This window comes from Gossypium arboreum, chromosome 7, assembly GCF_025698485.1.
Source record: "Gossypium arboreum isolate Shixiya-1 chromosome 7, ASM2569848v2, whole genome shotgun sequence".
NCBI classification, from domain to species: Eukaryota; Viridiplantae; Streptophyta; class Magnoliopsida; order Malvales; family Malvaceae; genus Gossypium; species Gossypium arboreum.
Window position 1 is genome coordinate 17,034,888 of NC_069076.1, and position 72,089 is coordinate 17,106,976.

Here is a 72,089-nt window from a genome sequence, read left to right on the forward strand (position 1 = left end):
CAACTCCACCCCGAGCATGAACATAGCATCTATTAGCCATGAACTCAAGGTACTTACTCTTTCCGCTGTCCATACTTATCTCGATGAAGTCACGCCTCCATGTAAATGTTCAATCGGAGATATGTGTAGAGTTCGTACACATAGTGCTTAATACTCAATCACGCACACTTAGTGCCATGTGATTCAAGCCCGCACACATAGTGCCATATAGTCCAAACTCGCACACTTAGTGCCATACATTACAATCTCGCACACTCAGTGCCAATCTCGTCCCCGTACACATCTATTTCTCGCACACTTAGTGCCGAAGCAAACTTCCTACACATTTCACTATCTCTTTTACGTTCAACAATATCATCTTTTCATACACATACATTTGTATATATTTCATCTCATTAAACACAATTGCATAGATATTACAATCATTTAAGCAATATCAAATATATGCTTAATGACTTACCTTGTGTTGGGTAAAATAGTCCAAGTCGGCTACTCGATGACCTTCGCTTTCCCTTGCTTGATTCTCCTTCTTTAACTCCTTGAGCTTAATCAATAAATCAACTAGTTTAACCCTCTTGCTAAACATTCATAATTCAATTACACATGCATATGTATGTTTGTATATTCGGCAACCATCCTCACTTATTACCCATTTGGTCAACAATCTAAGCCAAGATAAGGCTTCAATATGGTTTCCTCTAACCGAATACATGCACACCAATCTACTTCCTTTGGCCGAATATGCATGTCTATGTTGAGGCCAATTTTACACTTAATACTACACAAAAAAAACAGCATACATTTTCCTAATTAACGCATTACATATTGTAGCTCTATACACATCTCTCATTTATTTCATAACCAAACAACATCACAAGCAAATATACACCTTAAAATAGTATATATGTCATACCAATTCATCATGTGCAAACATATATTCATGTAGGTGCAATGGCGAATTCTCAAGTGGCTTATATCCAAATATATACACATCTCCAAAGCTTAAATCTTACTTACCATGCAACATGCATGAATCATACTTATGGATATAACATGGCGAATACCACAACACCATACCGTTTCAATTTGGTCATGGTTAAACAAAGAACTTAGTATCTCATTCAAAAATGCTAAAAGAAAATCTAAGAATCCTCAATCCACCATCACATGTATCATTATCAAGCTTGATATTTAGCATGCAATGGCATTAACACCATATTCACTTTGGCGAATTTCATTCCCATGACATAACAAAGATTTGAACCATGGGCTAACAAGAACATCAAGCTAGCAACTAAAATATACATGAATCTCATGGCAAAACATCAAACTTACCTTAATCTAGGTACAAGTATGGCCAAACCTCCTCCTAAACCTCTTCCAAACCAACATGAAACAAGAATTCCTTCCGTCTTCCTTAGAATTTTCAGCCCAAAGGAAATGAAAATGATGAACAAAAATTCTTCTTTCTTTCTCCACACTCACGGCAATGAGCATGCATGAGACCATTTTTTCTCTTTTTTTGTTTCCTTTCATTATTAAATTCCCATGCTCACTATTTTATTTTTTCTTACATACACCATTGTCCCAACATGTTTTATGACATGTTTTTACCCATAATCTCTTGTCATGGCCGGCCACTAGCTATTAGGGGGAAATTTGACATGCAAGTCCTCCCTTGACTACATGCACTATTAGGTCCTTATAGATTAGCCTATCACTTTTCAAAAGTGTCACACAAGTCCTACTAACTGAATTCACATGCTATCGGCTAAATCAAGCCTGAAATTTTCACACATTCATAATTACATATTCTAGACAATAAATATTACGTTCAAACATTTCGGTGACTCGGTTTAGCAGTCCGAAACCACTTCCCGACTAGGGTCAATTTTGGTGTCACAACTCTCCCGACTTAAGAAATTTTCGTCCCGAAAATCTTACCGGTAAATAGGTTTGGGTAACGCTCTTTCATAGAGTTCTCGGGTTCCCAAGTAGCTTCTTCCATCCCGTGTTTGAGCCATAACACTTTTACTAACGGAACCCTTTTGTTTCGAAACTCCTTCACTTCACGAGCTAGGATACGAATCGGTTCTTCTTCATAACTCATATCGGCTTGGATTTTAACCTCTGATGGACTAATTACGTGTGATGGGTCAAATCTATAACGTCGAAGCATCGAAACATGGAAGACGTTGTGAATCTTTTCAAGTTCAGGGGGCAAAATCAAACGATACGCGACTGGACCGACTCGTTCGGATATCTCATATGGCCCGATGAACCTCGGGCTCAATTTGCCTTTACGGCCAAATCTGAGTATCTTTTTCCAAGGCGAAACTTTAAGAAACACTTTATCTCCCACTTGATACTCAATGTCTTTTCGTTTTAGATCCGCGTACGACTTCTGACGATCGGAGGCTATCTTGATTTTCACGGATTACTTTTACTTTCTGTTCAGATCTTTAATCAAATCCACTCCAAAAATTTTGTTCTCACCGAGCTCGGTCCAAAACAATGGTGTACGGCATTTACGCCCGTACAAGGCCTCGTAAGGCGCCATCTTAATACTTGATTGAAAACTATTGTTGTAAGCGAATTCAATCAAAGGTAAGTACCGTTCCCATGAACCACTGAACTCGAGGATGCAACATCTCAACATATCCTCAAGTATCTGAATTATCCGCTCGGATTGACCATCGGTTTGGGGGTGAAAGGCGGTGCTGAAATGCAACTTGGTACCCAAAGCTTCTTGAAATTTCTTCCAAAATCGCGAGGTAAATCTCGGATCTCTATCCGACACAATAGAAATCGGTACCCCGTGTAATCTCACAATCTGAGAAACGTACAATTCGGCTAGTTTATCCAATGAAAATTTTATACGCGACGGGATAAAGTGAGCCGACTTAGTCGGTCTATCAACAACAACCCAAATCGCATCCTTCTTACTAGTCGACAATGGCGGCCGGACACAAAGTCCATTGTGACTCGATCCCATTTCCACTCGGGTATCGTGATCGGTGAAGCAATCTGAAGGCACTTGATGTTCCGCTTTCACTTGTTGACATATTAAACATCTCAAACAAAGTCGGAGATGTCCCGCTTTATACCATGCCACCAAAACCGACGTTTCAAATCGTTGTACATCTTCGTACTCCCGTGGATTGCCATTCGGCTACAATGGGCTTCGTTCGAATCATTGAAATAAGTTCAATTCTTTGGAACACACAGACGACTTCAAACCTCAAACAATCGTCATCACCAATATGAAACTCCGATTCCTTGTTCGAACACACTCACCCGTTTGCAACCAACTCATCATCAACTTTCCGAGCTTCACGAATTTGATGAGTCAACAATGGTTTGGCCTTTAATTCGGCTACTAACACATTGTCGGGTAGAAACGCATAAGTGTACATTCATTGCTCGTAAAGCAAACAAAGTGATTTCCGGCTTAAGGCGTCCGCAACCACATTAGCCTTTCTCGGGTGATAATCAATGACAAGCTCATAATCTTTTAACAACTCGAGCCAACGTCTTTGTCGCAGATTTAAGTCTCTTTGAGTCATCAAATATTTGAGACTTTGTGATCCGAATACACATGGCACTTCTCACCAAATAAGTAATGTCGCCATATCTTTAAGGCGAATACGATGGCGACCAATTCGAGATCATAGGTCGGATAATTTTTCTCATGTGGCTTTAATTGTCTCGACGCGTGAGGCCACAACTCGACCTTCTTGCATTAATACGCAACCTAACCCAAGTAGGAAGGCGTCACTATAAATGACAAACTCTTTGCGATTCGGCCGCACTAAACCGAGCTTCCGTTAAATGAGTTTTCAATTGATCAAAACTTTTCGACACTTTTCCTTCCATTCAAACTTGACATCCTTCAAAGCGGTTTACATGGGTGTGGCTATCATCGAGAATCCTTTTACAAACCGTCGGTAGTAACCGCAAAGTCCCAAAAAGCTCGAACCTCGAGAATATTTCTGAGGCTTCCGCTTAAGTATAGCTGAAATTTTACTCGTCGACTCGAATACCGTGCAGATACCACATGACCCAAGAAGCTAACCTCTCTAACCGTAACTCACACTTGTGAACTTAGCATATAACCGCTTATCCCGTAAAATTTGCAACACTAATCTCGTGTGCTCGCATGTTCGGTCTCATCTTTTGAATAGACCAAGATGTCGTCAATGAACACAACTACGAACCGATCCAAATATGATCTCAAGATCCGATTCATCAAATCCATAAATACCGCGAGGGCATTAGTGAGCCCAAACGGCATCACTAAGAACTCGAGTGACCATATCTCGCTCAAGGCGGTTTTGGGTATGTCCGAATCTCGGATTCATGAATCGATAATAGCCCGATCTCAAATCTATTTTTGAGAACACTGAGGCTCCCTTCAGTTGATCGAACAAATCATCGATACGCGGTAATGGATACTTGTTCTTTATTGTCACTTTATTAAGCTGACGATAGTCGATGCACAACCTCATGGTTCCGTCCTTCTCTTTCACAAACAACACTGGTGCACCCCAAGGTGAAAAACTCGGGCGAGCAAAGCCTCTATCCACCAACTCTTGCAACTGAGCTTTCAACTCCTTTAATTCCGTTGGTGCCATACGATACGGAGCTATCGAAATCGGTGTGGTCCCAGGTACAAGCTCAATGCCAAACTCTATCTCCCGAACAGGTGGCAAACCCGGTAATTCTTCAGGAAAAACATTCGGGTATTCACAAACCACCGGCACAGATTCGGGTTTTATTTCTAACTCCTTATCATCAAGTACATACGCAAGGTATGCTTCGCACCCCTTTCTTGCATATCTTTGGGCCAACATTGATGATATTACAGCTGGCAACCCCTTCAAGTCCGTAGGTTCAACTCGGATCATCTCGTTATTTGCGCACCTCAAATCAATAGTCTTGCTTTTACAATTCACAACCGCATCATGCACGGTCAACCAATCCAACCCAAGAATAACATCAAATTCATCGAACGGCAAAAGCATCAAGTCCGCCGGAAAACAGGAACCTCGAATTACTAGGGGACATTTCTTACACACTTTGTCGACCAAAGACGTAACGACCCAAGGGATTTGACACCGAATTTCGAACTCGAGAGACTCAATAGGTAAAGTCTTACTGGATGCTAAGGTTTCGCATATATAAGAGTGAGTAGAACCAGGGTCAATTAAAGCAATCACATTAGTATCAAAGAGAGTGAAAGTACCAGTGATAACGTCAGGGGAGGATGCCTCCTCTCGTGCGCGGATAGCATATGCTCTAGCAGGAGCACGAGTCTCGGATCGAACAATCAGATCGAAACCCTCTCGATTACCAGCCCTACCTCCCGAAATCCTCGGGGTCTACCTCTAGCCGTCGTCCCACTAGATCTTGCACCTTGCATCTTATTCTTTTCATCTAGCTCCGTGCAATCTCTAATGAAATGGTCCTTCGAACCGCATCCATAACAGCCCTATTAATGACTTACCCCAACATTCACCTATGTGTCGCCTTCCACATTGGGGGCATTCGGGCTTTTCTTGACGATTATTGCCCACACTAGCTACCAAAGTAGCTCGTGAGTCCATCGATGGTCGTGCTCAATGGAAATCCCCGATCGCCCTCGACTTATTTGTGTCCTCTCGAACTTCTTTACAGTAGAAAATGGAGCCTTGCCCGTCGATCTTTTACGATAATCTCTAGCTTCAAATTCAGCCTTCCTCTTCTCCCTTCCGAGCTCTTCCGCCTTGCGTGCTCGTTCAACTAGTGTTACAAATTCTTTTATCTCCAAAATACCCACCAAGAGCTTTAACTCTTCATTCAATCCTCTTCAAATCTTTTGCACATAGCAACCTCATCAGCCACACACTCCAGAGCATACAGACTAAGTCTTACGAACTCATGTTCAGATTCGAGATCACCGCCATACGACCTTGCTTGAGCTCCAAGAATTCCTTACGCTTTTGATCGATGAACTGCTTGACTAATGTATTTCTTTGAAATTCGTTTGGAAGAAATCCCAAGTAACTTGTTCCTTTGGGACTATGGAAATTAAGGTCCTCCACCAATAGTAGGTGAGTCTCGCAACAAGGATATAGCACACTTAAGACATTCATCGGTGTGCATGATTTCATCAAACACTCTAATGGTGTTATCAAGCGAACTCACCCCTTTCGGCATCATCAAGAACTATGGCCTTAAACTCCTCGGCCCCACGCTTCCTAATCAAGTCCACGGTGGTTTACTCAAATTCACAGGATCAGCAACCGATGGCATTACGGGCTCTTGGGGTGGATTATTTAAATTTGGGAATGGTTGGACAGCCGGATTGGTTCGGGCATATTACGCGACCCACTCATTCATCATGGTGAAGAAGGCTTGTTTCGCCCTTCATCTTGATTATTCATGGATGACTGAGGCTCAACAGGCGGTGTCCCTTGCGCAGGAGCAGCCGCTACACTTTCAATGTCATTTGCCAAGGGTCTCTCTACCCCGGGTTCCATTTGCTAATCAAAACAAAAATTTTAACCGTCAGAAGTCATCACATTTTTAAGCACTAACACATTGGCATGTATAGCTAGACTCAAACGCGCTACGGTAGTCCTAGAACCGACTAAACCATAGCTCTGATACCAATAAAATTATAACACCCCGAACCCGAGACCGTCGCCGGAGTCGAACACGAGGTGTTAACAGACTTCAAACCACTTATTGAGAATTTCCCAGATAAGCTGCCAATCTGTGTACTAGTCACTTCAAAAATCATAACTTGAGTTTTACAACTCAAAAATCAGTTTCGTAATTTTTCTCTGAAACTAGACTCATATTTCCATCTACAGATCTTTTTCTAGAATTTTTGGTCAAGCCAATTAGTACAGTTTATTAGTTAAAGTCTCCCATGTTACAGGGGTCGACTACACTGACCTTCGCGCGTTACAACTGGAATAACTCCCTGTGTAGGGATTCAATACTGATGTTGTTTGTTTCTATAGAAACTAGACTCAAAGAGGAATTTATACATATGTGGTATGACTCCTAATTATCTCTGGTTAATTTATAATAAATTTTCAAAGTCGGAATAGGGAATCCAGAAACCGTTCTGGCCCTGTCTCACGAAATCTTGAATATCTCTTAAAATACAGCTCATATGGTCGTTTTGTTTCATCCATATGAAAATAGACCCATCAAGCTTCGAGTACGTAATTTTTTTAGCTATTAATTCCACTTCTACTATTTTTAGTGATTTTTCGATCTCATATCACTGCTGCCATCCGCAACAGTTACTGCAGTAGACTATGCCAATTTCATGAATCCTTCCTTAGCCTTACTAATCATCCATCATACGTGACACAAATTATGGCCACCTTATCAAAATTAAGGTTTCTAAGACTCGTGGCTATAGATTCTAGCATCCCACTCAAACGACCACATAGGCCATTTTCACATGGCTTAAAGTTTACAACCCAAAATTTAACAAAACAAAATAGCCCATACATGCCAAATGTTCTCCTAAGTTGACTAAGAAGACAATACCAAAATTGCTCACGGTGTGATGACTTCGTTGACGGTTACGAACACCCAAAAGGAGACGAGTCCAAGAAACCTAAAATGGGTGACAAGAAAACACCGAGTGAGTTTATAACTCAGTAAGTCATAAGCATTCCACAACCATCCATTAATACAATTATCATAAAATGAAATAATGAAACAAGGCCAAGTGTTCCAGCCATACCGAACTATACCATAGTTCCTTAGATCTTCGGATCAATCTCATACCAAGTCATACATTTACATTTCATATACTGTTCAATAGGATATTTGAAGCAATTTCCATACATCATTTCATTTCCGCAACAATCATGCAATCAAATGAACTTTCATCTATTCCACGATACCTTATTTACGGGAATGCAATTGAAATCATCACATAGATTTAAATCTTACCAACTCCACCCCGAGCATGAACATAGCATCTATTAGCCATGAACTCAAGGTACTTACTCTTTCCGCTGTCCATACTCATCTCGATGAAGTCACGCCCATGTAAATGTTCAATCGGAGATATGTGTAGAGTTCGCACACATAGTGCTTAATACTCAATCACGCACACTTAGTGCCATGTGATTCAAGCCCGCACATAGTGCCATATAGTCCAAACTCGCACACTTAGTGCCATACATTACAATCTCGCACACTCAGTGCCAATCTCGTCCCCGTACACATCTATTTCTCGCACACTTAGTGCCGAAGCAAACTTCCTACACATTTCACTATCTCTTTTACGTTCAACAATATCATCTTTTCATACACATACATTTGTATATATTTCATCTCATTAAACACAATTGCATAGATATTACAATCATTTAAGCAATATCAAATATATGCTTAATGACTTACCTTGTGTTGGGTAAAATAGTCCAAGTCGGCTACTCGATGACCTTCGTCTTTCCCTTGCTTGATTCTCCTTCTTTAACTCCTTGAGCTTAATCAATAAATCAACTAGTTTAACCCTCTTGCTAAACATTCATAATTCAATTACACATGCATATGTATGTTTGTATATTCGCAACCATCCTCACTTATTACCCATTTGGTCAACAATCTAAGCCAAGATAAGGCTTCAATATGGTTGCCTCTAACCGAATACATGCACACCAATCTACTTCCTTTGGCGAATATGCATGTCTATGTTGAGGCCAATTTTACACTTAATACTACAAAAAAAAACAGCATACATTTTCCTAATTAACGATTACATATTGTAGCTCTATACACATCTCTCATTTATTTCATAACCAAACAACATCACAAGCAAATATACACCTTAAAATAGTATATATGTCATACCAATTCATCATGTGCAAACATATATTCATGTAGGTGCAATGGCGAATTCTCAAGTGGCTTATATCCAAATATATACACATCTCCAAAGCTTAAATCTTACTTACCATGCAACATGCATGAATCATACTTATGGATATAACATGGCGAATACCACAACACCATACCGTTTCAATTTGGTCATGGTTAAACAAAGAACTTAGTATCTCATTCAAAATGCTAAAAGAAAATCTAAGAATCCTCAATCCACCATCACATGTATCATTATCAAGCTTGATATTTAGCATGCAATGGCATTAACACCATATTCACTTTGGCGAATTTCATTCCCATGACATAACAAAGATTTGAACCATGGGCTAACAAGAACATCAAGCTAGCAACTAAAATATACATGAATCTCATGGCAAAACATCAAACTTACCTTAATCTAGGTACAAGTATGGCCAAACCTCCTCCTAAACCTCTTCCAAACCAACATGAAACAAGAATTCCTTCCTTCTTCCTTAGAATTTTCAGCCCAAAGGAAATGAAAATGATGAACAAAATTCTTCTTTCTTTCTCCACACTCACGGCAATGGGCATGCATGAGACCATTTTTTCTCTTTTTTTGTTCCTTTCATTATTAAATTCCCATGCTCACTATTTTATTTTTTCTTACATACACCATTGTCCCAACATGTTTTATGACATGTTTTACCCATAATCTCTTGTCATGGCGGCCACTAGCTATTAGGGGGAAATTTGACATGCAAGTCCTCCCTTGACTACATGCACTATTAGGTCCTTATAGATTAGCCTATCACTTTTCAAAAGTGTCACACAAGTCCTACTAACTGAATTCACATGCTATCGGCTAAATCGAAGCCTGAAATTTTCACACATTCATAATTACATATTCTAGACAATAAATATTACGTTCAAACATTTCGGTGACTCGGTTTAGCGGTCCCGAAACCACTTCCCGACTAGGGTCAATTTTGGGCTGTCACAGTGTGTATAAATAGATACAACGGCATTGTGATCATGTGGAACCATTGGATACCATAGGATTGTAAGTACTCACCACTTTTGCTTATAATTAGGCGAAATGGCCCAAAGATAGCGATGGAGAGATAAGGGAATGTAGAGTATAAATCCATTCACTGAAGATAGCATGGAGTATTTGGAGAGTGTTAGCATTCATGCTATACTTGTAAGGAGATAGTGCAAGACTCCTTGAGTCATTTGGAGTGTTTGGAGATCTACTTATCCAATGTATTATTGATTATATATATGTTTCCATGTCACATTATGCCAATATGTTATTGTGTTTGCCTTGTGATATATCTGATGTTATGTCGTAGTTGCATGATTTAGTATATTTTCTTTCAACTATGAATTATATGCTTAATTATGATAATTTCTTGTGCTCTCACTAAGCTTGGAAAAGCTCACACTCCCTTATATTTATTTTGCAGAAAAATAGCTTGTGTGAAGAGGGGAAAGTGTGCAAGTGGTGATCCAAAGCAAGGTAATCTTCAGAGTAGGTGACTTGGTTTGATTTTGCAAATAATAGAGGCACTGTGGGACTCATATATAGAGGGAATTAGAATTTATTTTGTTTGGATTGTAATCAGACATTATGGACTGTTTAATTGGTTTTTGGGACTTTGGATTTGTAATACCCTGAAAATCTTTACAGTAATATATTATCCTTGATATAATAAAATAAGGAAATAAAGTGATAAAAAGGGAAGTTTTGAGTTATGGCAACATTGGGAAGTAAATTATGATATCTTGATTCAGAAAGGACTAAATTGTAAAAGTTAGAAAAGTTTTGTTGCCTAAGAGTAAATACTCAAGACTTAAAGGGTTAAAGTGTAAATATGAAAAGTTGAAGGACCAATAGTGTAAATATTTTAAGGGTAGAATGATCTAGAAACTAAGGAAAATGGATGAATTAGGACCAAATTGAATAAGTGAAGAACTATGAGGGACTAAATTGCAATTTTACCAAATTAAATGATGACTCAAGGATGGAATTCTAAAAGATCATGAAGGGCAAAATGGTCAATTAGTAAGAGAGAGAATTCTAGAATGTAATGATTATGTTAATGATATTTTAAATTAATTAATTAGATAAATATTATTTTATTAATATTTTATGAGATATTTAATATTATTTTATTATTATTTATTTAGTATATAAGGAAAGAAAGATGAAGAATTTTCATCATCTTTCCTTTCCATGCAAACTAACGTGAGAGAAAGAGAGGAAGAAAGAAAGTTTTACTTTCTTTACAATTTGGTCTTTTACCAAAACTTCACCATTTTCACCCAAAATCAAATGAATTTCCATAGCTACCAAGAGAGAAAATGTTAAGGAGAACATGGGGAGTTAGAATATCAAGTTGGATTCAAGAAATAGAAGCTGGAGGAGAGAGAAAATCAAGTTAAAGATTGGTATCAAGAGAATAAGGTAAGTACATCAAGATTTCAATATGTTTTTAAGTTTGTTATTGTTGATAAATCATGGAAATAATGTTATAGTAGAGTTTTATTACATAAGGTCCTATGTTCTTGATATGTTAGTGAAGAGAAAATAAGAGAAAGTGATGAGAAATGGTGTAGAAAAAGAAAATAAGGGTGTTATAACATGGTAATTAATATCTTGCACTAAAACAGTTATGGACAGCAGCAGTAGTCTAACTTTGAAAAATCACCATAAATTTTATAAATTGAATTAGAAGATGAAAAAAATATGGAATTAAATCTTAATGAGTCTAGTTTCTCATAGAAGAAACAGTGTAAGCAATGAATTTGTAAATTTTGATATATAATGAATTTTGTGAGACAAGGTCAGAATGAATTCGGTTCCCTGTTCAGACTTTGAAAAATAAAAAAATGAAGAAAAATAATTAGAGGCTTAAATTTATATTTATAGAATCCTAAATGAGTCTAGTTTTATTACAAACAAACTAGAACATCATTTGAATTCTGTAAAAGGAGATAACTAATTTTTAGTGAAGAAGGGTCAGAACTGTCAGACAGCAGAACAGGGGTGACTTTAATGAATAAACTGTACTAATTGGCTAAACCAAAAATTCTGAAAATTTTATGATAAGAATACATGTGAGTCTAGTTTCAGGAAAAATTAACGGATCTTAATTTCGAGTTCTGTAGCTTAATATATAAATAATTTAGTGACTATGACGCAAATGGACAGTTTTGAATGTACATATAAGTAAATAGTGAAATTATTAATAATGTTACTTGTTGTATGTTATATAAATTAAGGATGTGGAATGGAGAGGAGGAGGAGGAAAATATGTATGAATATTCATCTAGCATGGCTAATTTGCATGTTTTAGGCTAAGGGACTAAATTGAATAAAAGTAAAATTTTATGGGCAATTTTGTAAAATGTCGAAATAACTAAATTGCATGAAATAGATTATTTTATTATTTAAATTACAAAATTTAACGAAATTATCAATTTAGTTCAAGATCGGGGGAAAACATGTTTTAGGGATTAAATTGAAAAGTGTTGAAATTATGGAAAATTTTGATATTTTATAGAATTCATGGACTGTTATCAATATATATGAGAATAATAGTTGGAAATAAGGATTCAATTGCAAGAATTTTACTTTCCTGTCCCTAAGGATGAAATCGTCATTAATTAAAAGTTTAGGGGCAAAATGGTAATTTTGCCTAGAGCATTAATTAAATGTATTAGAATATGAAATGAATGAAAATGATGATCAAATTTATTTATAAAGATCCGGACGACACAAATACGAGACTTGATCATGGAAAAGAAAATATATCAGAATAATGAAATAATAAACACGAGCAATCAATGAGGTAAGTTCGTGTAACTTGAATTATATTCTTAAATTACTTGAGATTGTATGTTTTTGATATGAATATGATTTGAATGTTCATTGTATGAAAATTTATGAAACATTGATATATTGGATAAAATGGGAAGAAATCCCGTTTGAATGAAAGGAAAATTCGATGGATTTCTGCAAAGGAATTGACGGTAAAAAGGATCTAGCCCGGATGGGTGATCCTATCTTGATATAGCCCTCCCGAAGAATATGTGTAAAATGGATTTAGCCCGGACGGGTAATCCGAATTAGGGTCTGAATTTAGCTCGACTGGTAATTGGATCCAAGCTCATTAGAGTAATTGTCGTTCGAGGATTTAGCCTGACCGGTAATCCCGACAATACTCTATGAGTTTATATTGCAGGGGATTTAGCCTGGACTGGTAATCCCGCTGCAAGGATGAGGTTCGCGGGAGTGTGCTCTCTGATATGAAATGTGTAAGACCATGGTTGAAAGATACCATGGCAACCTGAGTGTAAGACCATGGTTGAAAGATACCATGGCAACCTGATATAAAATGTGTAAGACCATGGTTGAAAGATACCATGGCAACGTGATATGAAATGAACAAGACCATGGTTGAAAGATACCATGGCAACATGACGAAAATGAGTAAGACCATAGTTGAAAGACACTATGGCATCATGTCAAAGATAAATAAGACCGTGGATGGGAGACGCCTAGCATCTGTTGAACAATTGATATTCGTGTAATATGTATCGGATGACGAATGGTTATATGAAATAATTATGAAGATAGATAAACGAAATAAGTATAAGTACATGAAATATAATTTATGTTAAGTTTGAAATAAGCTATTATGGAATAAATATACATAAAATATATGAAAATGATGGAGCATGAAATATTGATATAATGAAATGAATGATATATGCTTATGAAGAAACGGTAAGAGCATGATATGTTTCATGACATGTACATATATGATTATCTTTGATATGTTGATACAAGGAAATTATGTAATTGAGACTATTATTAAACTCAAGTGCGATATGTCGAGAAAATAGATATATCAGTGTTGAATTTATATGAGATATGTGCAAGTATACTAACAATGTTGCTGTTTGATGTTTATACAACTGTCAAACTGTTGATTGAATGGTAATATATTTATTTATATGATGCATTGAATCGGTAAGTATTTAAATTTTTTAGTGATCTGTAAATGGTAGTAATGCTCCGAAACCCTGTTTTGGCAGCGGATACGGGTTAGGGGTGTTACATTTAGTGGTATCAGAGCTATGGTTTAGTCGATTCTCGGACCAAACGTAGTACATGTGAAGTCTAAAAACACATGTCATTATAATATGTGATAGTGTGATATCTTTTGACTCGATGAGATTTGTTTTATTTATAGAAAGAGATGTTTTTCAACCAAGCTAATTCGATAATGTTAAAAGCGATACTCAAGTATATGAGTAGAAAGTTGATTATGATGAATCGGTATAAAAAAAATGGTATGAATAAATGTTTTATAATACATGTCGATGATGAATATGATGCTATATGTATTATTAAAAGCAAATTATATTACTACATGAAATATTGTCTTGATGACTAAATTACAAAATATATAAAAGTAATATATGAAGTACATGATAAGGATTATTAGAGAATTATGAATAAATAGTGAATTTTGAAATATATTACATGTATGGAAGATACGAGAAGATATAAGTATATGAATTATTGGTACAAGGATTAAATTGTAAAGCACGTAAAAGTATCATGCGAAAGGTGTAAAAGTGATATGCGTGCATGAAATAATTTGCCCAAGTAGACAAGATTAGAATTACTAGTATATTAAGGGACCTCAAGCATGCTTTACGATTATTAGCACATTCAAGACATTTGTACTTTCAGATAGCACTTGATGTTTTACATTTAATAGTGCATAATAATGCACCTCTATATAAGTCCCATATATCCAAAGTGTTCTATCTAGTCTCTTGGGCCTCTGCTAAGTAAAAAGTAAACAATTTTCAATTCTGAAGTAAAGGATTATCTCTGAGTAAAAATGTTAGTTATGATGAAGTAGAACTCGTAAAAGTACAAATAAATGTTTTATAGTACTTGAGAAAGATAAATGTTATATGAGTAAATATATGACAATTAAATTATGAGACTTTACGATCTATACCCTTTACTAGTACAATTATATGCAATGAAATTCATGAGATTTATATTGATTAAGTTCAGAAGCGGAAAGTGAAAAACTCAATGGTTGAACAATTGATAATGCAGTCGGAACTGAGAATGAGTTAATAAGTAAAGATGGGTTCTGAATAAAGATATCAGATTTTTCTTAAACTAGTTGAGATATACAGTATCACTGTTAAAGAAAGAAGTTATTTATGGGAAAATCGATTTATTTAAATATGGTATTTACAGAATAGTTAACTGAAAATTTCTTCCGAATTAGTTTTTTTGAGTGGAGTAAATGATGTGAAATTATTGATGACTATACTAGTCAATAGATTGGTGAATAGATTGCAAAAATATTTGAATATAGCCGTTATAACTGGGTATATTATAGTAAATTTTTGGGATTTTATATGGGTATCTTATATATATTGATATTTTCAGAGGCATATGGAACTGTTCATGTTTGGATGCTATAATCAATATATGAAAAGGTTGGATAAATATGCTAATAGACAGAAATTATCGCAAGTCTGATTGATTCACAAGTGGTACTACTCTATCTTTCTTTGGTTTTTCAAGCCAATATATGTGATAGAACACTTGATAATAAGATTCATATGATATTATTTTCTATTTCTATTGGTAGAAGCTCGAAAGGTAAATGTGAAATATTGTATTGAAAATAAATTATAAAATGAAAAGATAGAGAATGGATATAAATGATAAACTGGGTAAATATGTACAGAAAGAAACTATAGAACTATAGAAATAATGAAATTCATGATCAAAAGAAAACAAGAAAATTTCGAGGACGAAATTTATTTTAAGGGGAGAGAAATGTAATACCACGAAAATCTTTACAAGAATATATTATCCTTGATATAATAAAATAAGGAAATAAAGTGATAAAAGGGAAGTTTTGAGTTATGGCAACATTGGGAAGTAAATTATGATATCTTGATTCGGAAAGGACTAAATTGTAAAAGTTAGAAAAGTTTTGTTGCCTAAGAGTAAATACTCAAGACTTAAAGGGTTAAAGTGTAAATATGAAAAGTTGAAGGACCAATAGTGTAAATATTTTAAGGGTAGAATGATCTAGAAACTAAGGAAAATGGATGAATTAGGACCAAATTGAATAAGTGAAGAACTATGAGGGACTAAATTGCAATTTTATCAAATTAAATGATGACTCAAGGATGGAATTCTAAAAGATCATGAAGGGCAAAATGGTCAATTAGTAAGAGAGAGAATTCTAGAATGTAATGATTATGTTAATGATATTTTAAATTAATTAATTAGATAAATATTATTTTATTAATATTTTATGAGATATTTAATATTATTTTATTATTATTTATTTAGTATATAAGGAAAGAAAGATGAAGAATTTTCATCATCTTTCCTTTCCATGCAAACTAACGTGAGAGAAAGAGAGGAAGAAAGAAAGTTTTACTTTCTTTACAATTTGGTCCTTTTACCAAAAATTCACCATTTTCACCCAAAAATCAAATGAATTTCCATAGCTACCAAGAGAGAAAAATGTTAAGGAGAACATGGGGAGTTAGAATATCAAGTTGGATTCAAGAAATAGAAGCTGGAGGAGAGAAAATCAAGTTAAAGATTGGTATCAAGAGAATAAGGTAAGTACATCAAGATTTCAATATGTTTTAAGTTTGTTATTGTTGATAAATCATGGAAATAATGTTATAGTAGAGTTTTATTACATAAGGTCCTATGTTCTTGATATGTTAGTGAAGAGAAAATAAGAGAAAGTGATGAGAAATGGTGTAGAAAAAGAAAATAAGGGTGTTATAACATGGTAATTAATATCTTGCACTAAAACAGTTATGGACAGCAGCAGTAGTCTAACTTTGAAAAATCACCATAAATTTTATAAATTGAATTAGAAGATGAAAAAAATATGGAATTAAATCTTAATGAGTCTAGTTTCTCATAGAAGAAACAGTGTAAGCAATGAATTTGTAAATTTTGATATATAATGAATTTTGTGAGACAAGGTCAGAATGAATTCGGGTTCCCCTGTTCAGACTTTGAAAAATAAAAAAAAATGAAGAAAAATAATTAGAGGCTTAAATTTATATTTATAGAATCCTAAATGAGTCTAGTTTTATTACAAACAAACTAGAACATCATTTGAATTCTGTAAAAGGAGATAACTAATTTTTAGTGAAGAAGGGTCAGAACTGTCAGACAGCAGAACAGGGGTGACTTTAATGAATAAACTGTACTAATTGGCTAAACCAAAAATTCTGAAAATTTTATGATAAGAATACATGTGAGTCTAGTTTTAGGAAAAATTAACGGATCTTAATTTCGAGTTCTGTAGCTTAATATATAAATAATTTAGTGACTATGACGCAAATGGACAGTTTTGAATGTACATATAAGTAAATAGTGAAATTATTGATAATGTTACTTGTTGTATGTTATATAAATTAAGGATGTGGAATGGAGAGGAGGAGGAGGAAAATATGTATGAATATTCATCTAGCATGGCTAATTTGCATGTTTTAGGCTCAGGGACTAAATTGAATAAAAGTAAAATTTTATGGGCAATTTTGTAAAAATGTAGAAATAACTAAATTGCATGAAATAGATTATTTTATTATTTAAATTACAAAATTTAACGAAATTATCAATTTAGTTCAAGATCGGGAAAACATGTTTTAGGGATTAAATTGAAAAGTGTTGAAATTATGGAAAATTTTGATATTTTATAGAATTCATGGACTGTTATCAATATATATGAGAATAATAGTTGGAAATAAGGATTCAATTGCAAGAATTTTACTTTCCGTCCCTAAGGATGAAATCGTCATTAATTAAAGTTTAGGGCAAAATGGTAATTTTGCCTAGAGCATTAATTAAATGTATTAGAATATGAAATGAATGAAAATGATGATCAAATTTATTTATAAAGATCCGGACGACACAAATACGAGACTTGATCATGGAAAAGAAAATATATCGAATAATGAAATAATAAACACGAGCAATCAATGAGGTAAGTTCGTGTAACTTGAATTATATTCTTAAATTACTTGAGATTGTATGTTTTGATATGAATATGATTTGAATGTTCATTGTATGAAAATTTATGAAACATTGATATATTGGATAAAATGGGAAGAAATCCGTTTGAATGAAAGGAAAATTCGATGGATTTCGCAAAGGAATTGACGGTAAAAAGGATCTAGCCCGACGGGTGATCCTATCTGATATAGCCCTCCAGAAGAATATGTGTAAAATGGATTTAGCCCGGACGGGTAATCCAATTAGGTCTGAATTTAGCTCGACCGTAATTCAGATCCAAGCTCATTAGAGTAATTGTCGTTGCAGGGGATTTAGCCTGGACTGGTAATCCCGCTGCAAGGATGAGGTTCGCGGGAGTGTGCTCTCTGATATGAAATGTGTAAGACCATGGTTGAAAGATACCATGGCAACCTGAGTGTAAGACCATGGTTGAAAGATACCATGGCAACCTGATATAAAATGTGTAAGACCATGGTTGAAAGATACCATGGCAACGTGATATGAAATGAACAAGACCATGGTTGAAAGATACCATGGCAACATGACAGAAAATGAGTAAGACCATAGTTGAAAGACACTATGGCATCATGTCAAAGATAAATAAGACCGTGGATGGGAGACGCTCTAGCATCTGTTGAACAATTGATATTCGTGTAATATGTATCGGATGACGAATGGTTATATGAAATAATTATGAAGATAGATAAACGAAATAAGTATAAGTACATGAAATATAATTTATGTTAAGTTTGAAATAAGCTATTCTTGGAATAAATATACATAAAATATATGAAAATGATGGAGCATGAAATATTGATATAATGAAATGAATGATATATGCTTATGAAGAAAGCGGTAAGAGCATGATATGTTTCATGACATGTACATATATGATTATCTTTGATATGTTGATACAAGGAAATTATGTAATTGAGACTATTATTAAACTCAAGTGCGATATGTCGAGAAAATAGATATATCGTTGTTGAATTTATATGAGATATGTGCAAGTATACTAACAATGTTGTTGTTTGATGCTTATACAACCATCAAACTGTTGATTGAATGGTAATATATTTATTTATATGATGCATTGAATCGGTAAGTATTTAAATTTTTTAGTGATCGTAAATGGTAGTAATGCTCAAACCCATGCTCGGCAAATGATACGGGTTAGGGTGTTACATTTAGTGGTATCGAGCTATGGTTTAGTCGATTCTCGGACCAAACGTAGTACATGTGAAGTCTAAAAACACATGTCATTATAATATGTGATAGTGTGATATCTTTTGACTCTAATGAGATTTGTTTTATTTATAGAAAGAGATGTTTTTCAACCAAGCTAATTCCGATAATGTTAAAAGCGATACTCAAGTATATGAGTAGAAAGTTGATTATGATGAATCAAGATAAAAAAAATGGTATGAATAAATGTTTTATAATACATGTCGATGATGAATATGATGCTATATGTATTATTAAAAGCAAATTATATTACTACATGAAATATTGTCTTGATGACTAAATTACAAAATATATAAAAGTAATATATGAAGTACATGATAAGGATTATTAGAGAATTATGAATAAATAGTGAATTTTGAAATATATTACATGTATGGAAGATACAGAAGATATAAGTATATGAATTATTGGTACAAGGATTAAATTGTAAAGCACGTAAAAGTATCAGAATGTCACTTGAAATGCTTGAATGAGTATGCATGTTAATGTGTGGTATGTATGGTAAATTGGTATGCAGGATATTTGGATAATATGTTAAATTCAGGTGAAATGACATGCTAGACATTAAGGTAAATTTTAAATGATTTATTGATATGAAATGGAACTTTGATGCACTTAATAATGCATGGGAGGCAAAATTTATATTTTAAGTAAATTGGTTGTGGACTTGTAAATGCATGGTAGTATAGAGAATCAGATGAAGTGTTAAATTGTGTTGTTATATGTTTTAATGATTGTAAGCATGTTCTGTGTGTTATATGTACGCCATATAATATGTTTGATTAAGGAAATTTGGCATGTCTTTTGGTCACAGCAATTTAGTCCTGACTCTTATACTATGCAATCGAATCCCTTAAAAATCATAAAATGTTTTGAAAATTTGCATGACCAATCTCATAATTTTACTGTCAAATTTTATAAAAATATATTTTTCCGGATATTTTACCAAAATTATGATTTAGTCCTTAACCTTCGTTTTTAAAAGTAAATTAGTTTTTACTTATCGGTTCTAGTCTTTTCATCCAATTAATGTTTAAATTGTATGCCATAGCATGTATGCATGTTTAAACTTGTTGTTTTATGAATGTTTCATGTATCGTATGTAAAAACCGTTTTTACCCTTGAATGTTATTTTAATGATTTTGCTACAAGAGAATATTTTAGGGCTTGAGTGTTTATTTTGATTTATTTATTGATAATTAAGCGTGTACCCATATGGTGTGAATGGTGGCTTTTGTGGTATGTTTTGATGGTCAATAAGACGAGTCACGTAAGTGGCTAATGTGACGTTTCGGATTCGGGTCAAACCCTCTTGGTGGATTTAGGGCGCTACATCTAGTGGTATTAGAGTCAAGTTCGTAAAAACTAGGTTTGCCAAGGTTTATTAACTCTCAGATTAAAATTTTTGAAAATTATGTTAATAACTAAGTTTTGAAATAAAATCGGGAATTTTTAAACATGGGACAAAAATAGCCTTGTATGAATTGTTTATTTTGGGGTAAGAATGGGAACGCATTGCCTTCTTTAAAATGTTTTCCCTTGTAGGATTGCCTTAGATCACTTGTTACTTCTCACTAGAGGTGTCCATAAGTCGGGTCGGGCCCAACCAAAATTTTAGGCCCGAGTCTAGCCCGGCACAAAAAATGGGCCTAAGATTTTGCCAAAGATTGACCTGGATAAAAATGCTAAAACCCAAGCTCGGCCGTATTAATTTTTTATATTATTTATTATATATTTTAAAATTATATATATAATACATTAAAAATACTAAAATCATTAAAATAAATATTTCCTAACAAATTGGAAATAAATATATATGTATACCTAAGTAACACTAAGATAGGTAAAATTTAACAAGCAAATGCCTCTAAAATAGTAACAAAATTAACAATAAAACAAGAGTTATATAATATCCAAAAAATAACAACAAAATAGTACCAACATAATAGTGAAATGGTAGCAAAATAGTGAAAAAAATAACAAGAAAATAGCAAAAAATAGTAATAATAAAAAAAGGAAAAGCAATAAATTTTTTTTTTTTTGCATATTCAAGCCGAGCCAAACCTAGGCAGAAAAAGCCTTACCCAAGGCTTAGCCCAATTTTTTGCTCAAGCCCATTTGTTCGGCCTATATTTTACCCAAATCCTCCCACTTTCCCATCCCAGCCCATGGAAAGGTCTACTTCTCACTCTATTGTATTGTTTATTTTATTGTTAAAGCATATACGATATGCTTCCTAGATGAGGGAGGTTAAACATGGATGCACCTAAGGTGCCTCTTATGAGGCAAGCTATTATGAAAGTTAGAGTAGAGCCCCTAATGTAAGCAATGATTAGGGATTTATAGCGAATAGCCGGAGGAAACCCTACACCTACGAATAGGGTTTGCCACTTGAGCGTCTCTAAGGTCTAGGTGGTAAGGAACTTCGAGGAGTGAAAGGAGCTGATCTGACCATAGCTGAGTATTGGTTGGAAAGTGTGGAGAGAATATTGAAGGAGATGGCCTGCTTGGATGAGGGTTGCACTGTGTCATTGCTTAACGGTGAAGTTCATAGATGGTGGAACACAATTAGGAGGAGTATTACAGTTGACCTACTGACTTGGGATTTCTTCTTAGAGGCATTCTAGAAGAAATATATAGGTAAGGAGTACATGAAGGCTTGGAAGAGAAAGTTCCTCAACTTGTTCAAGAGAGTATGACCGTAGTGGAGTATGAGACCGAGTTCTTGAGACTTAGTCAGTATGCCCTTAAGATTATTTCCACTAAGAAGGAACAATGTAAGAGGTTTAGATTCGGGTTGAACAGAGATATCCGTGTGTATCTGGTGGCACACAATATAGAGGCATTTGACGATAGGGTAGAGAAGGCCAAGGCTATGGATGAGACACTAATCAAGCCACCAAGACCAATGGTGAATGAGTTTGGTAAGAGGGGCTCCGATTAGTCTGGTGCTTTAGGGCGATCAAGAAAGAGAGGTTGTGATTTGAAAAAATCTAATAGGAGTGTTCAACAAGAGTTTCAATTGGGCCAGACTAGGCAGTAGAGCACCACTATGATTGCTTCAAGAGGATCATCTAAGTGGTCAGCATGTGAGCATTGCAGACATAGGCATGCGGGTAAATGTTAGAGGTTGATGGGGGCATATCGCCAATGTGTTTCAAAGGATCATCAAATAAGAGATTGTCTAAAGAGGGTTGATATTGAATAGACTTAGAGTTATACACCTACTACAGGTCGTAACCTAGGTCGTGGAGGTAATGGTGGACAAAGTGGGTAGAGGATAATTACTTACACCGTAGTTGTTTAGACAGAGTTCGGAGGACCAACTTGTGTTTATGTAGTTAGGGAGCTGCGAGATCTCGAGTCGACTGACGTGATTGCCGGTACTTTTACATTGAAATCCATTTCCTTATTTTCCTAATTGATTTAGGTTCTACTCATTCATATATCGTGAGTGATTTGGCTAGTGGGTTGGGGATTTCGGTAGAGACTATTAGGTTGGGTATAATAGTTACAAATTCTTTGGGCGAGAGTGTCATAGTTGATAAAGTCTACCAAAGGTGTCCACTGACGATTCAAGGACATGTCTTTCCTATGGATATGATGGAGCTTCCATTTCAAAGGTTTGAGTTATTCTTGGCATGGATTGACTGACTGAGCACAAGGTCAAGGTGGACTTTGAGACTAAGCAAATTACTTGTGAGGTAGAGACGACCTAGAGATGGTGTTATTGGGGAGGGACCTGAATTTCTCTTTAATGTAATTTCAACAACTAAAACCAAGAAGATGATGGGTAAAGGCTGTAAGGAGTACTTAGCATGAATGCTAATTTTTGGGAGTAAGGAACTGAGAGTTCAAGATATCCGCACCATGAAGGATTTTCCTAATGTGTTTCTTGAGGAGTTATCTGGTTTGCCACCAAATAGGGAGGTAGATTTTGGTATTAAGGTTTACTCGAGTACAGCACCAGTGTCTATTACACCTTATGCCATGACACTGGGGAAGCTGAAGATTCAGTTGCAAGAGCTACTTGATCAAGGGTTCATCCAACTGAGTGTATCTCCTTGAGGAACACCAGTATTGTTTGTGAAGAAGAAGGATGGTACCTTAAGGCTATGTATTGTCTACTAATAACTAAACAAGTTAACCATCAAGATCAAGTACGCATTGACCTAAATTGATGACCCGTTTGATCAGTTCAAAGGAGCAACAGTGTTTTCGAAGATTGATTTAAGGTCCGGATATTATTAGCTCAAGGTGAAAGCCTCTAATATTTTAAAGACTACGTTTAGGACCCGATATGGTCACTACGAGTTCTTGGTTATGTCGTTCGGGTTAACTAATGCACCTGCAGCATTCATGGATATGATGAACTGAGTCTTTCACTCGTATCTGAATTAGTTTATAGTTATCTTTATAGATGACATTCTCGTATATTCCCAAACGAAGATGATCATGATGTACATGTACGGATTTTTCTTCAGATTTTTGTGAGAGAAGCAGTCGTTTGCTAAGTTGAACAAGTGTGAGTTTTGGTTGAGAGAGGTGATATTTTTTAGGCATATGGTGTCTTCTATGGGGATTTGAGTTGACTCAAAGAAGATTAAGGCTATTCTAAGGTGGAAACAATCGAAGAGCATGTCATTGAGGTTCAGAGCTTTTTGGGGTTGGCTGGTTGCTATCGTAGATTCATTAAGGAGTTCTCTATCATGGTTGTACCCTTAACGAAGCTACTTCAGAAGAATGTGGTGTTTGAGCAGACAGATGAGAGACAGAGAAGTTTCGAGAGGCTCAAGCCATTTTTTATTGAGGCGTTAGTGTTGATTCAGTCGGAGTCCGAAAAAGAGTATGTAGTCTACAGTGATGCAACATATACGGGTCTTGGTTGTGTACTAATGTAATATGGTAAGGTGGTAGCTTATGCCCCGAGACAATTAAAGCCACATGAGTGTAATTACCCGACCCATGATTTTGAGTTAGTTGAAGTGGTCTTTGCGCTTAAGATTTTGTGACATTATCTGTATGGTGAGAGGTGTGACATTTACACTTATCACAAGAGTATTAAGTATCTCCTCATGCTGGAGGAGTTGAACTTGAGACAGAGGCATTTGATTGAGCTGTTGAAAGATTACGATTGTATGATTAAGTATCATTCCGGCACAGCGAATGTTGTTACTGATGCCTTGAGCCTAAAATCGATGGTTAAGCTACGAGCAATGTTTACACATCTTAGGGTGACAAGTGATGGTGGTTTGTTGGTTAAAATTCAGGTAAAGCCGATTTTGTTGCAGCAGATCAATGAGAGACAATTTGTTGATGATAGTTTGAAGAAAAAGATCTGACAAGTTGAGGAAGGTAGTGGTAGAGACTTCAAGCTGAATTCCGATGGTATTTTTAGTTTTTGATGGAGAATTTGTGTGTCTGTTGATATAGAGTTTAGGTATGAAATTTTTACCGAAGTGTATAGTAACCTATATGCTATGCATCCTAGTAGTGATAAGATGTATCAAGATCTTTGAGAGTTGTATTGGTGGCCCAGATTGAAATGAAATGTGATAGATTTTGTGGCTAGATGTTTAGTTTGTCAGAGGGTGAAGGCAGAACATCAACATCCATTAGGTTTGCTTCAGCCAATTAAGATTCTTGAGTGGAACAGGAAGAGGATTACGATAGACTTTGTTTCGGGTTTACCTCTAACCCTGACAAGGAAGGATTCGATCTAGGTGATTGTCAATTGATTATCAAAGAGTGCATATTTTCTAGTAGTGTGTACTAATTATTCAATGAAGAATATGGTAGAGCTATATATAGCTGAGATTGTCCAACTACATGGTGTACCGATTTCTATTATTTTTTTACAAATATTTGTATTTCACTTCGAGATTTTAGAGGAGTCTTCAAGAAGCTTTAGGTTTGAAGTTTAAACTTAGTATGACTTATCATTTTTAGATAGATGGCCAGTTAGAAAAGGGTGATTCAGATTCTTGAGGACATGTTGCGTAGCTATGTTATCAATTTTAATGGCAGTTAGGCGAGATATCTGTCTTTAGTAGAGTTTGTCTACAACAACAGTTTTCAGACGAGAATTTAGATGGCACCGTTTGTGGCGTTGTATGGTAGGAAGTATAGAACTCTTTTATGTTGGGCAGAGTTGGATGAAAAGCGGACTGTGTTGGGAAATGTGTCCAGATTATAGTAAACATGTAATTGTTTTCTATTTATTTGAATGATGAATAAAGAAATAAAGTTAATTTCACATTTCACTATTATGTTTTTTGTATTTATGTCTTTTATATTTTGCATGCATAGCGAAATGGTGACAAATAAATATTAGCTTGTTGATTGTCTAAAGTTAAAATTGAAAACAAGTGGCATTGTAAAGAACATTTACATTGCAAGAAAGACGACTTACTTCAGTAGATAATCTAAATGAGTCTGTAGTCCCGTAAAAGAACAAAAGTGAGCATTTTATTCAAATACTAAAAAGGATTATTATGTCGTCTACTATTCCAATTGGGGAGATGACTAGTATTGGCTACTAGAGCAGTTGACTCCATGAGTAGAGACATAGATGTATTCATTGGTAGAATGATACAATGGACTGAACCAAGATGAATTAATTCTAAATCCATTTGTGAATTAATTCACTTGTGATGTTCATGGTGTGATTTACCTAAATTCTGAGTTAGTCACTAACCATGCGTATGCAACTCATGTGCTTTGATATAAGTGGAGGCTTATGCTCTAAAGATGATCGAGCCTATAGCCAGTATGTTGGGTACATGACTTGTGTATGGTATGGCTTTACTAGCAATAGTGGAATTCATAGCTCAATTAAAGATTTAATGATATCCTCTCATTGGCATTGTGTAAATTGATAAATATGAAACATGGCCACGGGTTTCTAGTTCTCGAATGAGCAATTTATCACAGCCATTTGTTGACAGTGATCATATTAATCATTAAGAAGACACAATGGTAACAATGAGATAAAATAGGACTGTATTGAGTTAACTCAAAGGAATCAATTATATCATATAAGGGTAACACACATGACGAGGTCATTGGACAAAATAGTTGGATGAATTGCTTTCGTAAAGAGTATAAAATAAAGAGTTTTCAATCATAGTACTTCTTATGAACTGGCTCCATGATTAAGTAATTGTGAATTATCGGAACGATGCTTCTAGACATGATTGCAATCACCAGAGCCTAATTGTATATGTCTGATTGGTCCCTCTACTAGATCAATAAAAGTTCGATTGGACTGTATTTGAATCAGAAGAAAATTCTATGACTTTGGGAATAATTTAATTGAGTCAATTTATTCGATGTGGAATTAAATTAGGTGGTCGTAAGAATTGTTCAACTAGAGAATTTGATTAAAGAATTTTCTTGAAAAATTAATTTGGAAAATCTAAGTGATTTTTGAAAAAATTAATTTTAATAAAGTAAAAGTAAATTAATCAAATCAATTAAAATTAATATGATATTTTGGAAATTAATTTTCAAGTTAGACAATTGGCTCAATGGGTAATTGAACTTGAAAATTGGACCCAGGAGCCCAAAACCGAGACTAAGACCCAAAAATTGGTTGAATTGGGTCCAGCATGTGAAATTGGGTCGACAGTCCAACCAGTGGCTAGACCAGACCGGTCAGGTCATCATTGATCCAGACTAGCAGTAGCCAAACCAGCTCAGGTGCCATAAGGGTGTCGCACTTGCATCACTGGACACAGCGATGCCGGCGATAGCGATGATAGTGTCCCGATGGCTGGTAGCGGTTGGTCATTAGCGGTTGGTCATCAGTGGTTGAGTAGTGGAAGAATTACACTCCTACTAGGACTCTACCAGAGAATTTAATATTTATCTAAATAGTATTTTATTAATTTAATATTAAAGTGATTATCTTAATATTAAATTTAATTTAATATTTATCTTGCGATAAACATTCTATTATTTTAATAAGATTCATTATTAAATTTAATCTAATATTTATCTTGAAAAATATTATATTAATTTTATATTATAGTGATTAAGTTTAATCATAGTTGAACTCTGTAAACTCTCCCTATATAAAGAGAGCCTTGAGTCATTATTTACACACACTTGAATTCAAGATAAAATTGTAGAAGAAGATTCTGTGAAGAGATTATTCTAGAAAATTTCTAGAGATGTTTTTTTGATTTATAACTTGACCCAAAAGTTTAGAGAAATTACAAAATTACCCCACTGGTAATTTTTGTGAATTTTTTTTATTTGAAGCGAGTCAACAGTCGGTAAATGTGAGCTTGAGGATAGCGGAGAAGACTACTTGGTTAAAGCCCTCATCCTAGATGAATCGAAAAGGTACAATTTTGATTAAGTGTTTATTGTTTTGGAAATTTTTTTAAAACTCTAGTATGTTTTCCAAACCCGTTTTTTCCAGCAGACTGTTGGGCTAGATCTGGTTAGGGAGACTAAGGAGAAGGTGAAATTGATTTGTGAGAGACTGAAGGCTAATTCAGATAGGCAAAAATCTTATATAAATTTGAAATGTCGTGATATCAAGTTTCAAGTCGGGGATCGAGTGTTTCTGAAGATTTCGCCTTGGAAAAAGGTTCTGAGATTTGGACGAAAAGGTAAGCTGAGTTTAAAACTTATTGGACCTTGTGAGGTTCGAGAGGATTAAACTGGTGGCATATCGACTCAGGTTGCCGACCAAACCTAAGTGTATTCATGATGTATTCCATGTGTTGATGTTGTGAAAGTATAGATTGAATGCATCCCATATTATGTCGATTGAGGTGATCGAGGTTCGATCTAATCTCACATATGATGTGGAGCTAGTTGAGATCTTAGCTCGTGAGGTTAAGGTACTACATAATAAGAGCGTACCGTTGGTTAAGGTTTTGTGGCATACCCACAAAACTGAAGAGGCCATTTGGGAGGTCAAGGATGCGATGAGACGTTAATATCCTTATCTGTTCAATTCAGGTAAATTTCAAGGACGAAATTCTTTTTAGAGTGGGAAAGTTGTTATATCCTAAAAAACTAGGTTAGTAGAATTGGGTAAAGGATCGGATATTAGAACTAGGTACCAAAAATAGGATTAAAGTGTTAATAATAAAATATTAAAATAATTATCGGGTCTAAAATTAGGTGGTAGATTATTAAATAACATAAAATGGATTTTAAAAATAAAATCGGGTTTGAAAATAATTGAGAAAAAAATGTGTTTTAATTAAACTAAGGGCTGATTTGAAAAATAAAAGAAAACTGAGAGTTTTTAAAAGGCAACTTTCCCTTAATTTAAAAATCTATTCGTCTCCCTTGTTTCTTTAAAAGAACCCTACATCGCATTCCCTCTCATTTTAGCTTTACATTCAAAATTTCTCAAATTCAAATATGATATTTTCTCTCAAAATTAATTCATCCTTATTGATTTCTTAGTTATCCAAACACCTCAACACCTTTCAATTTTAAAGAAAAATCATTAAATCCTCATCAAATTCGTCATTACCTTCTCACATTCAACTTCAAATTAGCTTCAAAACTTGTTTTTTTCTTTAAATTGACGTAATTTTTTGACTTATTATTATTAGATTAAGGTTGTTGCTTTTTCTAAATCGGAATTTAATTGAGTGTGTTGAAAGTTTTTAAGATTTAAAGCCTTTTAATCAAATTTTGGTTCAATAATGGTAAAATCCAAACTAATGAGTAAACCTACTATTTATTATTGATTTCTAACTTATTTTGAACTAAATAGAAGGTATTTAAACTCAACTTGATAGATCAGTATCCAATTTTAATGAATTTTGAGTTTTCCCTTTTTGCGTGTTTAAATAATCTTGACCCTTTTGGACATTTTAAATTCATGAGATTAGGTAAAATAAAAGGTTTATATTTGTAATAATAGGTTAAATAGGATGTTCAGAAACTTAATTAAGGTTTAGGGACAAAAATCGAGTGTGGAAACCTTATATTTCGAAAAAACGAGTTGATTTTTGGTATGAGAAAAGTGAGCTTAGAGTGGTGGTTTTGTTGCTATTTGTTTGATTTTAAGGTTGTTAATAATGTGTTTGTAATTTATTTAATGTGTATGAAAAGTTTGGACTCGTCAGGAGCTTCTACGAGCAAGGCGAAAGGGAAAGAAAAGCTCGTTTGAAATCGTTAGGCGAATGGCATCAACAAGGTGAGTGGTTGGAATTGTAGCTCTTAGGCACGGTTCCTAAGTTTGAATGAGGGCTTAGGTTGGTCTAAACACCTAACCTAAGTCCAGAGTAAGTAATTCAACTTGTACTATATCCTATTACTTATGATGCTTGTATGTGAGGTTGTGAAAAATCATGTGAAATATTTAAGCGAGTAATATGTGACTATGACATTGCTTTTTACGTGAACTGCTAAATTTATGCACACTATTATGTTTTAAAGTGATAATGGCTTTATTGAGCAACTATAAAAGCACTTGAGTGCATAAAAAAAATGTTGCGAAAGTGATTGCTAAAGTGTTTTTAATAAGTAAGAGTGGGTATAAAATAATGAATGATTGTGTGTATAAATAGATACATTGGGAATGATTGTGTGTATAAATAAATACATTGGCATTGTGATCATGTGGAACCATTGGATAGCATTGGAAGGCCATAGGATTGTGAGTACTCACCACTTTTGCTTATGATGGAGCAAAATGGCTTGAAGATAATGATGGATAGATAAGGGAATGTAGAGTAAAACTCTATTCACTGAAGATAGCATGGAGTGTTATCATTCGTGTTATACTTATATGGAGATAGTGTAGGACTCCTTCAGTCATTTGGAGTGTTTGGAGATCCGCTTATCCAATGAGTTACTGAATATATATATGTTTCCATGTCACATTGTGCCAATATATCATTGTGTTTTCCTTGTGATATATTTGATGCTATGCCGTAGTTGCATGATTTAGTATGTTTTCTTTCAACTATGGATTTTATGCTTAATTGTGGCAATTTCTTGTGCACTCACTAAGCTTGGAAAAGCTCACGCTCCCTTATATTTACTTTGTAGAAAAATAGCTTGTGTAATGAGGGGAAAATGTGCAAGTGGTGATCCACAACAAGGTAATCTTTTGAGTAGGTAACTTGGTTTGATTTTGCAAATAATAGAGGCAACGTGGGACTCATACATAGATGGAATTAGAGTTTGTTTTGTTTGGATTGTAATCAGGCATTATAGGTTGTTTAATTGATTTTTGGGACTTTGGATTGTTTTAGAATGTCACTTGAAATGCTTGAATGAGTACGCATGTTAATGGGTGATATGTATGGTAAATTGGTATGCAATATATTTGGATAATATGTGAAATGAATGTGAAATGACATGTTGGACATTGAGATAAATTTTAAATGATTTATTGGTATGAAATGAACCTTTGATACACTTAAAAATGCATAGGAGGTAAAATTAGTATGCTAAGTAAATTGGTTATGGACTGGTGCTAGTATAGAGAATCGGATGAAGTGTTAAACTGTGTTGTTGTATGTTTTAATGATTGTAAACATGTTTTGTGTGTTCTATGTATGCTATATAATATGCTTGATTAAGAAAATTTGGCATGTTTTGTGGTCATGACAATTTAGTCCTTACTCTTATACTAGAAGCCTTTAAAAATCATAAAATGTTTTGAAAATTTGCATGACCAAGTTTTATAAGATTAATTTCATAATTTTACTGTCAAATTTTATAAAAAGATATTTTTGAATATTTTAACAAAATTATGATTTAGTCCTTAACCCTTAACCTTTGTTTTCAAAATTAAATGAGTTTTACTTGTTGGTTCTAGTCTTTTCTTCCATTTAATGTTTTAAATGGTATGCCATAACATGTTTAAACTTTTTTTTTAATGAATGTTTCATGTATCGTATGTAAAAACACGTTTTTACCTTTGAATGTTATTTTAATGATTTCGCTAGAAGAATGCAATTTTAGGGCTTGCGTGTTTAATTTCATTTATTTATTGATAATTAAGCATGTACCCATATGGTGTGAATAGTGGCTTCTGTGATTTGTTTTGGTCGTTAATAAGGAGAGTCATGTAAATGACTAATGTAACGTTTCAAATTCGTGTTGGACCTTCCCGTTGGGTTCGGGGTGCCACATTTTTCGAAAAGGTAAATAGCTGGTCATGAAATGTGTTAGCCATTTAACTCTTTGGAGAGCATTTGCGGCGAAGAGATTAGTTACTATTACTAGTGGTGGATATCCCAATTTCGATCCAAAAATGATTATTTTATTTCTCAAAAGTATTTTTAAAAGTAAAACATATTCATTTTAGATATTATGTTAGTAAATTAAAATATATACATTAAAATTATATTTAAATTTGATAATATTATAATATTTTAATAAAAATATAAAAAATTTATTTTAAATCATTACTTTTTTTTATATGTAAAATATGATGAAGATTCTGACCAATCCTCTAATATTAAAAAGTAAGTAAACAAGTCCTCTATTAAAAATAAGTCAATCAAGTTCTTATAATAAAATTGTTAACGGTGTTAACGAAAATCATACAAAATATTAATTACATTGATGACGATGAATAAAATATAATAAAATAGTGATTATTTAATTTGATGTAGATTTTAATTAATAATAAAAAAGTACACGTCACAAATATTAATTTGTTATAGAAGCTGACATGTCACTTTTAAAAGAAATATTTTAATTTAATAATTATTTAATTAATTAACTAAAACAAAATTTTAAAAATCCGACTTAAGTGTTTCTTTATTTTCAATGGAATCAACTTTTATTCACTTTTTTGGTTAATTTTATTAAATATAATCAATCATATTTTATTTATTTGCCAAAGAAATTAGTAAATTGAAATAAATAAATGCAATCTAGTTTTATAATAAATTAATATGTGAATTTTTAATTAAAAATAATAATTATTTTCTTATATCCTAAATATTATCATCAATATGATGTTAAATTTGTACTAATAGGCTCTGTTTATTTCACTGAAAATGATTTACGGAGAATGATTTACTTTTCGGAAAAGTTAATATTTTCATTGTTTGGAGAAATCATGTAAAATATTTTCTCATTGTTTGGTAAATTTCTTAAAATATTTCATAAAAGTTGTTTTCAATTAAACAAACATACATTTGAGATTTTCTTATTTTTTCATTGTTTAATTGAATTTGTTTTATCTATAATTTTATATTTTACATTGTTTTTGCATTTATTAAAATTATTATGTTAAATTCAGATTCATTACAACGTCATTTTTAATTACATGACTATTAAGTGAGTTTTCATTTAAAATGTGACATCAACAAAATTGACCAAAAAATTAACGATGTCAATAATTATTAGACTTGATTTTCAAATTTAAAAAGTAAAAGGACTAAATTCTTGAAAATAAAAGTATAAAGACTAAATTACAAATCATGTAAGTGTACATAGACTTATAACATATTTTAACCTTTACACTACAAAACATTTATTATTAATATATTTATAATTGTAATAAACATTTATTATTAAAATAATAATATTGAATATTTTCAATAATATGTGAATAATATTATTTAAAATTATTATTTTAAAATTTATTATTATAATAAAATTAAAATATTAAATAATTTATTAAAATAATAAATTATAATTAGTATATTAATAATTTATTATATGACTAAATATAAATAATTAAATATGTATGTTTAATAATATTAAAATATAATATTTTAAATATTTTTAAAATAAAATAAAATTTATCTATAGATGAACTCTTTTCCGAAAATGAGCTAAGCTATTCTAGAAAAAAGGCTTATTTTACCTTAACTAAGTCATTTTTTGTGAAATAAATACAAAAAATACAAAAAATATTTTTCATAAAACCTTTTACGGAACCGTAATTTTGGATGATTTCTATTAACACTGTTATTAATTAATTTTATCAACTTGCTTCTTAATTGAGAAAAGAACACTTACATACACTTAGCATCATATTTATTCGTTCACAACACTATCAAACTCCTTTAATAAATTTATGCCTGCAACGATTACAACGTGTTAAAGCAACTACATTCTGAAAATATGCTCCACAAAATTAAACAAAAAGAATGGATTTTATTATAAAATGGAAGCAATAAGCCAACTAATACATTTTATTCTTGTTAACTTCACACCGCCAGGTTTATAAAATTACATTACATCCAGACTAAATCTCCTGAAAAAGAAAATACATAAATAAAAGTACAATAACAAAATGTGAAAACTATATGCCACTGGGCCTAGGAGCTTCAGCGGTACAGCATATTCTAAGCTTTCAAAACACGTGACAATGGCATGATCTGTATATGCTGTAAATTTTCTAACCTGTTTTGCCATTCGAGAAAGAAGCAGAAGTGGGGTTGAGACCATCCCAAGCTTGAATCCATGTGACCATGGCGTCGGCCAGCTTGTCAAAGTAAGGGTCAATTTTGCCAAGCTTCTCCTTGACCTGCTTAGCCAGTTCAATGTAGCATTTTTGAACAGTGGTGCTGTCTTTTGGAAGAACAACTTGTTGGAAAAATGGGATGATATCTTCTTGCCAGTAGATGCCTTTGTACTCCTTCCTTAGGTTCACAAATGGGTTGCTTGCTTTGCTGTGGTAGATGTACGGTAGACCCGTTTTCACCCCTAATCCCAAATGATCACATATCACCTAATCATTAACCATCAACCAGGCAATGGACATTAATCTCTATAAACTTTTATGTAAAATCGTAATGCAAAATACAAAAAGTACACCAACGTACCTTGATGCACCAGCCAGCCCACATATCGTCGTAGCGTCCAATAGGCTGACCCTCGCCCATGAGTCCAAAGTACATGGCAGGGCCAATGAGCTGACGGTCGAAAGCCAAATTCATACCACACATGGGGAACAAGGTGCCCTTTGGTATTGTGAGAACCGCATCCACAAACCTGTTTTCATCATGGGATTCGTTCATTAATCATCAAATCTGTGGAAAGGAATAGTGGGATAATGCGATAGTAATACCTAGTGTTCCTCTCAAGAGGCTTGACAAGCTGGGTTGGTGCATCATAATCGGGGATGTTTAACCACAGGCCATGAGAAACAGCAGTTGGAACACCCTCTCGGAGACTGAATGGATACCCACGGACGAAATCTGCACCATCTGCAAATGGGTCATACAATGTGTTGAAAAAGAAGGGAGTCGATGGTGATAGCAGGTTCTTGATGTGCTGCTCAAGTGCATTGATTGCTTTGCCAGATGGGTCCTTAGCAACCTAATCATAAAATTATATTAACGATCCAAGATTCGACAAAAAAAAAAAAAACAGATTCCAAATAAGAAAGGAACTTACAAAGCAGTCATCGTCGATGGTAAAAATGTACTTCTTCTTGGACACCATGTAACCAAAGCAACGGCAAGCGGAGTCCTTGAATGAAATGCAGGAAGCCTTAGGACCCAGAATCCTGTTAATATCATTCCTATTGTAAAGCTCGTAGTCAAAGCCATTAGGGACCTTGATGGTCTTGGAAGGATCACCATCTTGAACGATAATGAGATGGTAAGGCTGCAAAAATGGCCTCCACATCTCAAGAAAGTCCAAGTTTCTTATAGTGGGTATAACAATGTCAAGTTCATCTTTCAGCTGATGCAGTGGTGATGCTGCTACCGCTGCTTCTATTGCTGTGGCGGGTTCATTCATTATGTATAATTGAAAAATGAGAAACAACAAAATAAAAAAGGAGAGTTGTTGTTAATAGATAGAAGAGAGATTTTGTTGGGGATTGATTGAAAGAGTTTCTATGGGAATGGGAATATATAGAGAGAGAGGGAGGGTAATGAAACACATGAGAAATGAGCGAGGCGGCCCAGGTTTACGGAGAAAGGGAGGAGAGGGATATCTTTAAGAATTTTGCATGGATTGAGGACTTCTTCAAAAGGTCAAAAAGAAACCCTGTATTTTAGGCTTAAGACTTTCAATATTTTAAATGTGATTTTTCTTTTTAACTTATTTTCTTGGTTTGTGTGATGATTTAATTACCTCCGACTAGAAAGAATCATTTATTTTTAAAATTTTAGGACTTGTGTAGATTTTTTTTTTAATATTTATTGATATATGTTGTGTGTGGAGATAAGGGAAAAAGGCGTTTCACTGAAAACACGTTTTACATTTTATGTTTTCATTGCATTTTATAGGATAAGTTTTCACTAAAATTGATAGTTTAGTTGTTTTGTTAGTATTTTTATTCTTGAAATTTGGGTTCAATTCTTCTATTTTATTTCATGTTTTTCAAATTTTTAATTTTTAATTAATATTTTAACATGTTAACTCTTTGGGTTAAATGGTTAGATAATTATAATCTCAAGTTTAATTCTTTTTATAAGTATTTTAATATATTTTTATTTCATATTTTTAAATTTTTTATATTTAATTAATGTTTATAATTAATAAATATATTGTTTTCAATTTTTTATTTTTAATTCATCTTTTAATTAATAACTCTTTTATTTATAAAATCAAATAATTATTACAAATATCATTATTTTTAGTAAATATAATTTTTATATATGTAATATTTATTTTTCAATTCATATCAAAATCACCATACCCACAATAAATGGAGAAAATAAATATTTGACATATTAATATTATATATAAAAAATAATTACATATTTATTATTTGATTTTATAAATAAAAGAGTTATTAATTAAAAATAAAAACTTCAAAACTAATATATTTATTAATTATAAAATTTATTAAAAAATTTAAACAAATGAAATAAAAATACAAAAACACCTATAATAGTAGTTGAACTTGAGATTTAAAGACAAAATCACAATTATCTAACCATCTAACAAAAGAGATAATATATTAAAACATTAATTAAGAATAAAAAAGCTTAAAAGAATATGGAATAAAAAATACAAATGTGAATAGTAGAAGAATCGGATCCGAATTCAAATAACAAAAATACTAACATTTAATTATCTAATCAAAAGAATTAAAATGTTAATTTTCAGTGAAAACGCATCCTATAGCATATTCACTTTCTCTCTCCAAAAGCAACTTTGATAAATATAAAAAAATTAATGCATATCCTTAAATTTTAAAAAAACCAGCATACTTATTTAAATAAACTAAGAATCAAATATATGGTTTTTAGAAAAGGTATATTTTATTGAAAATTTTATATTTTTTAGAAGGGTTAAATATAAAATTAGTATCCAAACTTATCCACTTCTCCCAGATTGGTACTTATGGTTTTTTTTGTCTTGGATTGGTACCCGAACTTTTTTTCCGTCCACTATATTGGTGCCTGACACTAACGACATTAATTTTTTTGTTGGCATGGCAATGCTGGCCAGTCGCATGCCGCCACGTGGAATTCTCTTATACCTCTTTTTTCTTTTTCTTTTTTTTTTATCTCTAATTTTCTCTCATTTTTTTACCATCCAATCACCACCAAAATTTCTTCTTTCTTTCTTCTGTCAAATTCTATACTTCATCTTTCTTCTTCTTCTTTATACTGTCAAACTCCTCCCTCTTCCCCAAATTTCCCACACTTTCTCACCATCCAACAAATCTATCCCCACTCCAAAATTATGGAACAAAAAAAAAATCCCTATAATGCAGATCCCCATTCTTTTTCCTCTCACTTTTCCTCATTTCCCTCCTCGTTCTCTTCTTCTTTAATTTCACTTCCATCCCCAAATCCATCTTCTCATCATCCTCTTCAAAAACCACAAACCTTTCCCTTCAATTCCCACATTGTGAAATTTGAATCTTAGGGGGAAAATTCTTCAATCGGGTAAAGCAAAACGGGCGGCAAGGATTCTTCAAAGTACCAAAACGTGAAGGTCCCATTTTAAGAATTTTATTCTAGAATCAGTGTTGTTTGATGAAGAGCAATTGCATACCCAGAAAATTTTTGAAAATTTCAATACTCGTTTAAAGACGAAAACGGAAAAGAAAGGATTTGGAGGGAAACTAACCTTTTAAGTTACTGCCTACTTCATGATTGTAGCCAGTACTTGTAACACCCCTAACCCGCATCCTTCATTGGAATAGGGTTACAATAAAAAATTGTAATCATTTAATAACTTAACATCAATCATAGCAAAGTCAATTAATAACATACATATTGTCCCTTATACAAGTCCTTGAGGCCCTAAAAACACTAAAAACAAATCAGGACTAAATCAAAAAAATATAGAAATTTCTGGGAAAAGATGAAAATTTTCAAAATGTAGAGGTCACATGGCCGTATGGACATTCGAAGTAGGGACACACGGCCATGTCCCAGTCCATGTCTGTGCCCGTGTAACTCACTGACTTGGGTCACACGGCCAAGCCACACGCTCGTGTGCTAGGCTGTGTACCTTTCAAAATAGCCTCACACGCCCGTGTGCAAGGCCACGTAAAAGCCTGACTTGTAACCCTTTGAAAGCTATAGGGGACACATGGCCATATTGCCTGGTCGTTTGTCACACACGGCTAAGACACATGCCTTTATGGACGAAAATTAGGCCACTCTCAAGCCATTTTTCTCACCCAAACATGCATCCATCTACCACCAATTTTCCACATATAATCAAGCACCCAAAGTGCAATAAACCATGCTGTAACAAGTTATCCAATCAAGGTACATAAGCATACAACCAATGTGCCCAAAAGGCACCTCATTCACAACCATTAAACATGTATATCCATATACATAAATTGGCCAAAAGTTCAACTAACTTATAACTAAACTTATGTCATAACTTACCACTTTGTTCACATATCAAATTCACATTTAAATATACCAAATTTACCATTTAACAATTAGCATCAATAATCATATATGAAAACTACATTTTTAATACCAATATGAACATATTCAACTTCCATCATAAGGCCACATACATATATCAAACATATCAACCATTCAAAGTACCAAATCTACAAGCCAAAACATAATGGCTAAAACATCAATCAAAACACCTATACATGTGCATATTTAACCACTTATCACTTAACTTGTTTTCATGCCAAAACATAACATATTTGATACAGAACAACCATACCCATTTTGGTCATTTCAAAACATATACCAATTTGACCATATTAACTACAAATAACAAAATATCAATACTACCTTAAGTACCTCAAATCTAAGGTTAACATTTCATGCCATAATCATCAACCAAAATGACATATATATATATACCAAACTCATCAATTAAACATTAGACATAGTCCACCTATACATGCCATTATAACCTTAACCAAGACATCAAAATCTACCGATATAATCCCTAGATAGTGTGATAGATCTCCGACAAGCTTCTAACCTTATCGAGCTTCCAATAATCTGTAAGGTAAAGAAAAAACAACTACGTAAGCAATAAATGCTTGGTAAGCTTGTATAAACTTTAATCTTATGAGTCCATTTCAAATATGAAATTTATACATATCAAAGATAATCCTATACCAATACCGCAAGATTCATGAAACCATATATAGCAATTACATAATTTAAACCTTACCACCGTTTCATGATCACAAGCATATTTCCATTTAGGCACTTGCCATTTCAATGCATAACTTATAAGTTTAACGTGGCATAATCCAACCACAACTTGGCCAAAGCCTAGGCATGTACACCAAACATGTTAGCTAAATAAACATATAACATAAGCATTATAAACATGGATGAGCACAACATTTATTCATGTATCATATACATATATTATCCATTTCCACTTTCAATATACCATGTGATACCATTCCATGAAATTCACATGTATTTATATCTTAGTTCATATCAAACTCTTACCACTTCATATCTGAATAATGCCCGTTGAACCATTTAGAATACCGTTGGATACCCAGGATAACTCACACATAGTGTGTTAACTCATATAAATGTAATCCGTCAATTCCTGTACATGTATACTCATATGAGTTGTGAATCACAATGCTCACACAAGTTGTGAAAATCGATCTGCTTACACAAGCTGTAGAGTATCCGCAACACATGCCAGACCTCAGCCATCGGTAGGACATTCAGGACCAGCACTTGAATCATGTAAACCCAAATGAAATTTCATTTGTATCCTATGAATTCCTTATGGTTCAAATGGAGCTCGGTAATCGTCGTACATCGTTAGATTTACGTTGTTTCATAATACAGTAAATTGTATACTAACATATATATATTGACTTAATCACAATATAATCATGTATTAACATTCAATTTAATCAAAATTATACATAGTATAATTCATATGAACTTACTTGGCTAAATTGCAAAAATACCAAAGTTTAGGGGCATTTTGGTAATTTTTCATTTTCCTCGATTTTTCACTCGAGCTTGATCTAAATTAATAATTTCATTCAATATATTAATTTAGACAATAAAACAATTCATTTCATGCAATTTGGTCATCTTTGATATTTTTACAAAATTGCCCCTCAAATTTTACTTTTATTCAATTTAGTCTTTGAGCCCAAAACATACAAATTAACCATTTTTACCCAAAATTGGGCTTACTCGAACGTTCATGGTATCCAAAATAGGCCATTCATGCAACTATTTCACAAAAAATCCTTGTACTTTACTATTTTAACAATTTAGTCCCTAATCGAAAAATTCATTAAAAATCACTTAACAATATATTTTTAATTATCAATCAACATTCCAAATTCATCATCTAACATAAAAAATCACAAGATTCATCAATGGCAACATTCAAAATCCTTAATAGTTTTAAAATCGAAGGTACGGGCTAACTGGACCTAGTTGCAACGATCTTAAAAACATAAAAAATATTAGAAACGGGGCTAAATCGGACTTACATGCACACAATGAAGTTTGGCCGAAGCTTTCAAGCCTTTAACTCTTTTCTCAAATTGGTGAAAGGAGTGAATTAGAAAAGATGATACAAACTTTATTTAATTTAATTTAATTATCAAATTACTATTTTACCCTTGGTTAATAAATAAATAACCAAATCATGTCCATATTTTTCCATCACATAAATATATGGAATAATTACCATCAAAGGAAGTTTAATTTCACAATTGGTCCTTCAATTAAATTAAATTCTAACTAAATAAACTTATTTACAATTTAATCTTAAAGTAATTAGGACTAAAAGAAAAATTAATCCAAAAGCTAGTGGATTCAATCATAACACCACACTTGGAAACTTTGACCATGGTTTAATTGCCATTTAAGTCCCTTTTCATTTATTCAATTAACCATTTAATCACTCAAATCAAACAGTGATCAAATTTTACATCTTTTACAATTTAGTCCTTTTTAATTAACTAACCATCGAAACGTTAAAATTTTTCAATGAAAATTTAATACCACCTTAATGAAACTCCATAAATTATAAAAATATTTACGGCTTGATTTATGGAAACTAGGTCCCGATACCTCATTTTCTAAAACCACTTGACCTTAGGGTCTTACCACTTAAACTTAATAAATCGCTTATATAATATAAATTATCAATTCAAAAACCTTTTTAAAATAATATTTGACTCATAAATATTAGATGATAATATTTACGAACTTACTCGTCAGATTTGGTGACCCCGAAACCACCATTTTCGACACCACTAAAAAACGGGCTGTTACAGTACTAATGTCTTCTTTTTCTTCTTCTTCTTCTTCTTCTTCTTCTTCTTCTTCTTCTTCTTCTTCTTCTTCAAATTTACTTTATTTGAGTTCCAAGTTCAAAAGCTTACTCGTTTATGGGTTAATGGAGATGACAGAAATATAGATATTGTTGGGTTTTAGTGAAGGGATGGACTTTGGTGAGATGGAGATAAGCAAGATGAATAACTAAAAATGTTGAATCAAAAGGTGAAAGGGACCAAAATCAGATTTAAAAACGGAAAATAGGGTCGTCGAATTTTGAGATTAGTCGTTGGAATTTGGAAACTTATGAATTTTCTTACAAAGCCACGAATTTTTCAGTTGAAGGAGTTAATAATCAGTTGAGCAAAGAAAATAAAATGGTAAGAAGAAGGAAAAAAAAAAAAGAGGTATAAAAGGATGCCACATGGCGGCATGTGATTGCCCAATGCTGCCACGTCAGTAAAATATTAACGCTATTAGTGTCAGGTGCTAATATAGTGGACAGAAAAAAAGTTCAAGTATTAGTCTGGGATAAAAAAAAACTATAAGTGCTAATCTGGAGAAGTAAACAAGTTTAGGTATTAATTTTATATTTAACTCTTTTTAGAATCAAATAGTTGGTAGCTTTTTAACCTTTTAGAATAAATAGATATTTTTAAAAATAACATGCGAAGAGTGGATGTAATTGTTGAAAATAATTTTTATTTAAATTTGTTTTGAAGAAAAAAATATTTCAATGTTTTTGTTAATTCATATTCTTTGTAAGATGCATTTATCTATATTATTTTTAATTTCATACTATTGGTATTAATTTGTTTTATTTTAATTTTTACATATATAAATATATAATTCTATTATTAATTTCAAATTATATTTTATTATTTTTACACATAAATGTACATACATTTGGTTAAATTAGTCTTATATGCAATTTTTTTTATTTAGTCTTTTAGGGTTTTTTTTTTAATTTAGGGAAATAAGTCATTTTCTGCTCTAGAGTATTAAGCAGTCCAAAATACCTCGCCAAGTGAGTCACTTAAGGACTCATACAGATTGGGCCCTTCCTAATCTGATCAGACTGGTAGCGAAAATAGAGGACCGCGAAATAGGCGACATGGGGTGTCACGTCTCTATACTCCAAAGGAAATAAGTGTTAAACGTACCAACAACTCCCGTACTCTCCCTTCGACTGGTCAGTGTATAGGCCAGGATGACATGAATATAACGCAGTGTCGAAGGTAGACAAGTCACTTTTGACTGGCTCAAGTTGTACTTTGCTTCTGTCTCTAAGTTCTCGGACAAAAAGAGTAGAGCCAAGTGATGGATGTGCTTGGATAATGTCGAGAACCCAAGGGTGTGCATGAAATCCTCAGAATAAAGTCTAAGGGCAGCTCTTAAGACTGGGACGCTGAAGTATCACATCATACTCCTAAGTTTGAAAAATCTAGTGCATGGCTCATCCCACAATGAAATTGTAACACCCCTTACTCGTAACCCACGCCGAAGCAGAATATGAGGCATTGCCTAATTCGATCTCATGTACATAAACGTTCCCCAAGTCATCAAGACTTGGTCCACTTAAGAACTTTTCAATTTCTACTTTAAACTTCTTATTATGGGCCTACAGGCCCCAAATTGACTATTGAAAACTATTCGGGATTAGCCCGGGTCCTTAAACCATTTATAGAAAATTTGGCTTTGGAACAGGGCACACGCCCGTGTAGAAGGGCAACACGCCCATGTAGCCATTAATTCTAAATGCACACCTATAGGGGTTTTCACACGGCCTGGCACACGCTTTGTCCTTGGTCCATGTCCTTCACATAGCCATGACACACCTGTGTCCTAGCCCTTGTGCAAAAACATGGTCATTCTGTTTCTAACATCAACATCCCTAAAATGTCACACGGCCAAGGCACAAGCCCGTGTGCTAGGTCATGTTCCCCACACGGTTGAGACGCACGGTCGTGTCTCTACTCGTATGTTTACTGTCATGCATATTGACTTAAAATTTTTACGTACAGAGGACACATGGCTGGACCACACGCCCATAAGGCAGACCGTGTGTCACACACGGCCTAGACACACGCCCGTGTGTCTACCCGTGTGGACAATATAAGGCATTTACCAAGCCTTTTAGCCACCCTTATATACATAATCTGCTCAATGGCAACCAAAACCAATATAAGGCTATCTCATACAACCAAATTAGCCACAATAAATAACATTCCATTTGTGCATTTTGCTCATCCATGAAAATAATATCTTTGTATATAAATCAAATAAATAATAGCCATCATTCAAGGCTTAATACAAAATGAAGGGTTGCCAACCCAAGGCAACACATTTGGCCAGTTCTCAATGACACAAAAATTGTTAAAGTCTAAGCCCTATACATGCCATATTAAAAAATATAAATCAAGCTATACCGAAAACTTCGATTGATAATGTGATCGATATTTCTGACTTCCTTTGGTCCTTGAGCTAGATAGGCGGCACTATAAGGAAATGAAAAAGGAGAGGGAGTAAGCATAAAGCTTAGTAAGTTGCACATAAATAAATATACAACATGACTTTATCATCCATCAATAAGCATCATAATACACAAGTGGCATAAGCAAAACTTACTCATCAATATTCAATACATCTCATATAGCATATATTGAGCTCACATTTCATACATATCATATAGGTACCCATACCACTCACAACATGGTTATACTTTCCTTGTTAACTTGAAATCATACTTTCACCGTTGAACCATTTGGGACATTATCGGATACTCATTTAGCCTCAAACATGGGTGCAAGTGCCGATGCCATGTCCCAGACATGGTCTTATACAAGCTCTAGCATATATGTGCCAATACCATGTCCCAGACATGTCTTACACTAGCTCACGCAAGTGACCCAAACGTCATGGTATGAATATCCGATTTACTTTCTAAGGTTCATTCGGGAATTCTACTATCTCTATTCTCATCATATTCTCTTATTTCCATAATCAAGCAATTCATGCTATAATAATTTAAATGTAATTCAAATGCATATATTATCAAAGCAGTTGTATTATTTACATACAACTTACCTCGGATTACAAAATGTGGCGACTAGTCAATTTAGTCGCTTTGCTTGGCTTTCCCCGATTTAGGTTCAGATTCGATATTTCTTGATCTATAATAACAAAATGCACTTATTTAGTCACTTTATCAATCTAGGCACTCTACAATTCATAATTGGGTAAAATGACCAATTCGCCTCTAGACTTTTGCAAAATGACCATTTTACACCTAAGCTCGAAAATCAATTTTTATTGAATTTCTTCAGATCTTAAGCCTATCCGAGCCCTTTTTACTCTTATAGCAACTCCAAATTCGCACTGTTTCACATAATTAATATCTATTTTACAACTTATACAATATACTTAGGTGTTTTCATGCTAAATCTTTCACAAAAATTGTTTTTAATACACCTAAGACTTATTTTCTTCCATAAAAACTCAGCAAATACAAACCCTTTCATGGAAAAAACCCTACACTCTTAATCATTTTGCAAAATAGTACCCTCATTTGAAAGCTCATACTTCAAGGGTCTCAAAAATACAAAAATATTCAACAAAAGGCTGGAAAATCACTTACTTGTGAAGGCTTAAAGTTGCTGAAATTTTTAAGCTTTCAAACCCCCTTCAATGGCTGATTTTCGGTGGAGAAAGAAGATGAAAAAAATGATTTTATCATCTTTCTTTTAATTTCTCCTATTTTACTTAAAATAAGCTACCTAACCTACCAATTAACTCACAATCAAGCTCACAAACATCACAATTAACTAACCAAATTTTTCATGCACTCCTAAAAACATGCTATAACATCTAAGAAATTATAAAATAATTTATTCGACTCTGGATTTGTGGTCCCAAGACCACTATTTTGACTAGGCCCTAAATCAGGCTATTACAGAAATCACTAGCTATAGAAAGAACGTCGAGCAGAACTCCAGTGTGAGCTCTGTGTATATGAGCTCCACGATGGTGAAAATTTTGTCCCATGAACTCGTGTCAATCAAAACTTGAACTCTACTAGCTAGATGGACCTCTATAGTGCTTCCCAATAGATGCAACGACCCAAACCCAAGGGTTGCTCCTTTAAGTGTTGATACTGATCCTCATATGGACCTGGAGAGAATTGCAGAAATAGATGACTCACAATTTTCAGAGGGGTCGAGGACAAGGTGGAACCCGGTATCTTCCACCGTTTAGAGACGGGGATGGCAACCTTGGTCTTACCTCTAGTATTTGTCATAAAGTACCTGAAAAAACAAATACAAAACAACTATGTCAGCACTAAAGTAGGTTAAGAGAGCATATGCAAGAATAAAAATATAAACACAATAAACCAAGAGCAATTAATCCCACAACAAGAACCGATTCACTAAACAAAACTTAACTAATTCAAAAAAAAATATATAATAACTAAATCTAATAATAATAATTCTAACAATAATAAAACTACTAGAAATAATTATTATAATAAAAATAAAAAGAGAGGGGACAAATAGTGTTAGGGCCGGCAGTCGCGGTGGTCGACGGAGGCAGGGTCAATGAGAGAATGAAACTGAGGGGATTGAGAAGGACAGATGGGTTGGGGTGTCTCCATTGGAAGTGTTTGGGGTGTAAGGGAGATAGAGGGAAGGTGTAGGCCGAAACCGAAAGAAAAAAAAAAGAAAAAAAGAAAAGATATGTGGATGTGGATGTGGGCTCAGGGGGAGGGAGATTGTAACACCCCTAACCCGTATTTGCAGTCGGAACAGGATTTCAGAGCATTCCCAAAACATTCAAGAAATTTTACAATTAATTCTTATAAATTACTATTCATTTATCGGGATCATTCATAATGTCCCTTGATTGTGCCCTCGAGGCCCAATACAAGCTTTAGAATTGAGTCGGGACTAAATTAAGACCTTTAAAAATTTTTTGCAGCTTTTCAAAATTTTTCCAAGGTGCAAGACTCACACACCCTGTGGTTTAAGGGACACGCCAGTGTTGGAGGTCGTGTTTGACCCCGTGAAACTCTCTGACTTGCACACACGTTTATGCCACATGCCCTTATGCTAGATCATGTGGTTAATTAATTCAATTCAATATTAGGTGCAGGTTTCACACTGCCAAGACACACGCCCGTGTTCTAGGCCGTGTGGCACACACGGCTAATACACATGCCCGTTTCTCTGCCCGTGTGCCTAATTCTAATCATTCTATTTCTTAAAAATTAAAGTGCAGGGGACACATGACCTAACCACATACTCATGTTACCGGGCTATGTGTCACGCACGGTCTAGACACACGCCCGTGTGGATAAAATGAAGCCATTTCTAGCTCCATTTCTCACCCAAATTTTCACCTGAGACCTGCACTTGAAACACACATCCAAAACCAACCAATTCAAGCATTCAAATTAGGCAATCTTCATCATTCAACAAGGCATATCACTACATGCATATGTGTTTACAAAGTTACCTTGGAATAATTTAGGCAATAGCATCATTTGATCACATATACATAACTTATCACATGTGAATATAACATCATAACCTACTTAAACATGCTAAAATAAACCATTACTAGCCATTCCAATGGCTAGGTTACAAAATAACACTTTCAAGCCACTATGGGCCAAGTTGTCCTATACATGCCATTATACCAAAATAATTTTAATAAGTATACCCAAAATGACTAGTTGATAGTGTGACGATGCTCTAGTGATCTCCAACCTTCACGAGCTTCTGAGCACTATAAATCAATGAAAAATAAAATAGAGTAAGCATTACATAATTAGTGAGTAAGTATAACGGAAACTAAACTTACCAATCTTGTTTATTAAAATCTAGGCATACAATGTTATGTTTCCATCAATTTGGCTAAATTGCCTAATCATATACATTCAACCAAACATGTTAGTCACAAAAATATTCATATCAATCAAGTAACATAGGTGAGCTCATCAAGCAATATTCTTTCAATTCATTATCATTTCATCTCAAGGTTTTCATGCCATGTCAAGAGTTTTATGTCCGTTGAATCATTGAATTCCGATGGATGCTCAAGTAGTACACTCGACATGTACGATTCGATAATCCATCAATTTCTTCTTCAAAGGTACCCATTAGGGCACTTAACCAAGAAACACTCTCTCGAGCCACATATCATATAATAGGATTACTAGTCCAAGCTAAATCATTTATAGAACATATGCTCAGAAAAGCTCGATTAGAATTACCAGTCCCAGTTAAACCCTAATCATAACGTATGCTCGAGGGGTATTATATCAAGATTACCCATCCGGGCTAAATCCTTTCTATAACACGGTCAATGGGATTACTCGTCCAAGCTAAATCCCTTCTGCAACAAATGCAGGACCTTATTAGTTTCGGGAAAGCGTATATAATCATCGAAATTCAACATTCAATCGAGACTTAACCCTTTATCACCATTTCAAGCATATATTAAGTTTCTCATTATAACATTCAAGTAATGCACATCAATATAAATCACATTCCATACAACACAACATTCAATTAAACATATTTACATGTCGGATTAAGTTACACGAACTTACCTCAACACTTGTTCGCGTAAAAGTCTACTAATCCGAAATCTTCTCTTTTCCTCGATCTAACCTCGAATTAGTCCTAAGCTTGGAAAATGAAAGTTGTGCAAATGAATCCCTATTCCAAGCCTAACCAAAGCCCCATTATAAATTTCCAAGCACATGTATTCATAAAATTTTAGAATTTTTCATCAAATTTTACAAGTTTTCATTTTAGTCACTAAATCATGTTTTCATGAAAAATTACTTTGTAAAAGTTGTTTATCTATCAATAATCTTTCATTTTCTACCATAGATTTCTAATTTCCAGCATAATACATCCATGACCCATTTCATACCTTGATAACTTTTCAAATTAATCTCTCAAATAGAGAGAATAAGCTATCCCGATTTCAAAAATACCAAAATTACTAAAAACTAGACAAGAGAACTTACCCAATTAGGCCTTGAAAGTTTCTTTCTCTCTCCTAGGGTTTCCATGTGTTTTAGGTTGAAGATGACATAAAATAAGATGATTTCTTTTATCATCCTTTTAATTAATTAAGTATTTTGGTATTTTCAATTTAGTTCTTGCCCTTTTTCTATAATTCCATGGATGAGTCGTCAAGAAAAATCTACATACTTCTCTTAATGGTCTAATTACCATATAAGGACCTCTAAATTTGAATTCAATAGCTATTTGATCCTTATAGCTACTAGAATTCAACTTTCGCATTTTATATGATTTAGTCCTTCTCTTAATTAAACACTTAATCGATAAAATTTTCATATCAAAATTTTCACATGGCATATCTACCATATTACAGATCATATAATAAAATAAAAATAAATTATATTTTGGGTCGGATTTGTAGTCCCGAAATCACTGTTCCATTTCACTGAAAAATGGGCTGTTACAACTCTCCATCCTTTAGGGATTTTCGTCATCGAAAATCTTACCAGTAAAAAGGTTCGGGTATTGCTTCATCATAGTATCCTCTAGATCCTAGGTAGCCTCTACAATACTGTGTCGTTGCCAAAGAACTTTTGCTAAAGCTACTTTTTTATTTCTTAACTCTTTTGTTTCCCGAGCTAAGATTTTGATTGGTTCTTCACCATATGTCATCAGGATGAATCTCTACTTCTGTTGGAGAGATAACATGTGAAAGATCGGATCGGTACCGCTGTAGAATAGACACATGAAAAACATTATGAATCCGATCAAGCTCTAGTGGTAAAGCTAACCGATATGCAACTGGTCTAATTCTTTTAGTAATCTCATTTGGTCCAACGAACCGTGGACTCAGTTTTCCTTTGCGTCCAAACCGGAGAACTTTTGTCTAAGGCGACACTTTCAAGAATACTTTGTCACCGACTTGAAATTTTATTTCTTTTTATTTCAAATCAACGTAGGACTTTTGACGATCAAAGGCTACTTTCAAGCTGTCTCGAATTACCTTCACTTTTTCTTTGGTCTCTCAACTTTTTCTCACTGAGTTCTGTCCAGTACAATAGAGTTCTACATTTGCGTCCATAAAAGGCTTTATACGGTGCCATTTTAATACTAGACTGATAATTGTTATTATAAGCAAATTCAACCAAAGGCAAATACATTTCCCAGTTACCTTCAGACTCAAGTACACAACACCGAAGCATATCTTCCGAGATCTGTATTACCAATTCAGATTGACCATCTGTCTGAGGATGAAATGCAGTATTAAAGTGTTACTGAGTACCTAGAGCTTCTTGCAATTTGTTCCAGAATTGAGATGTAAACGGAGGATCTCTATCTGAAATAATGGAGATAGGTACTCCATGCAACCTGACAATCTCAGGGACATATAATTCGGCCAATCTATCCAATGAAAAATCCATACATACCAGGATAAAGTGTGCAGACTTTGTCAACTGATCAACAATTACCCAAATGACATCTTTCTTCCTTGGAGACATGGGTAATCTCGTTACAAAGTCTATGGTAACTCTTTCCCATTTCTATTTCGGTATCGTAACCGGCTGTAATAGTCTAGAGGGCAACTGATGTTCAGCTTTTACTTGCTGGCATATCAAACACTTAGATACAAACTCAGAAATATCTCATTTTATCCCAACCACTAGTACATCTTTTTCAAATCATTATACATTTTATTACTACCAAGATGTATAGACATGTAACCATTGTGAGCTTTATTCAAAATCTTCTGTACTAGTTCTGAATCTTTCGGTACACATACTTTGCCTCTAAATAACAAACAACCATCAACCCCGATCTAAAATTCTGAGTCAGGAGTTGATTAGCTTTGTACCTATCTTGTTTACAACTTACTATCATTTTTCTGAGCTTTAGAGATATGTTGCAAAAACATTGGTCTAGCTTTTAACTCGGTTATTATTGAACTATTATCAGACAATGATAATCGGGTATTCATTGCTCGTAGAGTATACAAGGATTTTCTGCTCAAAGCATTGCCACTACATTAGCTTTCCCCGGATCGTAGTCAATAAAAAAATATAATCTTTCAATAACTCAAGCCATTTGCGTTGTCTCAAATTCAAATCTTTCTGTGACATCAAGTATTTTAGACTTTTATGATCAGTGAATATGTTACATTTTTCACCAAATAAGTAATGCTGCCAGATTTTTAATGCAAACACTATGGTTACCAATTCAAGATCGTGTGTTGAGTAGTTCTTTTCATGTGGCTTTAGCTGTCGAGAAGCATTGGCTACGACTTTACCATCTTGCATCAAAACACAGCCTAAACCATGCAATAACACAATGACTCTTCTATCAATAAAGCTTTTAATCTGTTAAAACTCTGCTGACATTTTTCAGTCCACTCAAATTTTACATCTTTCTGTAGCAAACGAGTCATCGAGGAAGCTATCATTGAAAACCTTTTTACAAATCTCTGATAATAACCAGCTAGTCCCAGAAAACTTCAGACTTTAGATACATTCTTCGGTGGCTTCCAATTAACAATGGCTGAAATTTTATTCGGGTCTACTCTGACACCTCCAGCAGATACTATATGCCTAAGAAAACTAACTTTCCTAGCCAAAATTCACGTTTACTGAATTTGGCGTACAATTGTTTCTCTTGCAGGGTTTGTAACACTATTCTCAAATGTTCAACATGTCCGTTCTCATCTCGAGAGTAAACCAAAATATCATCTATAAATACCACCACAAACTTGTCTAAATACGGGCTAAAAATTCTATTCATCAAATCCATAAACACTGCAGGTACAATTGTCAAGTCGAATGACATCACAAGAAACTCATAGCGTCCATACCTGGTCCTAAAAGCTGTCTTTGGCACATCCGATTCTTTTACCCATAGTTGATAATAACCAGAATAGAGATAAATATTTGAAAATACAATGACACATTTTAACTAGTCAAACAAGTCTTCAAGACGAGGCAATGGATACTTGTTCTTTATTGTAACTTTGTTGAGCTGTCTGTAATCAATACACAGCCTCAACGATCCATCCTTCTTCTTTACAAATAGAACCGACACACCCCAAGGTGAGAAACTAGGTCTAACAAAACCTCTATCAATCAATTCTTGCAACTGTACTTTCAGCTATTTCAATTGAGTAGGAGCCATTCTATAAGGTGCTATAGATATAGGTGTTGTACCGGGAACAAGATCTCTAAAGAACTCCATTTCTCTATCTGGTGGTAAACCAGGTAATTCTTCTGGGAATACATCAGGAAATTCACATACAACTGGCATTAATTGAATCTTTGACTTAGATACTTTAGTATCCAACACATATGCAAGGTAAGCATCATAACCCTTTTGGACATATTTCTGTGTCGATATTACTGAGATCACATTAGGTAATCCATCTAGTTTATTAGATTCAACACAAAGCGATTCACCATTCTGACATTTCAATACAATATATTTCTGTTTACAATTCACCACTACATCATATTGGTTCACCAATCCATTCCCAAGATGACATCAAATTCATCAAATAGCAGTAACATCAAATCAGTCGAACAACGATAATCTTTTACCATCAATAGAAAGTTCTTACAAACTTTATCCACCATAACACATTGGCCCAAGGGGTTTGAAACTTTAACCACAAATTTAGTGAATTCAACACTTAAATTTTTAATAGACAATAGGTTCGTGCATATGTATGAATGTGTGGATGATAAACAATAATTTATACAAATTTTTACCCCATGCTTAACACATTTTATGGATGATTTTTCCTTAGAATTGGTGAATTTGATGCTCCTAATGCCTTAATTTCATGTTTTATACTTAGGTGAGCATAGGAGAGTGAAATGAACGAGAAATGGGCCAAAAAAAAGAAAATGGGCCAACGTACGAAATCAACAAGACCTGGACTTCCTCATACGGGCAGACCACACGGCCGTGTCAATTTAGCAGAATCGAAGCATGACTCACACGGGTAGAACACACACCCGTGCCATTCTAACAGGCTCGAGCGCAGCCTGAAGTAATCGTAAACGGGCGTGTCACACGGGATGTCCCTACTGAGCCCAAATTGAGTCTAATTCAGAAAAGGATAATTTCGAGGGTTCTTAGGCATTCCAAAGCCTATAAATACACCCTATAGGAGGAAGAAAGACATACACAGAGAGAAAGAGGCAGGGAACTACTCAAGGGAAGCCGATTGATCCATCTCAGAAGCCGAATTCACCATCAAAACTGAAGATCTCCCCTCAATTTCCCTCCAGGAGTTTTGGGTTTCTTTATGTTTTGTATTCATTATTCTTCTGAGATGTTTTCCTTTTTGGTTATGAACTAAATCCCCTAAATACCTAAGGGGAATGAAACCTAAGACGAATCTTGTTATTATTTTCTAAATTGTATGATAAATATTTAACTTGTTCTTAATTACGTGTTCTTAATTCTTAGTTTGATATCCCAGGATACTGATTCAAGATAAGCTCTTATTCAGAGGAAGAATAGACCATGTGTAAGAGTACATTTGTCATAATTAAGCGGAGTTGATTGCGCACCTAGAGATAGTGTGACAAGATTTTGCCAGATTAGGGTGAAACCTAATAAGGGGATCCATAGATCGAGTTAATGCAACCCTAGGGTGTTAATTAGAGAAAAATCTAATTAGTCTTGAATAGGGATAATAACATAACTTAGGGATCTCTACGGAATAAGTTAAATGAATAAATCATCTGATTCGGAGTCAGAATAACAAGTGAAGTCTAGGTGGACTCTTCCTTAGGCATGGTCTTAATTCAATCGTTTTCCAAAAGTAATCCCCCAATTCTATTTTTCTGTAAATTCTTAGTCTAGCTAATTAGTTAGTTAAAACAAACCCCTTTATTCTTAGGCTGGATAATAAAAAGACAGTCATTACTAGTACTTTTAGTTCCTTTGGGTTTGACAATCCGGTCTTACTAAAACTATACTACTGTTCGATAGGTACACTTGCCTACATTGTAATAATAGTTAGTTTCAAGAACAATTCTTTATAAATATTTAAAACCTGTCACACAACATCGCATCAAGTTTTTGGCGCCGTTTCCGGGGAACTAAGATATTAGGAACGCTCAATTTTTACTATTTAGCCATTTATTTTTCTTGCAAGTTAATTCTATTTTATTATTATTATTATTTATTAATTTACTTTTTCTTTCGTCAAGACCACTACGTTTTGATGAAGAAATCAATCGTACAGTTCACAGAAACCAAAGAGAAATAAGATGAAGCTTAAGATACACAGAGAACGAGCAAGAGGACAATATTCAACCCCCAACTGAGGATATGGCTAAAAACCAAGACAATCAACTACCTCCTGCGATACTCATTGAACTAGCAAGTCAAAATCCTGCTCCTCGTACTATGTATGATTATGCTAAACCTACTTTAACAGGAACTGAGTCAAGTATAGTTAGGCCTGCTATTGCTACAAATAATTTTGAACTAAAACCTAACACTATTCAAATGATACAACAATTTGTTCAGTTTGATGGTTTGCCGGACGAGAATCTAAACACTCACTTGGCAAATTTCCTAGAATTCTGCGATACATTTAAAATTAATGGAATTTGTAATGATGCCATTCGTCTTCGGTTATTCCCTTTTTCATTGAGGAACAAAGCTAAACAGTGGTTGAACTCGTTACCACGAGGGTCAATTACTACTTGGGAACAAATGACCAAAAAATTTTTGTTAAAATTTTTTCTCCGACTAAAACGGCCAAATTACTTAATGATATCTCTTCTTTTATGCAGATGGACTTAGAAAATCTTTACGATGCATGGGGGAGATACAAGGACCTACTGCGAAGGTGTCCCCACCATGGATTACCTCTATGGTTGCAAGTTCAAACATTCTACAATGGTGTGAACCCCTCGACAAGGCAAATGCTTGATGCAGCAGCCGGGGGAACCATCAACAACAAAGCACCTGAAGAGGCTTATGAATTTATTGAAGAGATGTCACTGAATAGCTATCAGTGGCAAGTCATGAGGACTAAGCCAACTAAAATAGCAGGCGTTTATAACATCGATTTGGTTACTATGCTGTCAAACCAGGTAGAACTTCTAAATAAAAAGATTGATGGTTTACTTGGTTCTACTTAGGTACATCCAGTAATGAGGTGCAAGCTTATTTCTTTCATACGAGCTTACTAAGCTATATAGCTTACTCCATTTTACTTTCCATGTTTTACAGTGTCACCAAGCTAGCTCGGGTTGAAGATAATCGGAGATCGCATCACACTATCGAACTATCATTTTGGGTATCGACGATCTTAATATTTTGAGTATATGGCATGTATAGGGACTTGTTAATGTTGTTATATGTGTCATTATGAATTTGGCCAAATGTATTAGCTTGTAATTTTCAAAGGCTTGATGTGGTATTTGGCCATGTAACTTTGGTCATTTTGGTGGAATTGGTTGTAAGCATATATATATATATATATTTATATATGCATGTAAATGGAAGAGGAGCATGCACAGAGTATCAACCCTTCAACCCTAGCATCAAGGAGGAACAAGTCCAATATATAGGTAACAATAACTCTAGATCCCAAAATAACCCATATAGTAACACTTATAATGCAGGTTGGAGGAACCATCCCAATTTCTCGTGGGGCGGTCAAGGAAATCAAAGGCCACAGAATCCTCCAGGCTTCCAACAACCACCCTACCAACAAGAGAAGAAATCGAACCTTGAAGAGATGTTACCTAAATTTATCTCGGTGTCAGAAACCCATTTTCAGAACACCAAGACAACACTTAAAAATCAACAAACGTCGATCCAAAGGCTCGAAACTCAGATAGGCCAGCTTTCCAAACTAATCTCTGAACGACCACAAGGTAGCTTGCAAGTAATACTGAACCCAACCAAAAGGAACAGCTTAACGCGATTAATGTTCAAGATGAAGAAGGATTCGTTGAGCCTGAGCCTGAGCCAGAACTGAGGCAAGAAACTGTGATGTGTAGAGGTCAAGGTGAGGTAGGTCATAATAAAAATAAATTAGTGAATGTCAAATATAAACCTCGTATGCCATACCTTAACGTGATAAGGAAAGATCGCTCAGATGAACAAATTGGTAAATTCTTTAAACTCTTAAAAAAATTACATATTAACTTACCATTTATTAAAGCTCTATCGCAGATGCCAAACGCAATGAAATTTTTAAAGGAGCTTTTAGCAAATAAGCGAAAGTTGGACGAGGCGTCACATGTGGAGCTAAACGCAGTTTGCTCAGCTATTCTACAAAATAAACTACCTAACAAACTAAAAGATCCTGGGAGTTTTACGATTCCTTGCTTAATTGGTAGTTTAGATGTTAATAATGCATTAGTTGATTTAGGGGCTAGTATTAACGTCATGCCCTACAAAATGTTCAAACAATTAGGTCTTGGGAAACCCAAACAGACCAGGATGAGCATTTAATTTGCAGATAAAACTATAAGATTTCCTAGGGGGTATTATTGAAGATGTGCTAGTTAAAATCAATAAATTTATATTTCCCGTTGACTTCATTGTTCTAGACATAGAGGAGGATAGCAACACTCCTTTGATTTTAGGGCGGCCCTTTTTAGCAACTGTTAAAATAATTATTGATGTTGGCACAGGTGAGCTCACACTCCGTGTGGGAGACGAAACAGTCACCCTTCAAGCTCGCAATTCTGGCGACACATCAGAAATTGAAAGTGATCGTCTAAACCATTCTACTAAAACTGACAATATGGTGCAACCTACTTTGCAAGAAATGAGTCTGAAGGCAGTACATGAGCCATTCTCAAGCAGTAGTAGAGGAGCTATTCATGAAGATCGAAGGCTACAAATCGAGGAGCTAGATGAATGGCGAACGCATAAATCGAGAAAACATGATAAACCAAAACTACGGCAGAACGAGCTCACTACCTTCCCAAATCAACTTAAGGTTGGAGATAAAGTATTATTAGATGCCGCATATCCTCACATTGTCATTACCAAACCGAATGAAGAAATCCCTCTTATGGTACTTAGCATTTTCCCATTCGGTACAGTCGAGGTAAGTCATCCCAAGTTCGACACTTTTAAGGTAAACAACACCCGTCTAAAACCTTATTTTGATGAGAATGATAGCAGGAATGAGGAGTATAAACTCCTCGAACCACCATGACCATTCAATGGAGAGGTAAGTCGAGCTTAGACTATAAATAAGCGTTTCTCGAGAGGCAACCCGAGCACTAACTGTATTAAATTATTTAAATTTTACTGTTTAACACTTAACTTACTAACAGAGCTCTTGAATACAGGTTTACCACAAAGACAATGCCAAGCACACAGGCGTACTTAAGGCCGTGTGAAAACAGGGCAAAGATTTCCCCAAAACGGGCAATAATAAATCGCCACGGTTGTGCAACTTGGCCGTGGGTGAACTGCCAAAACAACACAGGCGTGCAACATGCCCGTGCCTTGAAACCGTGGCCAAAACTGTCAAATTGCACGCCCGTGTCTAGCACCCGTGGACAATACTGTCAAAATAACACGGGCGTGTGTAGAGCTACACGGCTGTAGGAGAAGCAAACCACATCACACACGGTCTTGTAACATGATCATGTAGCCACATAGCCTAGACACACGGGCGTGCCCGAGGGCCATGTGACAATATCTCACTTCGCGACAAACACGGGTGGGACACGATCCACACGGGCATGTGAACCGGCCGTGCCTCTTGAAAAATTAGATTATCTATCTTATTTTATTTTTCTTTTATTAATTTTTGAAATTTTTTTTAAACACGACTTATCTTTATGATTACTATCAAATTAGTCCCCTAATTCTCCTTTTGTCCTTCAGAATCATGTTTGTCCTCCAGCTTTATTTCCAACAACTCGCTCTCGCTAATCCAGGTTTCATCCATTTTTAACTCAGGAAGTTTCACTTTTCTCCCTATCTTATGAACTTACACTTACATTTTTCAAAATAACTATCTTTGTACATTGAGGACAATGTACATCTTAAGTGTGGAGGGGGGTATTCATTTCACTATCAGAAAAATCCCTAAATGGTTGCCTTGTTCTCTTGAAAAGCTCTCATATCATGTTTAGGATAAATTTTGATTGACTTATGACTTTTATTGATATATCTTGAATTAAAACATAGGCATTTATGCATTGATTGTTTAAAATTTGAGACATTAGGGAATCAAGCATGATAAGTTAATTTTTAAGAATTTAAAAATTTTAGGTTGTTTCTCTAAGTCTAGGTATTATCTTAAATTAGGATTCACAAGTTTAAACATCAAAAAGCCATAATTTTTTGTGAGATCTTGAGCCTTTAGAGCATCTATTATTTTTTTTCATGCTCACTGTCATTATGAGTGCGCCAGTATTGAATTTTTATTCTAGAACTTGCTTGATTATGCATGTCAAGACCACACCATTTGATTTAATATGAAAAAATGAGAAAGGCACTTAGGTTTAACCTACTCACTCCACAAAAGCCTACATTCACAATTAACCCTTAGTGAACCCCCTTGAGCCTAACAACCCATTTCTTGTATTACCCTTAATATTAACCTTTAACCCATTATTGTTGAAATCCCCTCAATTATTTTGATCCCAATTTTTGTCGAGATTTGATTTGAATAAATTGCTTAGCTATGTCCTGTTCTTAATAGTTAGTTATTTAACTTGTTCCTATAAAAAAAAAGTATGTATATATATTAATAGTAGTGATTTTTTGAGCCAAAGAAGTTAAATTCCATATTCTAAGAAGAAGCTCTATTGTACACGATTAATGGCTAGTCATTTTTCTAGTTAGGTAATTTTTCAATTCAATCTCGATTATAACTTTTTCTTTCAGCTTGTGACCACACCCCCTAACCAAGCCTCATTACAACCCTCTAAAGACCATTTAATTGACGTATCATCTCAATTTATAGTGGTGGAGATTTTATTTTCATGCAAGCCTATGGTAATGACTTTTCATTATTGACTATTGAGTGCTTCATTTATTATCCTTAAACACCTCGAGTGATTTGAGTGAATCGTTAGTGAGGATGTGAAACTCTATGACATTTTGAATCAAAGGTAATTACTTAGACGAGGGGAGACACCTATATTTTCATGATAAAGTGTTCAACTTGGAATGTTTGAAACTTTGATGTTCTTTCAGTTGAATTTTCAATGTATGATTACCTATGGATTATTTTGAGATATTATCAATAGAAATTATAAGTTGAAAAGAATTTATTTTGATTATGAGTTGAGAATTTTGCTTGAGGATAAGCAAATGCTTAAGTGTAGGGGTATTTGATAAACCGTAATTTATACATATTTTTACCCCATGCTTAACATATTTTATGGATGATTTTTCCTTAGAATTGGTGAATTCGATGCTTTTAATGCCTTAATTTCATGTTTTATACTTAGGTGAGCATAGGAGAGCGAAAGAAATGAGAAACGGGCCAAAAACGGAGAAAATGAGCCAACGTACGAAATCAACACGGCCTGGACTTCCTCACACGAGCAGACCACACGGTCGTGTCAATTTAGAAGAATCGAAGCATGACTCACATGGGTAGAACACACACCCGTGCCATTCTAACAGGCTCGAGCGTAGCCTGAAGTAATCGTAAACGGGCGTGTCACACGGGATGTCCCTACTGAGCCCAAGTTGAATCCAATTCAGAAAAGGCTAATTTCGAGGGTTCTTAGGCATTCCAAAGCCTATAAATACACCCTAGAGGAGGAAGAAAGACACACACAGAGAGAAGGAGGTAGGGAACTACTCAAGGGAAGCCGATTGATCCATCTCAGAAGCTGAATTCACCATTAAGACTGAATATCTCCCCTCAATTTCCCTCCAGGAGTTTTGGGTTTCTTTATGTTTTGTATTCATTATTCTTCTGAGATGTTTTCCTTTTTGGTTATGAACTAAATCCCCTAAATACCTAAGGGGAATGAAACCTAAGACGATTCTTGTTATTATTTTCTGAATTGTATGATAAATATTTAACTTGTTCTTAATTATGTATTCTTAATTCTTGTTTTGATATCCCAGGATACTGATTTAAGATAAGCTCTTATTCATAGGAAGAATAGACCCTATCTAATAGTACATTTGCCATAATTAAGCGGAGTTGATTGCGCGCCTAGAGATAGGGTAACAAGATTTTGCCGGATTAGGGTGAAACCTAATAAGGGGATCCATAGATCGAGTTAATGCAACCGTAGAGTGTTAATTAGAGAAAAGTCTCAATTATTCAATCTAGGGATTAGACGTTATTAGTCTTGAATAGGGATAATAACATAACTTAGGGATCTTTACGGAACAAATTAAATGAATAAATCATCTAATTCGGAGTTAGAATAACAGGTGAAGTCTAGGTAGATTCTTCCTTAGGTATTGTCTTAATTCAATTGTTTTCCAAAAGTAATCCCCCAATTCTATTTTTCTGTGAATTCTTAGTCTAGTTAATTAGTTAGTTAAAACAAACCCCCTTATTCTTAGGCTAGATAATAAAAAGACAGTCATTACTAGTACTTTTAGTTCCTTTGGGTTCGACAATCCGGTCTTGCTAAAACTATACTACTATTTGATAGGTACACTTGCCTACATCGTGATAACAGTTAGTTTCAAGAACGATTCTTTATAAATATTTAAAACCTTTCACACAAAATTGCGACCAGTGGAACCAGTATCAATCAAAGCAGTAATATTAGTATCAAGTAGAGGAAATGTACTAGTAATGACGACTGGTGCAGAGTCATCTTCCCTAGCACGAATATCATATGTCCTTAAAGGTGCTCGTGCCTCAGATCTAATCGCTATATCTGATAAACCGTAATTTATACATATTTTTATCCCATGCTTAGCCCATTTATGAATGGTTTCTCCTTAGATTTGGAATATTCGATGCTCCTAATCCTTTAATTTCATGTTTTATATTAAGAGAGCATAGGAGAGTAAAAAGAGCAAGAAACGGGCCGAAAATAGAGAAAATAGACCTACGTGGGAAATCAATATGGCCTGGACTTCCTCACACGGGTGTGTCACACGACCGTGCCCATTTGGCAGGATTGATGCATGATTTACATGGGTAGACTACACGCCCGTGCCTATTCAACAGCCTTGACCATAGGCTAGAGTAATCGCACACGGGCGTGTCCTTGTCGAGCCCAAGAATAGTCCTATTCGAGAAAGACAAATTTTTAGGGCTCCTAGGCATCCAAAAGCCTATTCAAACACCTGAAGAGGCACTTAGGAGGGGGCGTAGAGTAAGAAGAAAGTAATTACTCAAGGAAAGCCGACTGATCCATCTTAGAAGCCGAATTCATCAAGACTAAAGATCTCCTTTCAAGTTCCTTCAGGAGTTTTTGGGTTTTCTTATGTTTTGTTATCTTTATGCTTTTGAGATGTTTTCTGTAATAGCCCTAATTTGACCCTAGTCGGGAAGTGGTTTCGGGACCACAAAATCGAGTCATGAAAATAATTAAATGTTAAATTTCATGTCTATTATATGAGATAATGCATGTGTGAAAAGTTTCATGCTTTAATTTTGTCATTTGTATGTGAAATTTATTAAATAGGACTTATGTGAGACAATTGTGAAATGTGATAGGTTAATTTTAAAGCGGTCTGTTAATGTATGTAATAAAGAGGATGGACTTGCATGTCAAATATCCATTTTTTTTAGTAGTGGCCGACCATGATAATGGTTTATATAAAATATATGTATTATTTATTAGTTAAGTGGCTTTATATTTTATAATATAGATGAATAAAATCATAATAATAATAGAAATAATGGTGAAGAAAACAAAGTCTCATCTTTGTTCTTCTTAGCGAACTTAAAGAAAGAAAAGAGGAGCAAGACATTCGGCCATTTGAAACATAAGGAAGGTTAGTAAATTATGTTAGATTTTTGAAATTGTAGCTTGTTTTAAGTTAATTATCATGTTTCTTACTTAGCCCATGCCAAAACTTTGAATTTTGAATGATGAATTGAGCATTCGGTTATGGTAGATAAGGAAGGAATTTGATTATTGCCTTTAAGTTTTGATGAAGAATTGTTGATGAAAGAAGTTGATCTTGTTAAAAATATAAATTGCTAATACTCATATGTGTAATAGCCGAACATGGATTTGCTTAATGTCTTGAACAAATGCCGTTTGGGGTGTTTTGAAATGAATAAATTAAATGTTTGATCATCTAAGTGTTCAGCATTGTACATGATTTTTTTAGAGTATGATTTTGAATAATATGATTATTGGAATATGAGTAATGTTATGCATAGGTAAAATTTTTATGTTCGGCTTTGGTAGTATATATGTATAATTAATCCATTTATCTAATAATATATAAGATGTTAAATAATAAGATTTTGATGACTTGTGTTTAATGACATTCGGCCAAGGATCATATGTGCTTGCTAATTCGGTATAAGTGTATAGGTGCTAAATACCTTGTATTTGAGGTTTTGGAAGAATAAGTAGTAGTTAATTAAAGTGATGAAAGCTAAATTTTGAGATTGATTAAGTTTGGGCATTCGGCATTACCTATAAATTTGAATATGAAGGTTAAATTGAGTAGTTAGGGCTGAATGGGATATATATTAATCAAAAATGGGTTGCAAGCATATGAGTATGTATGTATTTATGTGTAATGCGACATTATTGATAAATAGCAAGTGGAAATGTGATAAATGTTTAATAAGTTGATATTCGTATATATGGTTGAATTCATGTATAAGGTAGCATGATAAGTTATGTGAATCTTTGTTTGTGTATGTGAATTAGCTATTGATATAATAAGCATGAAATCGAGTCATGGCATATTTTATAAAACATAATATGCATTGAAATTATATGATTGTCAAATGTGACTATTATAGAATTAAAGTTGAGTAAGTAATTAAACAAATTCATTTGTTTAAATTTAAAGCTCAAGAGCAAAGAGGAACTAAATCAGATAGGGTGTAACACCCCGTACCCGAGTCCGTTACCAGAGTCGAACACAAGGTGCATACAGACTTAACTTAATTATTTTCACAGTCCATTTAAAAATTTCCAGACAAGCTGGTTACTGCGTCACTGTCGCCTTAAAAATCATATCTTGAGTTCCACAACTCCAAAATCAATTTTGTGATTTTTTCCTGAAACTATACTCATATTTCCATCTACATATTTTTTTCTAGAATTTTTGGTCGAGCCAATTAGTACAGTTTATTAGTTAAAGTCTCCCATGTTACAGGGATCTACTACACTGACCTTCGCGCATTATGACTTGGATATCTCCCTGTAAAAGGCTTAAATACTGATGACGTTTTTTTCCATAGAAAATAGACTAAAAGAGGAATATATACATATATGGCATGACTCCTAATTATCTCTGGTTAATTTATAATGAATTTCCAAAGTCGGAACAGGGAATCCATAAACCGTTCTGGTCCTGTTTCACGAAAACCTAAATATCTCTTAACATACAACTCATATGACCGTTTCATTTCTTCCATATGAAAGTAGATTCATCAAGGTTCATTTACATAATTTATTAACTATTTAATTCCATTCCTACTATTTTTAGTGATTTTTCACATCCACATCACTGCTGCTGTCAGCATCTGCCTTTGAGGTAGACTTTACCTATTTCATAATTTCCATGATTCAATTAGCCCTTTTTGCATACATAGCACAAAGTATGATCATGATTAACCATTCCAATGGCTAATCGTTTCCAAACATTTCCATACCTCTTAATGATCAACATACAAAACGATTATAATACTATGCTAAAACGTATATAAGCCATTTTCGCATGGCTATCCAAATTTACACAAAATCCATGGGTACATGACCAACAACAAAAAAAAGGGTAGTCCTATACATGCCATATCCAGAGTTCAACTAAAAGAGTACCAAAAGGGCTTTGATAGTGTGGATGACTTCGACTTCGATGATCCCGAATCCGATAGCTAACGAACAAAATCTAGAAAACAAAGAGCCAAAGCAACGAGGTAAGCATTTTAATGCTTAGTAAGTTTCAAGTAATGAAATCGGCTTTGACTAAAGTATTACGTTCACATAGCTAAATGAATCACTTTATTAATACACATTCTCATAATCATACTTACTTCACACTTCATCAACATATACACACACAAGGTATCAACCTATCTAAGAGCCGAAAGTTCGTTAGTCGATTGAACGAATACTATTTCAAACGAATCGACTTTTCTGATGCACATGCAAACATACCTTATCGTTTGGGTTTTTTCGAGCGTATTAATTGAATTTATTACAGCACAAAATGCTCACCTTCAAACCAAGTTTCTTCGGAATTTAGCTGGATATAACCACAAGCACAATTGCCTTCGGGTCTTAACCGGGTATAGCAACTCGCACAAATGCCTTGGTCTTAGCCGGATATAACAACTCGCACAAATGCCTTGGTCTTAGCCGGATATAACAACTTCATACGAATGCCTTGGTCTTAGCCGGATATAACAACTCGCACAAATGCCTTGGTCTTAGCAGGATATAATCACTAGCATAAATGCCTTCGGACTTAGCCGGGTATCATTCAAATGCTCATGCACACATATATCAATAATCATGACACATCCATATTTCATTTTCATTACTAAGGCTCAAACACAAAACATTTATCAAACCTTTCCAATTTCGGCTCAATAGCCACACATAAAGAGCATGATTTCAATTGACTTTATAACGTAGTCCCTACGCACATTCGGCTATCCGCCATAATATGACAAATCATTTCAATATAATTCAAGTAGGGTCATTACTCGAAGACTTACCTCGGATGTTGTCGAACGATTTCGACAGCTATTCGATCCCTTTTTCCTTCCCTTTATCCAACTTTGGTCCTCTAAGCTCTTGAGCTAATTCAAACGAATTTACTTCTCAATCAAACACATACATACGGCTATATATACAATTCAAAAACCAATTCATTCGTATCATTTGTCCATATTTTAGCTTTTAGCATATTTGGTCATTAGAGCGACCTATTTAAATCTTCCAAGCATTCATTTCAAATTTTAATTAAACAATGCCGAATGCCATTAAATTACTAATGCTACACACAAACATATGCATAAAATTCATCCATACATAACCTATTGCTCATTCGGTCATTCATCTCTCAAACTTATCAAAGCTTCATATCAAACCTCCCTAGCCGATTATACGTATAAGCACATAATACGCATTTAGCATTTTATTTACCTCATGATACATTCGGCCTTGGCATAATTTCATTAAAAATCCCTATTAGCCACTTCACCAATCAATCATATCATCCCTAGCCGAATACACATTTTTTTTTTCATTCATCCTTAACAAAATCTTATCAAGCTTAAATCCCCATTCCATCACTTTTAAAATGCCAATGTTACAAGAAATGTTACCTAAATTCACATTCGGCAACTACACATACACAAGCCGATTTTCTTCCTATCATCCAATTTAACATGAATCACAAACCTAAACCCTCAATAGCTACTATGGCCGAAAGTCCTAGTCATGCCAAAATCAAAATTCCTAGCATGGGCTACCTAAAAAACTTGATAACTAGTTCAAATCTCAAACCATCTAACATACTTATCAAGTGTATACAACATTACCACCATTTTATCTCAAGTCATACTCATAAGCACATCCATCCAAACACATTCGTACTTAAACATCATTCCTGCTTAACACACATATCACATTTACTCATTAAAACATGAAGAAGGTAATCAAATTTCTTCACTAACAACCATGGCCGAATGCTTCATTCACCACCCAAGTCCAAAATTTTAACATAGGCTAATTAAAGAACTTAGTAATTAACTTAAATTAAGCTAAAATTCCAAAATCTAACATGAATTACTAACCTTGTTTTGAGCTTAAGACAACCGAATGCTATATCCCTTTCTTCCTTTAAGTTTCGGCCAAGCTAGAACCAAGGATACAAGCTTTGTTTTCATTACCCTTTTCTTTTTCTTTCTTTTATTTATTTCCTTTGTTTTGCATAAAATAATAGTCATTTAATTAAGATTTAATACATATTATATATATGTGACCATCATGGCCAGCCACCACTTATAAAAAGAAGGGGTATTTGACATGCAAAACCATTGTTTTGCATGCATGATTCAATTAGTCATCACACATTTCCCTATCCTACTTTCAAAGTTTCTACTAGGTCCTTTTTAGTGAAATTCACATTTATAACTCTAAATCAAAACATCAAAAATGTCACACACGAATTAACACATATTATAGGCATCAAAATGAATATTAAATTATTTTTATGCCTCGGTTTTGTGGTCCCGAAACCACATTCCGACTAGGGTCGTTTTAAGGCTGTCATAACTCTCCCCCTCTTTAGAAATTTTCGTCCCCAAAAATCTTACCGGTAAATAGGTTTGGGTATCGCTCTTTCATAGAGTTCTCGAGTTCCCAAGTAGCTTCTTCCATCCCGTGTTTGAGCCATAACACTTTCACTAATGGAACCCTTTTGTTTCGCAACTCTTTCACTTCACGAGCTAGGATACGAATCGGTTCTTCTTCATAACTCATATCGGGTTGAATTCCAACCTCTGATGGATTAATTATGTACGATGGATCAGATCTATAACGTCGAAGCATCGAAACATGAAAGACGTCGTGAATCTTTTCAAGTTCAGGAGGCAAAATCAATCGATATGCAACTGGACCGACTCGTTCGAATACTTCATATGGCCCGATGAACCTCGGACTCAATTTGCCCTTACGCCCAAATCTGAGTTCTTTTTCCAAGGTGAAACTTTAAGAAACACTTTGTCTCCCACCTGATACTCAATGTCTTTTCGTTTCAGATCCGCGTACGACTTCTGGCGATCTATGGCTGCCTTCAGACTCTCACGGATTACTTTTACTTTACGTTCAGCATCTTTAATCAAATCAACTCCGAAAATTTTACTTTCACCGAGCTCGGTCCAAAACAATGGTGTACGGCATTTACGCCCATACAAGGCCTCCTAAGGTGCCATCTTAATACTTGATTGAAAACTATTGTTGTAAGCGAATTCAATCAAAGGTAAATACCGCTCCACGAACCGTGAACTCGAGGATGCAACATCTCAACATATCCTCAAGTATCTGAATTATCCGCTCGGATTGACCATCGGTTTGGGGGTGAAAAGCGGTGCTAAAATGCAACTTGGTGCCCAAAGCTTCTTGCAATTTCTTCCAAAATCGTGAGGTGAATCTCGGATCTCTATCCGACACAATAGAAATAGGTACTCCGTGTAATCTCACAATCTGAGAAACATACAATTCAGCTAGTTTATCCAATGAAAAATCCGTACGCACGGGGATAAAGTGAGCCGACTTAGTCAGTCTATCAACAACAACCCAAATCGCATCCTTCTTACTTGCTAACAATGGCAGTCCGGACACAAAGTCCATTGTGACTCGATCCCATTTCCACTCGGGTATCGTGATCAGTTAAAGTAATCCTAAAGGCACTTGATGTTCCGCTTTCACTTGTTGACATATTAAACATCTCGAAACAAAGTCGGAGATGTCTCGTTTCATACCATGCCACCAAAACCGACGTTTCAAATCGTTGTACATTTTCGTACTCCCCGGGTGAATTGACATTCGGCTACAATAGGCTTCGTTCAGAATCATCGAAATGAGTTCCGAATTCCTTGGAACACACAAACGACTTCTGAACCTCAAACAATCATCATCATCAATTTGAAACTCCAATTCCTTGTTCGGAACACACTCAGCCCGTTTTGCAACCAATTCATCATCGACTTTCTGAGCTTCACGAATTTGATGAATCAATAATGGTTTGGCTTTTAATTCACTACTAACACATTGTCGGGTAGAAACGGACAAGTGTACATTCATCACTCGCAAAGCAAACGGTGATTTCCGACTTAAGGCGTCCGCAACCACATTAGCCTTTCCGGTGATAATCAATGACAAGCTCATAATCTTTTAACAACTCGAGCCAACGTCTTTGTCGCAGATTCAAGTCTCTTTGAGTCATGAAATATTTGAGACTTTTGTGATCCGAAAATACATGGCACTTCTCACCAAATAAGTAATGTCGCCATATTTTCAAGGTGAATACGATGGCAGCTAATTCGAGATCATGGGTCGGATAATTTTTCTCGTGTGGCTTTAATTGTCTCGACGCATAGGCCACAACTCGACCTTCTTGCATCAATACGCAACCTAACCCAAGTAGGGAGGCGTCACTATAGATGACAAACTCTTTGCACGATTAATTTGCATTAAAATTGAGCTTCCGTCAAATAAGTTTTCAGTTGATCAAAACTTTTCGACATTTTTCCGTCCATTCGAACTTAACATCTTTTGAAGTAGCTTCATGGGTGTGGCTATCATCGAGAAACCTTTACAAACCGTCGGTAGTAACCAAGCAAGTCCCAAAAAGCTCGAACCTCGGTAATATTTCTGAGGCTTCCAATTAAGTATGGCTGAAATTTTGCTCGGATCGACTCGAATACCCGATGTAGATACCACATGACCCAAGAAGCTAACCTCTCTTAACCGAACTCACACTTCTTGAACTTAGCATATAAGCGCTTATCCGTAAAATTTGCAACACTAATCTCGGTGTTCACATGTTCGGTCTCATCTCTTGAATAGACCAAGATGTCATCAATGAACACAACTACGAACCGGTCCAAATCTTTATCTCAAGATCCGATTCATCAAATCCATAAATACCGCGAGGGCATTAGTGAGCCGAACGGCATCACTAAGAACTCGTAGTGACCGTACCTCGTTTTGAAAGCGGTTTTGGGTACATCCGAATCTCGAATCCATGAATCGATAATAACTCGATCTCAAATCTATCTTTGAAAACACTGAGGCTCCCTTTAGTTGATCAAACAAATCATCGATACGCGATAACGGATATTTGTTCTTTATTGTCACTTTATTAAGCTGACGATAGTCGATGCACAACCTTATGGTTCCGTCCTTCTTTTTCACAAACAACACTGGTGCACCCCAAGGTGAAAAACTCGGGTGAGCAAAACCTCTATCCACCAACTCTTGCAATTGAGCTTTCAACTCCTTTAGCTCGGTTGGTGCCATACGATACGGAGCTATCGAAATCGGCATAGTCCCAGGTACAAGCTTAATACCAAACTCTATCTCCCGAACAGGTGGCAAACCCGGTAATTCTTCGGGAAAAACATCCAGGTATTCACAAACCACCGGCACAGATTCGGGTTTTATTTCTAACTCCTTATCATCAAGTACATACGCAAGGTATGCTTCGCACCCCTTTCTTACATATTTCTAGGCCAACATTGATGATATTACAGCTGGCAACCCCTTTAAGTCCGTAGACTCAACTCGGATCATCTCGTTATTTGCGCACCTCAAATCCATAGTCTTGCTTTTGCAATTCACAACCGCATCATGCACGGTCAACCAATCTAAACCAAGAATAACATCAAATTCATCAAGCGGCAAAAGCATCAAGTCTGCGGAAAACAGAACCTCAATTACTAGGGACATTTCTTACACACTTTGTCGACAAGCACGTAACGACCCAAGGGACTTGACACCCGAATACGAACTCCATTAGACTCAATAGGTAGAGTCTTACTGGATGCTAAGGTTTCGCATATATAAGAATGAGTAGAACCAGGGTCAATCAAAGCATTCACATTAGTATCAAAGAGAGTGAAAGTACCGGTAATAACATCTGGCGAGGAAGCATCCTCGCGTGCGCATATGGCATAAGCCCTAGCAGGAGCGCGAGCCTCGGATCTGGTCGTAGCATCTCTAGATCCTCTTTGACCACCACTAGCATTGCCCGTATTTCTAGATGGTCTACCTCGAGCAGTGGTAGCACCCGGTTTCCCACTTTGATTTACATTCTGTTCAGACAACCTCGGGAAATCCTTGATAAAGTGGTCAGCTGATCCACACTTATAGCAAGAGCGGTCATGGAACCTACAGCTCCCCGAATGCCATTTACCACAATGCGACACTCAGCTCGTCTCGGCGTTCATTCCTAACATGGCGACCAAGTGCCTCGTGTACCCATTGGGGTCGATCACGATCTCGTCTAAAAAGGCCAAGTGCCTCTAGACCGCCCACATCATCTCGAAATTTCTTGATGCTGTTGAAGAGACTTTCCGAGGATCTTTTATGAAACTCTCCGGTTCCCACATCAACTTTTGTTTTTTCTTTTCTAAGCTCTTGACTTTACAAGCTCGCTCGACAAGTACTACGAACTCTCATATTTCAAGAATGCCAACGAACATTTTATATCTTCATTCAGCCCATCCTCGAGCGTTTACACATGATAGCCTCGGATGAAACACATTCCGGCGTATCTACTAAGTCTAACAAATTTTAAGCTCGTGTCGATGGCGACATAGAACCTTGCTTAAGCTCAAGAAATTCCTTCCGTTTTTGATCAACAAATCTCTGACTGATATACTTTTTCCGAAACTTAGTTTGGAAAAACTCCCAAGTTACTTGCTCTCGGGGCACAACAGAAGTCAGAGTACTCCACCAATAGTAGGCAGAATCGTGTAGCAAGGAGATAGTACACTTTAGGCATTTATCGGGTGTACAAGATAGCTCATCGAGTACCCAGATAGTGTTGTCCAACCAAAATTCAGCTTGCTCGGCATCGTCGCTATCCGTAGCTTTAAATTCAGTAGCCCCATGTTTTCCGATTCTGTCAGCTGGGGGCTTATTTGACCTTATTTGGTCAGTTACCGGAGGTATTGTAGGTGCGGGGGTTGTATTAGTCGAGAATGGAGGTTGTGGAACAGCCGTATTAGTTCGAATGTATTGGTTGAACCAATCATTCATCACGCTATAAAAAGCTTGCCTAGCCTCATCATTCGGATTGCTAGCAATAGGTTGAGAGTCCGCCGGCGCTGTCCCTTGTCGGGAGTAGGCGCCACACTCTCCACATCATCACTATCGCTTCGGTTGGGATCGGGATCCATTACTATAAATAAACACAAATTCAACTGCCGAAATCACCACACTATCAATTAATCACATAATGGCATGTATAGCTAGACCCAAGCGTATTACGGTAGTCCTAGAATCGACTAAACCGTAGCTCGATACCAATAAAATTGTAACACCCGTGCACTCGAGTCCGTTACGAGTCGAACACAAGGTGCATCTGAGACTTAATTATTTTCACAGTCCATTTAAAAATTTCCAGACAAGCTGGTTACTGCGTCACTATCGCCTTAAAAATCATATCTTGAGTTCCACAACTCCAAAATCAGTTTCGTGATTTTTCCCCGAAACTAGACTCATATGTCCATCTACATATTTTTTCTAGAATTTTTGGTCTAGCCAATTAGTACAGTTTATTAGTTAAAGTCTCCCATGTTACAGGGATCGACTACACTGACCTTCGCGCATTACGACTTGGATATCTCCCTTTACAGGGCGTCAATACTGATTCCGTTTTTTTCTACAGAAACTAGACTCAAAGAGGAATCTATACATATATAGCATGACTCCTAATTATCTCTGGTTAATTTATAATGAATTTCCAAAGTCGGAACAGGGAATCCAGAAACGGTTCTGGTCCTGTTTCACGAAAACCTAAATATCTCTTAACATACAACTCATATGACCGTTTCATTTCTTCCATATGAAAGTAGATTCATCAAGGTTCATTTACATAATTTATTAACTATTTAATTCCATTCCTACTATTTTTAGTGATTTTTCACATCCACATCACTGCTGCTGTCAGCATCTGCCTTTGAGGTAGACTTTACCTATTTCATAATTTCCATGATTCAATTAGCCCTTTTTGCATACATAGCACAAAGTATGATCATGATTAACCATTCAATGGATAATCATTTCCAAACATTCCATACCTCTTAATGATCAACATACAAAATGATTATAGTACTATGCTAAAAGCGTATATAAGCCATTTTAGCATGGCTATCAAATTTACACAAAATCCATGGGTACATGACCAACAACAAAAAAAGGGTAGTCCTATACATGCCATATCCGAGTTCAACTAAAAGAGTACCAAAAGGGCTTTGATAGTGTGGATGACTTCGACTTGATGATCCGAATCCGATAACTAACGAACAAAATCTAGAAAACAAAGAGCCAAAGCAACGAGGTAAGCATTTTAATGCTTAGTAAGTTTCAAGTAATGAAATCAGCTTTGACTAAAGTATTACGTTCACATAGCTAAATGAATCACTTTATTAATACACATTCTCATAATCATACTTACTTCACACTTCATCAACATATACACACACAAGGTATCAACCTATCTAAGAGCCGAAAGTTCGTTAGTCGATTGAGCGAATACTATTTCAAACGAATCGACTTTTTCGATGCACATGCAAACATACCTTATCGTTTAGGTTTTTTCGAGCGTATTAATTGAATTTATTACAGCACAAAATGCTCACCTTCAAACCAAGTTTCTTGAAATTTAGCGGATATAACCACAAGCACAATTGCCTTGGTCTTAACCCGGGTATAACAACTTCGCACAAATGCCTTGGTCTTAGCCGGATATAACAACTTCGCACAAATGCCTTGGTCTTAGCCGGATATAACAACTTCATACGAATGCCTTGGTCTTAGCCGGATATAACAACTCGCACAAATGCCTTCGGGTCTTAGCCCGAATATAATCACTACCATAAATGCCTTCGGGACTTATCCCGGGTATCATTCAAATGCTCATGCACACATATATCAATAATCATGACACATCCATATTTCATTTTCGTTACTAAGGCTCAAACACAAAACATTTATCAAACCTTTCCAATTTCGGCTCAATAGCCACACACAAAGAGCATGATTTCAATTGACTTTATAACGTAGTCCCTACGCACATTTGGCTATCCGCCATAATATGACAAATCATTTCAATATAATTCAAGTAGGGTCATTACTCGAAGACTTACCTCGGATGTTGTCGAACGATTTCGACGGCTATTCGATCCCTTTTTCCTTCCCTTTATCCAACTTTGGTCCTCTAAGTTCTTGAGCTAATTCAAACGAATTTACTTCTCAATCAAACACATACATACGGCTACCATATACAATTCAAAAACCAATTCATTCGTATCATTTGTCCATATTTTAGCTTTTAAGATATTTGGTCATTAGAGCAACCTATTTA

The 72,089-nt window shown here is 34.9% G+C and overlaps 1 protein-coding gene and 1 non-coding gene across 2 annotated transcripts; both read right to left on the reverse strand.

Moving 5' to 3' along the window:
- Positions 1–33,293: 33,293 nt before the first annotated feature.
- Positions 33,294–34,988, reverse strand: LOC108472829 (UDP-arabinopyranose mutase 1-like). Its single transcript, XM_053031131.1, has 5 exons — positions 34,559–34,988; positions 34,230–34,480; positions 33,985–34,153; positions 33,563–33,890; positions 33,294–33,413 (listed from the first exon to the last, which is right to left on the reverse strand). Exons 1-5 carry the CDS (start codon positions 34,904–34,906, stop codon positions 33,394–33,396), a joined length of 1,116 nt encoding a protein of 371 aa, XP_052887091.1. The 5' UTR covers positions 34,907–34,988; the 3' UTR covers positions 33,294–33,393.
- An 18,648-nt stretch (positions 34,989–53,636) lies between these two features.
- Positions 53,637–53,742, reverse strand: LOC128295720 (small nucleolar RNA R71). Its single transcript, XR_008286279.1, has one exon. It is a non-coding gene; the product is annotated as a small nucleolar RNA R71 (small nucleolar RNA).
- Positions 53,743–72,089: the final 18,347 nt, after the last annotated feature.

Coding starts and splice junctions, on each gene's coding strand:
- LOC108472829 (XM_053031131.1), bottom strand. CDS start 34,906: ATGAATGAACCCGCCACAGCAATAGAAGCAGCGGTAGCAGCATCACCA. Junction 34,154..34,229: donor CCTCTTGAGAGGAACACTAG/GTATTACTATCG, acceptor TGATGAAAACAG/GTTTGTGGATGCGGTTCTCA. Junction 33,891..33,984: donor GGGCTGGCTGGTGCATCAAG/GTACGTTGGTGT, acceptor GTTAATGATTAG/GTGATATGTGATCATTTGGG.